Genomic DNA, 67,090 nt, shown 5'->3' with positions numbered 1-67,090 from the left:
GGGGGGGGGGGGCAGGATGTTGTGCTACGCGGGCCATTTGCCAGATTCAGCAGGCTCCTCTTGAGGAGGCCTTTTCTTGCAGCTGATCCTCCATGCCCAGGAACAGTCTACCTGTGAACACCAGAAAACGGGGGAGCCACAGTTGCAGAAGACTGGTGCCCCCAAGTCCTGCTTGCTGGCTTCTCTTTGGGGGCATATCACCGGCCCCTGGCCTCATCCTGCCTCTGTCTCTTTCCCCTCCTGGGCTTTGTGACAGTGGCATTGCTCCCCCTCCCAGAGCCTCGCTTGACCTATCCAGCTGTTCCAAAGGCCATGTCGGAAAATGAATCCCAGGAGAGGCTGTGGTGGCGGCGGCGGCCTCCTCTAAGGCTAAGAATAACCTTTCTTGCCCAAGGGCTGGCTGGCTGGGGAGGTGTGGAGAGGCCTAAAGCAGATGATTATTGGCTGCATGCAGAGTCACGGAACTGTAGAGCTGGAAAGGGACCCCGGGGTCATCTAGTCCAACCCGCTGCAGTGCAGGAATCGCAGCCGAGAGCTGAGCCAGAGCTGGCATCCTGCAGGCGGCTTAACACTTGCCCTGTGCAGCAGGCCACATCAGCTGCAGCTCTTCTACTCTGTCGGGTGAGGAGGAAGGCTGCTCTGCGCATGCTCAGAGGCATCCTTGGCTAAGCATCGCATGCGCTGAGCAAAGGTGGTCAAATATGTTCAGGGGTGAAGCCCAACAGCTTGGGATGGGGGAAGACCCTCCCTCCTCCTTGCTATTTGATGCTGGCAAATACGTTTCAGGGTGCAAGTTGGAATGGGGGGGAGTGTTTAATTCCCCAACCCCCCAGCTTCAACTGGACAAATGTGGATTTAATACACTAGATTCCTCCCCACCATGATTTAAACGTTGCCAAAGGAGATTTAAAGCTCCCAGCTAGAACCCTCAGTGGAACCAAACAAGAACCATCAAATTGTAGAGTTGGCAGGGACCCCAAGGGTCATCTAGTCCAACCCCCTGGAAGGCAGGAATCACAGGTGAAGAACCCTCTGGCAAGTGACCCCCTAGCCTCTGTTTAAAAGCCTCCAGAGAAGGAGAGTCCACCACTTCCTGAGGGAGTCCGGTCCACCATGGAACAGCTCTTGCTGCCAGAAAGTTTTCCCTGATATTTAGTTGGATTCCCCTTTCTTGGCATTTGGATCGGTTGAATGATGGAGCAGCAGCAGAGACTCTTCCCTTCCACCTTCATTGGGGACACATTCCTCTTCCTTTGCCAAGATTCCTTGCCGGAGGGCGGAATTGGAGAGAGTTGTGCAAAGAGAGATCTGCCTCCACATCCTGAGAGCCAGCCAACAGGTGCTGGTGATGAAACGATCTGTCTGCCATGGGGAGCAGAAAAAATGCCCCCAGCCCCACCCTAGAGACTTGTGCTGCCTCAAGGTTCGCTCATCGTTCAGATTAAGATCAGAGGCAGCCACCAGGTTAAGTAAACACAAAGAGGATGCTAAGACTGAGGTCAAAGACCAGGCAATAAATCACACCGGTCAAAGATGGGAGTTTACTCTTTATGAGCAGAGCCACTATTTGCACTGAGTTTGTCGGGAGTCAGACCTCATGAGCACAGCCCCTCAACCCCAGCAGGTCTTGCCCCATGGATCAGTTGCCAAGACTGAAAATCCTTGCCTCCCCACAGCCACCTAAGTCCCCTCTTCTGCAGGGCTTTCTTTTTGCAAGCAGTTGGAGACTCTGCCTGCACACAGCCCACCTCTCCTACGCCCTCTTCATGCCTCTCCTGGTTCTGGGAGACCCTGAAAAGAGGGGAGCTTGTTGCAGCAGCAGGAGACACCTGTGACCTTTCACCATCTGACTCATCTCTGCCTCTTGGCCTTCTTCCTCTCCTGCCTCTAATTCTGCACTTCTAGAGGACTCCCTGGTCCTGAATGGGGTAACTGTGCCCCTGAAGGACCAGGTGCGCAGCCAGGGAGCCATTTTGGACTCACAGCTGTCCATGGAGGCGCAGGTCAATTCTGTGCCCAGGGCAGCTGTCTACCAGCTCCATCTGGTACGCAGGATGAGACCCTCCCTGCCTGCGGACTGTCTCGCCAGAGTGGTGCATGCTCTGGTTATCTCCCGCTTGGACTCCTGCAATGCGCTCTATGTGGGGCTACCTTTGAAGGTGACCCGGAAACTGCAATTAATCCAGAATGCGTAAGCAAGAGTGGTGAACCGGGAATGGCCGCCAAGACTACAAAACACTGGTTCTGAAAGACCTACATTGGCTCCCAGTATGTTTCCGAGCACAATTCAAAGTGTTGGTGCTGACCTTGAAAGCCCTAAAAGGCCCAGTAGATCTGAAGGTGTATCTCCACCCCCATTGTTCAGCCCGGATACAGAGGTCCAGCTCAGAGGGCCTTCTGGCGGTTCCCTCCCTGCGAGAAGTGAGGTTATAGGGAACCAGGCAGAGGGCCTTTTCGGTGGTGGCGCCCGCCCTGTGGAACACCCTCCCACCAGATGTCAAGGAAATAAGCAGCTATCTTCTCTTTAAAAGACATCTGAAGGCAGCCCTTTTTATGGAAGTCTTTTATTTTTGACGTTTTAGCGTTTTTTTATTCTGTTGGGAGCTGCCCAGAGTTGCTGGGGGGGGCAGCCAGATGGGTGGGGTGTAAGTAATAAATTATTATTATTTTTTGCCATAGACTCCCCTTGCTCACTAAGCCCCGTCACCCTTTCTGCTTCCAACACCACCTCTTCCCTGTCTTTTCCCTCTGGCCACTCATCGCCATCGCACTCCCTGGGGGGCTCTGAGCCTTCGTCCCATGGGGGGGGGGTCTCCCAGGTGCCGCAACAGGGTTCCTACTTCCAGCGACAAGAGAAGAGAGACCCCCTGTAGTAAGAAACTTCTGGCTGGCTTTTACAGCCCATATCCCCATCCAAGGGAATTTGCGTCCATCAAGGTCAGCTGTCGGCCGGAGATATAGGGTACATACATGGAAGTCCCCACAAAGGAAGAATGGATACAAAAACCTATGGAATATGGAAGAATAAGAAATCAAGATAAGAAACTTTTTACAGAAGAATGGAAATGGTTTATTGAATATTTACAGATACATTGCAAACAGATAAAAACATTAGCAGGACTGTTGTAATGACCAGCAGTTTGAGAAGAGTATATATTTAAAATAGGTGAGCAAATTAAATGAATTTGCATATGCAGAATATATAATAATAATAATAATAATAATAATAATAATAATAATAATAGTTTTAAGGAACTGCAGAAAGAGGGGGAAGTTTTGATTCCCCACCCCATGGTAAATCTTTATTGGTTTAAAATACAAATACAGATAATTTACAATGAAGGAAGTTTTGAAATGTAAAAATGATTGTAAAATTAAGGAAACGTATAAACCTTAAAAGGACACAAACTATTGATCTTTATTGGCCTGGTAGCAGTGTCTCCCTGCCCACAAAGGTGTGTAACACCTTTTAAAACCTCAGAAAGTATCCCCCCATATTTGGCAGAAAGGCCACCCCAAAGCATAACAAAATGTCAAGGAAGGAAGGATTGGCGAGCAAAATTCGAGGGCCTGACTTCCCACCTGTCCATTAGGATCCTTGATAATGGTCCTTCCTAGTACATCCTTTAGGAATGGCAAAAGTACTGTGGCCCCAGAGATGATTGACACCCCATTCATTCCTGCTTTGCAAGTCTGCTCTATTTTTGGCAAGCACCTGTCAGACAGGTGATCCATCGAGGAGTTCCTGCCTCCCAGGAGAGAGGGAGGGTCTTCTAAATTCAGCAAACACTTCATTTAGACACAAGCTGGAAATGGAGTAATAATTGACCCGTTGCTGATTGACGGATAAGGTGTCAGCAAGCACCATTTTGTAAGGCTGCAGTAGCAGCAGGAGCTCCGTAGGGGGCGCTCTTGCAAAGGAAAAAGATGGTCATTTTAAACTTTAAAGGGGATGTCATGTTTTGGTGCTTGGGGACGTGTGATAATGCACTTAGGTTCCTGCATTTATTTTGGGGGACTTCAATTTCTTGTACTGCCCTGAAGAAAGTACACTTTTCACCCAGCCGTTATCGAAACCCCCACCCCCACAAAAAGTAGGAGACATGTAATAGAAAAAGGAGAAATTTGAGTGTATGGTTTGCAACTTATCCATCAGGACATTTTGAGTGCCAATGTCTCTGGCTGCTTCTCGCATTTTGATGCCTATTTGCATTTCCTTTTGCAATTTCAATTCCTGAAACCAGGTCACAGGCTCACCCTATTTATACACAAATATACCCTTAAGACAGGTAAGCAAAAGACAGAGCAGGGATCCTCAAACTTTTTAAACAGGGGGCCAGTTCACTGTCCCTGAGACACTAGTTTTAAAAAATGAACGAATTCCTATGCACACTGCACAGATCTTATTTGTAGTGCACTAAAAACAGGAAAAATACAAAATATAAAATGAAGAACAATTTTAATCAACAGAAACTTATATTTCAATGGAAATTATGGGCCTGCTTTTGGCTAATGAGATAGTGTCTGGTTCTATTTTTGTCACGGCTAGTCGTAGCAAGTGATGCAAGTGTTCATCAGTTAGTCTGGGTCCGGTTGGGGATTTTAGATGTTTCATTTGGGGAAAAGTCTGTTCACAGACATAGGTGCTCCCAAAGATGGTTGTAAATTTGAGGGCATGATTTCTGAGATTCAGATATGTCTCAGAGGGGAGAGATGCACAGAAATTAGTGAGCCTGCTTGATTTGAATGAGTCTTTCAGAGAGTCACAATTCTGTAGTTCGATCAATTCCATTTCGCAAATTGGATCAGCAGTTTCAAAGTCAACAGAAAATGGGTTCCGGGAAAGCTGTCTGCCCTGCTTATGGGTGTGAAGCTCTTTAAATCGAGTTTGAAACTCCTTTTGCAACATTTCCAGTAAATCCACACGTTTCGTGGGGAGATGGCAGAAGTTTTCCTCCTTCACTTGTTTAAAGAGGTCTAACTTTGCTTGAAACACTTTCACAAGTGAAAACATATCACAGATGAGATTCCCCTTTCCTTGAAGCTGAACACTGGAAACTGTTCAGTAGCTCTGTTATGTCTGTCAGAAAGGCAAGGTGCCATTTCCATTCTGCCAACATGGGGATTCAGGGCACAGTTCGAAAATGGTTACACTCCTTTATCTCAAGTCGGGGACAGAGGGTGCTGCTAGGGAGGGAGTTGTTGCTGCAGCACTCCTTGGTGTGTGGAGTCCAACAGGGCACAATCCTTTCCCCAATGCTTTTTAATATCTTTATGCACCCCCTTGCCCAGATTGTCCGGAGCTTTGGGCTGGGTTGTCATCAATATGCTGATGACACCCAGCTTTATCTGTTGATGGACAGCTGCCCTGACTCGGCCCCAGGCACACTGACCAGATGCTTGGAAGCTGTGGCTGGATGGTTGCATGGGAACCGGTTGAAGTTAAATCCTTCAAAGACAGAGGTCCTCTGGCTGAGTCGGGGTGACTTGGGGTTGGGGGGCCAAATCCCATCTCTTGCGGGGGCTCAATTAGTGCCAGCGCCTTCTGTCAAGAGCTTGGGTGTAACCTTCAATGCCTCCCTTTCCATGGAGGCACAGGTTGCAGCCATAGGAAAGGTGGCATTTTCCCATCTCTGCCATGCTAAGCAGTTGGTCCCTTACCTTTCTCACCCTGATCCGACCACAGTGATCCATGCGACGGTTACATTCAGGCTTGATTATTGTAACTCGCTTTATGGTAGGCTGCCCTTGAAGCTGACCCAGAAACTCCAGCGGGAGCAGAATGCCAGTGAGGCTCCTTACAGGGTCCTTGCCGCAGGATCACATTCACCCGGTGCTTTACCAGCTGCACTGGCTCCCGGTGGAGTACAGGATCAGGTTTAAGGTGCTGGTTTTAACCTTTAAAGCCCTATACGGCCTAGGACCCTCGTACCTACAGGGTATACATAAAATTTATTATTATTATTATTATCTTTGAGCTCTAGTACGTCTTTGTTTTTCATAAGCATAAAATCAGAAACAAGTAATAAAAGCGTTTCAAAACTCTCCCTTTACTCAGCCAAAGGACTTCTGTGTGGTATGGAATATCTTCATGATCAACATTTAACCGAGACAGAAATTTCTGAAACTAACTGTGGTTTAGTGCATAAGCTCTCATGAATTTAACACAAGATACGACAGTTTTCATGACAGAGTCCAACTTCAGTGGTTTTTCACAACACAGTGCTGGTTGCGGATGAGGCAGTGCACACCGAGCTACTGCCCAAATAGTTGCTAAAATTCTACTGCATGAAATTATACCACGATTTGGGGTTCCAAGACACATAGACAGCGACGGGCTCACACTTCACCTCCGACGTAGTTCAACAAATAGCTAAAGCTTTAGGGGTAAAATGGAAATTACACACCCCATATCAGCCCCCTTCCTCAGGGCAGGTTGAAAGAATGAACCAGCAGCTTAAGTCTCAGCTAGGAAAACTCTGCAAAGACACTGGAATAAAATGGGTCAACGCCCTCCCCTTGGTCCTACAAAATCTCAGGGCATGCCCCCGTGGGAACCTGAACTTATCTCCTTATGAATTACTTTTTGGGAGACTCTCCCCCGTATACAACACCCAATTCCCCCCATCAGAACTAGAAGTGGGTGAGTCTGAATTAACCAAATATATAATACAGCTCCAGAAGCAACTGATTGTTCTCCACAGATACGCGGCTGCGAGCCAAAACATACCTCTAGACGAGAACATCCATCCGTTCCAACCAGGGGACTGGGTACTGGCAAAGACCTACCAGAAGGTACCCCTACAGCCCACCTGGGAAGGACCCTACCAGGTACTTCTAACTACCCCAACCTCCGTCAAGGTAGCAGAGAAGTCAGCCTGGCTACATCACACCTGCTGCAAACCGGCTTCTCCACCCGACTCCGCCACTGACAACGCACCCTACTCTACTCCCCCGCAACCGGCAGACGACAACACCGACATAGAGGCGAACCAACAGACCGGACCAGATCAGGGCACAAATCGAGCCCAACAGACCAGACCAGATCGGGGCAGGAATCGAGCCCAACAGACCAGACCAGATCGGGGCACGAATCGAGCCCAACAGACCAGACCAGATCGGGGCACGAATCGAGCCCAACAGACCAGACCAGATCGGGGCACGAATCAAGCCCAACAGACCGGACCAGATCGGGGCACGAATCGAGCCCAACAGACCAGACCTGCTTCAACACCAGCACCGACCCATTGGACCTCTGAAATTGTCACAACAACGGACAACCGGGAGCAACCCCCGATCCGCCTCCGACTCCGTAAGGCACTGCTTCACGCCGTTTGACAGCTCGCCTTTTGACAGCTCGCCTTTTTGACAGCCCGACTTTTGACAGCTTGCCTTTGTGACAGCTCGCCTTTTGACAGCTCGCCTTTCACAGCCTGTCACTTACCAACACCCTGTTCCCGACCACCATGCTCTCCACCAGACGCACCAGGCCACCTCCCTTCTACGCCCTACTCATGCTTCCCATTTTTGCCGCAACCACGATCCACTCAAAGACCATCATGACCACGCATGTTTCATGCCCAGGATTACAAATTGAGCACCAATATATTGATTTCGGTATTGTGGACATGGTGAAAAGAGGGACATTGGACCGCCTGGGGGATTTTGACTTCTGTGTACCGGAGACCCGTGTCCTTCTCCGCCATTCCATACTACCCACCCTAACCACACACCAAACCTGGGAACTGTTCGTCCGTTCTCCAACTTACACCCCACTTGGCAAACCCATACTAAGCAGAGATGGTCCCTGGAACCGAGCCCACTGTATAAATGGTTCCTATACACTATTCTCCGACGGTGTGTCCCATGTTGACATTCTTAAACTGGACAATTTTAGACAATGGCGGTGGGGAATCAGTTTACACTGATCGGAATCACCCGACCGACCGTCTGATTCATGGATTTTACTGCCAGAGAGTGGACTCTCCCCACCACCCTCCAGGGAGTTTGCCTCCGAAGGTACTGCTGCGTCTGGGACATCGGCCTTGCCTCCACCTGGGAGGGTAGAGCATACCTAGAGGGCTGGCATCACTCCACCACCCCACCCGTGGAATGGGATACTTCGGGGCCCCAAAGATGCGGAGGTGTGGCTACAAACCTCACCTACCTACATCGGCAAGACCTCCTCCACCCCACGGGCACGGCACCTCGACAAAGGGGTGAACTGTCGATATCTCAACCCCCTACCAATGACGACCTACTATCAACCTGGCATTCCAGTACCTACGTGAAACTAGTCTCCGAAATCACAAAACAAATGACTGACAACGACTGTTGGATCTGCGCCAATGCCCCGGCTCACCTCCACAGCGGCATTCCTTTTCTTGGAATACCCCTTACCTTACAACAGCACCTCTCTGCTGACGTACAGTCCTGGAACCTGACGGCTGTAAGCTTAACTCACCAATACATCTACCTAACCGGACCTATGAAAGGCGACCTCTGTCGGAAGTTCAGTGGCAATGACAGGATGATTGGAGAAAGTACCTGTAAGTACATCATTGACATCACCCTGACTGGTAGAATCACCGTGTGGCGACAGGGCACCCCCTCTACCCATCCAGATCTGTTGTCTGCCTGGAAACAAGTGATGAATTTGCCTGATTCTTGGGACCCCTCCCCCGTTTCCCAGTGCTTTTCCGTACCTTTCTCACAGGCCGCATAGACTCCTATCTACAGGGATTGTTTTGGGTGTGTGGCCATCGCGGCTATGTATGGGCCAGCCCCCACTCCCGAGGCACCTGCTACCTTGGACTTATCTTGCCTGGGATCAGAGTCACCTCAGACCTTCCCCCTGGAAGGAGACACAACAAGAGGGTGAAGGACTTGTCAGAACTTTCTGATGTGTCAGCCAATGGGGAAACCTACGGGCGAGCCCTCTTCCCCGCCTATGGAGCAGGCTCCAACCATGTTGACATTCTTAAATTGACGGACATTCTATTAACCTTTATGGAGGAATCTAACGCGGCAACCCAGTCCATCCTAACGGAGTTGACGGAGGTCAGACAGACGGTGATTCAGAATCGCCTTGCTTTAGATTACGTTCTGGTGTCGACCGGAGGCGTGTGTGCCCTCGTAGGAACCGAGTGCTGTACGTACGTCTCTGATCAGACCTTGAACATTACAGGTCATCTCAACAATATCCACAAACTGACTGACGAGCTTAGAGATATTCAACATGAAGGTCTATCTGATGCTCAATTTTGGAGCTGGCTACCAGGGACTGCATGGATAAAACAGCTCTTGGGAAACGGCCTTCTGATTCTGATCACCGTAGCTATCTGCATTGCTTTCTTCTGCTGCGTTATCCATTGCTTCCCGCTTTGCTGTCGAACGTGCAACTCCTGCGTTCTGTCTCTCCACTCCCGCACGCCTGCCTCTCACAGGATGGTCCCACCGGGAACCCCTTCGACTTTCATCAAGATGGGACCCCGAGGAGCCCCGCAAAATCTGGATTCTGGGTATGGCATGTCAGACTTTTACTAGCTTGTGCAGAGAAAAGGATTGTGCAGTGTCCACCTTCGCAATCTTATCTCCGAAGGGGGGAACTGTAGCAGGAGACCCCCCCCATTACAACGTAATGCACAAGCAGCACATCACACACACCCCACCTCCCCGAGCCTGGAGATGTCCCTTCTAGAGGGGCATCCCCTGAAAGCCTTCCGTAAATAAGGAAGCGCTAGTTTGACAGCTCTGCATGGAACCCCTTTATTCTCGTATATTTTCCCTTCATAGACCGTAACACTCTACCTCGCCCTATCCTTATTATGGGTAGACCAACTGTCTGAACTTAGGGTCAATCGGCTGCCGTTCCAGCCAATCAGCGTTACCGAACAGCGCCCCTTGTGGCGGCCACGCCGGTACTGCAGGCAGCAGGCGCCCGCTTCTCTATCTTTGACAGTTCTCAAATACAAAGTTTCCAAGTCCAATTGACCGTGACTGATTTAATCAAAATGTTGCAAACCGCTTCCGGAAAGGCGAAAGTGCTTTGAACTTCAAGGACAGTATTCTTCATAAATTCACCATAAATCAGCCGTATATCAGATTTTCACCGGACCACTTTTATTCTGCTTCACATTACAAGGACTATCGAAGGGGGGTGGCCTGATACCAGTCAGCCATAATCCCTTGACCGAGCAGGCACGTACTCTGCAGCCCTTCCCAGTTGACCTGGCAACCTTGCTAGTCATCTTGATTGGCTCAGACAGAAGACTATCAAGGACACAACGAAATGTATTCAACTCAGACTTTGACAAAGGGACCGTGACCGGATTCCCCTCAGGGGGCACGAAATTGCGCCTTTCCCTTTGTTTTCTGAGAATGACTCATGGGGAGGAATGGAGGGGGCTCCGGCCAGGTGTCAGGATGTTCAGATTACCTGTGCAACCCCTCCCCTGACTCCTGCTGTTCTTAATGTAGACATGATGTAAATATGATGTATTTCTAGGGGTGTAACTTAGGGCTCCAATACTTTGGCCACCTCCTGAGAAGAGAAGACTCCCTGGGAAAGACCCTGATGTTGGGAAAGATGGAGGGCAGAAGGAGAAGGCGACGACGGAGGACAAGATGGTGGGACAGTGTTCTCGAAGCAACCAGCATGAGTTTGACCAAACTGTGGGAGGCAGTGGAAGACAGGGGTGCCTGGCGTGCTCTGGTCCAGGGGGTCACGAAGAGTCGGACACGACTAAACAACAACAAAGTAGGGGATTAGGAGCTAATAAAAGTTGGGGTCTTCTTTTGTTCTGGACTTCCATCTTGCTTCACCTTGTGGGCGGTGGGAGTCCTGTCGCGACAGTTTTTTCTTCAATAAAGACTGAGCCTACAGGCTGCTGATTTGCTCCAAATTGCTCTGGTTGGTGTCTTGATTCCTGCCCAAGGGAGCCCTCGGATTTTTCCGGTAACAGTGTCTTTAACTTCGCTCCTTTCAGGGTGTGTGGCAAAGGCCTCTGGGCGTGCTGAGAGGTACTCTGCTTTTAAAAACTTTTCAATACATGCAGAGAGCGTTTTGCTCAGGGCCCTTCTCTTTCCCCAGCGAAATGAAGAGCTTGCCAGCAAAACTCCATAAAGGGAGCACTGACTGAATTCCTATATTAGATGCTCTAAGCTACTTTTTGGTACGAGCAATTCACAACAGACCACTTCATTTATTAACGAAATGCTTGTTTTATGTTTAGGAAACACAACCAGACAGCTGTCGCTATTCAGTGTATCATTCTTCTTACTAAGGTGCAAGAAGAAAATAGAGAAAGCATGTTGGTGTCAGTGGATGTGAAAAATAAGCCAGTTTGGCTGACTTTGGCTAAACAGAGCACACACACAAGATATTCCCTTTAGGCTTTCCCCATTTCCTTCCTCCTTGTGGAGGAATATTTGAGGTCAATTTGGGAGAGTCGAAATGGCTTCAGGATTGCTCTCCTGTACTATTTCAGACACCTGGTTTATATACTTAGGTAGGTGTTTGCCTTGTACGTTTATGAGCATTTAATTTATATTTGAGACCTTAGAATTCTTACAAGAATACCCTCGCCTTGAAACCCTAAAAGGGGCAGGAGGCTGTTTGCCCCCCCCCCCCGCTCAGCCTCTCCTACAACTGCCCCCCCTCCATGGCAGCCATTTTGTGACGGGCACCCATGGCACACCCCCAGCCCCCGGGGGACCTGCCTGGACCCCACCTCACCAGCCGGGAGCATATGGGGCAATGGCCCTGAGAGGGGGGGAAGAGACTTGCTAGGATAGACCGGGCCCAACAAAAAGAGGTTCTCATGAGCCCATGGTCAACATTGCAACAGGGAACACTGGCGCCTCATGAATCCTGAGGTATGGGCTGAAGATAACCCCCCGGGCATGGCTAGAAATATACTCCCCATGACCATCTGCTAATCCCGTAGCTGCTAGACAGTATCCCATCCCACGCCTAGCGGCAGAAGGGGTCTGGTTCCAGATTCTTCTTTGCATTCCCCTTCGTTAACGAACAAACACAGTGCCCCCGCCACTGTCCCAGAAACTGGATAATCCTTTGCTGAATGGTTGGTAATACTTTGTCTCAAGTAATAATTTTGTGTGGGAAGACTACGGCCCTGATCCAACAATGGTTGCACAGCATACGGAATAAGGTTTCGACAAATGATTCAGTCTCATCTGTTCTTGCTAAAGGCTGTTGCAGCAACAGCACATTATGGCTTGGATCTAAAGGCAGTACAGATTCATGCAAGTAGTAGGACATCAGTTTTGCACGCTTATCTCTTGGCTGCTATGTCACCATCCTGAACTGCTGGTCATACTGCCTGGAGCTAATTAGGAGCTGCAGTCCCACAACATAAACCCAGAAGGCCAAAGTTTACCCACCCCATGCTCTAAGCAAGGACCTCAAGAGTAACTTCTTTTAAAAAAAAGCAAGTGGAAGTTTTTTGGGAACTTTGTCAAAGTTTTTTTCCAGCTGCTGTTTCACTCTGGAAGCGTTGTAATCGCACCTTCCCAGCCCAGACAACTGTGACTGAGTCCGCACTAGGAACTCTTTCTGTCTGTAATCTAACTACATGCCTGACGCACTTGGCAAGGGCTTCAGAAGGGGGAGATGGTATCTCTGCTCAAGAACATGATGTGTATTGGGTGTGTGGAAAGCTGGCTTATAATAATAATAATAATAAAAATAAATTTTATTTATATCCCGCCCTCCCCAGCCGAAGCCGGGCTCAGGGCGGCTAACAACAATCAAATAATCAAACAGTAAAATAGTTACACAATCTAAAAATATTTCATTATAAAAATTAATTAAATCAAATTGAAGGCAACCAATTAAGCAAAATTCTGTGCAGGTTGCCAGAGGAGGGAGTCAGGCTGCGCCCTGACCAAAGGCCTGGCGGAACAACTCTGTCTTGCAGGCCCTGCGGAAAGATGTCAGGTCCCGCAGGGCCCTAGTCTCTTGTGACAGAGCATTCCACCAGATTGGAGCCGCAGCCGAGAAGGCCCTGGCTCTAGTTATCATATCCTGCCAAAGGGATGGTATGGAGTGTGCTTTCCAGCCTCTTTAATTCCTCCCACGTGGATTTATGAGCCGATTGCCACTGCACCCCGTCAGAGGAGACGCTCAGTTGACCTAGTAGCAGTTGCAGGAGGCAGCTCCCAAAATTGGGGTAAGGATCAGTGGCCTCCAGAAAGGATAGTGGCCCATTACGATCCGGCCTCATGGAATCGGGGAGAAAAAATCACAGGGGCAAGGGGGCCAATTTATAATTTAAACTGCATAATAAGACTCCAAGCGGTAGTAGAGATTGTCGCCAAGGCCACAGCCACAGCCCTCCGGTTAATCGCCACCCAATTAGATGAGATGCACACCGCAGTCCTTCAACTCCGCTTAGGGATGGATTTTCTCCTGGCGCGACAGGGCGGATTTTGTGTTGCGTTAAATTTGACAGGAGGGGCCTGTTGCTTTAACATCTCTGACCGTGCTGAAGCTATTCAAAATTTGGCAGCAGAAATTGAAAAAGTGGCCCATGTCCCTGTCCCTACTTGGAACGGATGGGACATGTCCTGGTGGACTGATTGACTTCCAAACCTAGAGGACTTTTAATGATGTTACTAGGCCCATTGATAATTTTGCTTCTTTTCTGCTCCTGTGTACCTTGCTTCTTGCAATGCTTGCAAAATATGATGCATAAAATGGTGTCACGAATGGTTCGGCCCCAGATTATAGCACTAGCCCGAGAATATCAGCCAGTGCCTCCTTGGGACGGAAGGCTGTCCAAAATAAAAGGGGGGGGGGGATGAAGGGACAGGATACCCAAATCCTGACTGTGTGGTCACCCCAATTAGTGTGTAGTCACCCCAACTAGGCCTCAAGACTTCCCAAATTCTTTCTCTGAGGGTGCAGACCTGAAATGCATTAGCTCTGCTGTATAACACAAAGCATAACACAAAGTAGCTGAAAGGAACAAAGCTTTCTCCTCTTCTCAGGAAATGTTGACCTAGCCAGTGTGGTGTAGTGGTTAAGAGCGGTAGTCACGTAATCTGGGGAACCGGGTTCGCTCCTCCGCTCCTCCCCATGCAGCTGCTGGGTGACCTTGGGCCAGTCACACTTCTCTGAAGTCTCTCAGCCCCACTCACCTCACAGAGGGTTTGTTGTGGGGGAGGAAGGGAGAGGAGAATGTTAGCTGCTTTGAGACTCCTGAAGGGGAGTGAAAGGCGGGATATCAAATCCAAACTCTTCTTCTTCTTCTTCTAGCCGCCATCAGCGCATCCAGCTGATCAGCCTTCTCGCAACTTTCTTGGCTCGCTGACAGGAGCAATGCACACCTGACCATAGGCGCCGACTCCATGGGGCCTGAGGGGGCCCGAGCCCCCTCAAAAATTCGTTTGGGGGGGGGCTCTGCCCCCCCAATAATCTCGGGCGCCCCTCCAGCAGAGCGCCACCGCCGCCCCTCCCCCAGCCCAAAATGCACAGGGTCGGGCTACATGCCTCCTGCCCTCCCTCCTGAGCAAAAGCTCCACCCAATTTCCTTCGGAGCTGATTAATAGGCGCAGCACGCTCTCCCCTATTCGCTCACAAGGAGGCGGCGCCACTTTATCTGCATATTCATGAGCTTATTTATTATTCATGAGCTTTCGTGGGCTCCCCCAATATTTTTTATAAGTCGGCGCCCCTGCACCCGACCCGTGGGAAAGGCCTGAAAGGCTACAACCCAATACAAAAATTCTGAGGATCCATGTGGATCTGTGCTTTGTAACCACGTTTTTGCACTATTGCAGCCCCACAAAACAGTGGGTGCGTGATTTTCTTGGTGCAGGGTGTAGTCACGGACATGCTATGTGATCTGATGGTGAATTTGGGGTGACCCAATGCTAAAATCCTGAGGATCCATGGGCTTTTACCTCCCCCCTCCCAGGCAGCCTCCTTTACCTCTAGCCTCCCTTATCTCTCTCCCCGATCGGTTTCTGATCAGCTGCTTCCTTTCAACACCCCCTTCCCTCTTTCGAAAAAAGGAGCATGATCTGCTTCTCTCCCCTGGGCAATTCGACTCCAGGGACCACACATTTGCTCCGTAAGACGCACAGACGTTTCCCCTTACTTTTTAGGAAGAAAAAAGTGCGTCTTATGGAGCGAAAAATACGGTAGGTGGAAATCAGTCTTCCCCCTCTCCCCCCCTCCTTAAAAACCCTGCTCTTCCTGGCTGGGGTCTCTTTCCTCTCTCTCCCCACCCCCAGCCAACCCACCTCCCCATTCCTGGGTTATGGGTTCCAGCCCCACGCTGGGCCAAATATTCCTGCGTTGCACGGGGGAGGGGGGAGTAGACTAATGACCCCTCCTTCCAGCTCTGCTATTCTATTATTGTATATATGGGCAACTTATGAACACTGATAGGATTGTAGAGCTGGAAGGGAACCCTGGGGGTCATCTAGTCCCCCCCCCCCCGCAATGCAGGATTCGTCGGAAGAATCGGGAGCCAGGAAGAATCAAATTTCAATAAAGAATGGGGAGAGTTTAAAATGCATTTGGAAAAAATTATTGTAAACAACTACAATCCCTCGTAGGTTTGACAGAAAACGTGTAGTAAAAATTCGAATCATGGATTGGAGTAAGGACTTATAATAACTGGAGTCAGGGAGGAGATGCAGGACAAAAATTGTAACCTAAGGGTCCACAAAGGGGGGGGGGAGTCAAAGGAAATATGATGTTTGTATTTTGATTCTTTGTAAAATTGAAAATGAAAGAGAGGAACCTTTGGCCCCGCATGGGCTCGAACCCACGACCTTGAGATTAAGAGTTTCCTGCCATACCCTCCTAGTGTCTTGATTTTCCAGGGAGAGTCCCAGAATTTCGAAGGCCCACCAGGCTTCTGATGTTTATTTGTGGATTTTAATTGTGGGTGTTCATGTTTTCATTGGATTGTTTTGATTCCTTGATATATTTTTTTGGTAAACCAGTGTTTTACCTTCTGTGGCTAATGTGCCATTAGATTGTAAACTACGTCTTATACAACCAAAAATAATACTGGGATCCGATACATCAGTATAGAAAGGGATGATCTACAAGGACGTCTTGCTGGAGGTGCCAAAATGAGAATGCCTCTTGGGAAATAGTAGAAAAAAATGGAGACACATGGAGACTGCAGAGTTTTGAGAAATTAAAGGATAAAGTGTGAGACTGGTTACATTATGCTCAGATCAGAGAGGCCTTTAATATGGACAAAAAAACAGGCTTCCAGGTGGAAAAATCGAAACTAGAAACAGAACTGTTAGAACCAAAAATTTAGGTACTTTCAAAAATGTATAACTTGCTGTTAAAATGGAACACTCAGGATGAAACCGTTAAATCAGCTATGATAAAATGGGCGCAAGACATTGGCTATAATATTATGTTTGCTGACTGGGAACGGTTATGGACCACCGGAGTGAAATTCACGGCATGTAATGCCTTGAAAGAAAATATTATGAAAATGATATATAGGTGGTACATGACCCCAGTCAAGCTTGCAAAAATATACCATTTGCCAGACAATAAGTGTTGGAAATGTAAAGAAACTGAAGGAACAGTCTTCCACCTTTGGTGGATGTGCCCAAAGGTTTAGGCTTTCTGGGAAATGATCTATAATGAGCTAAAAAAGGTATTCAAATATACCTTCCTTAAGAAACCAGAGGCCTTCCTTTTGGGTATTGTCGGCCAAATGGTGCCAAAGAAGGATCGAACTTTTTTTATGTATGCGACAACAGCAGCAAGAATACTCATCGCAAAGTACCGGAAGACTCAAGATTTGCCCACCCTGGAAGAATGGCAGACGCAACTGATAGACTACATGGAACTGGCAGAAATGACTGGCAGAATCCGGGATCTGGGAGAAGAGATAGTGGAAGAGGACTGGAAGAAATTTAAGGTTTATTTGCAAAAGCATTGTAAATTGTATGAATGTTAGAACGATGCAGGATATAAAGATAATGTGGCATTAGTGACAAATTTGAGAGGAGTATGTAAAAATTGGTTTATAAGAACAAAGGTGAAATTTGAATAATATTATGTTAAGCTCAAATAACTGATAAGAAAAGGGAAAAATTAGAGATGTGTTACGGAAGGGGGGGGCATGTCTTCTTCACTACAATATATTTGCTCAATTTCTCTAGGACTCCATCACCCCTCCCCTGTCCTCCATAATCTCTCAAGTAATCCTGTCAAAATCACTCTGCCAAACCTTTCCTCTGGGCAATGCCAGGTGACAGACTATGTGTACATGGACCATTGTCTTCTCAGGATGTGCTTATCTGCGCATATCTCCAGCTCTGCATATTCCCCCCTCCCTCCTCCATCCGGCTCTCTGCATATTCACCCCTCCCTCCTCCATATGTTAATCTGTGTAACCCAACCTCTTAATGTATTCATGATGTAACTGGGATGTATTTTGCACTGTATTCTGGGATATGGAGGGAAATTTCAAAAGTTCATGTCACCCCTTTCTCTCTGTTCAATCTCGCCTTGAACCTGTTGCGCAATAAACTTGGATCTTCTGCAGTTTGCTCCTGCGTCCGGCTGAGCTCATTTTCTTCCGCAGGGACCCATGGACTTAGTCCAACAAGCTGGGTGGCAGAGTAACCCCGCACCCAGATTTTAGCCGTAACAAGATGTAATAGCTGAAATGTATAATATAAGATTTGAAAGAAGGTGAAGTATTGCTGAATAAGATTTTATAAACAGGAACACAGAAAAGGGAGACATGAGGGAGTCATGAAAGAGGGTTATGGAAATAATATTTAAGAAATTGAATCATTTTCTTTTTTTTCTTTTTATGTCTTTTTTGCTTGTTTTTTTCTGTATGCTTTGTATGTTTTTCTTGTCTTTATTTGGTTTATGGTGTTTTTCTTTTTTATGGATTGTGAATGGGAAGATTGTTGTGTTGTTTAAATTGTTTAAAATCTCTTAATAAATATTCTATAAAAAACAGAACAAAATGAGAATGCCTCTTTGAAGTGTATGCTTATGCAATGTCTGATGCTTACAGATTTCTGGAGGAAAGTATTGGGATATATAAATGCTAATTTGTAGAGAGGCTGCGCTGGCCTGAGGCAGGAAGCAATGTCATTGCCAGAAAAAGGTTTGCGTAATTTCTACCTCTGCCCCCGCCAGGCTCAGGTCAGCTTGGACCTCACTGCCCTGCCTGGGAGGAGACGGAGGAGGAGGAGGAGGAGGCGACCTTTGAACTGCCCCCCAACACCCCCACCCACAGGGTGCTTCAGAAACCCGAGTGATTTCTCACCCTGTCTTTCTTCCAGGGGCACCTAAAGGCCATCAGGAGGAGCTGCGCTTGGTCCCTTTGAAAGGGAGGCAGCTGCAGCTGCGGATCCTCAGAGCACTCTTCACCTGCTCAGAGGCACTCTTGCTTCCCTAGAGCTACTGTGCCACCAAAGCTGCAATTCCTGCTTTGCAAGGGGTTGGGCTGGATGACCCCTGGGGGCCCCTTACAACTATACCGCTTTATGGTTCTACCAGAAGTCCCACTATTTTTGAAATAAATCTGTTGTTTTGAAAACGGTTCTTCCCTGCTTTTTATGGCATTTTATGCTGCTCTGACCCCGGCTTTGGCTGGGGAGGGGGGGATATAAATAAAATTTGATGATGATGATGATGATCTCCTAAAGCGCAGCTTCCTCCGTGGTTTGGAGAAGGGAGGCAGGCAGATGGGGCAATCGATCCTGGCACCCCAACCTTTGTCTTGTGGGCCAAGAGGGCGGGGCGGCCCTGGGATGAGGGCCAAGGGGAGGGAGCCGAGGGCCAGCAGGGCAGATGCCAGGCAGGGCTGCGAGTCAAAAGAAACGAATCTGAAGGTCCTCTGGGCACTCCCAGTTTGGGAGCCACTGGGCTTGACCTTTTTAAGATCAGGAATGAAATGACACACCTTGTCTCCTTTCGGAGGAAGAGAGCTCAGCCAGGTCCCCTTTGCCTCACCTGAGTGCCAGCAGCATCCTTATTGCCAACTCACCTGGGGACCAAAGAGCAGGTGGCAGAGAGAGACTTGTGCATTGCAGCCGCGGGCAAGACAACGTCTTCTCCTGGACAAGTGAGCCTCTTTCCTCCTCCTCCTCCTCCTGCCCCACATGCCGCCCCCTTCCTGAGGGCACGGCTGAAGGGGAGCAGCTGGGCTTGGGGATCCAGGTCAGAGGCCACCTGTGCTGAACACACCTGTGTCTTCACGCTCTCCCTTCTGCCAAGGCAGGGGCCCCTCCTGGCTGCAGTCCTGCTGCAGATCCCCCCCCCCCAGGATCTCTTCCTCTTCCTGAGACCCAGGGTCAGAAGATGGCACTGCAGAAGCACCTGGAGGCCCTTAGTGTCTTCCAGTGGGTCCTCACCTTCCTCTTCTTTGGTAAGTTGGGAGCTGGGGTGGGAGGGAGAGAGGGACGGGCAGGGGGTGCTCAGGGAAGAGGGGCAGCTTGGCCTCCTCTTCCTGGGGCCTTAGAATCATAGAATCATAGAATGATAGAGTTGGAAGAGACCACAAGGGCCATCGAGTCCAACCCCCTGCCAAGCAGGAAACACCATCAGAGCACTCCTGACATATGGCTGTCAAGCCTCTGCTTAAAGAGAGCTCCACCACACTCCTTGGCAGCAAATTCCACTGTCAAACAGCTCTTACTGTCAGGAAGTTCTTCCTAATGTTTAGGTGGAATATTCTTTCTTGTAGTTTGGATCCATTGCTCCGTGTCCGCTTCTCTGGAGCAGCAGAAAACAACCTTTCTCCCTCCTCTATGTGACATCCTTGGCCCTTGGGAGGTCCTCTGGCAGGCCAGGCCCCTGTAAGAAACGTAAATCTGCCCTTATTCCCTTATGGGGGACACAAGAGCCCTTATAGAGTCCTTTGCAGGTTCTCCATCGGTCGGAGAAAAGAACAGAGGCCAAGCAGAGAATATTGAGAAGCAAAGCAGCTAGTCTGATGTATATTGATCTGTTGCAACAGAGTGCCCTCTTCACACACAGGAGGAGGAGGACCCCGAACCAAGGTGTGCCCGACTTTATATATTCATTTTAAATTGGCCACCCTGGAGTCCAAGACCACCCCCAGTAACATCATGCCTACATCACAGAAAGTGTGGTCCAGAACAGAAATCCAAGTTACAGATAGGTAGCCGTGTTGGTCTGTCATAGTCAAAATAAAAAAATTCCTTCCAGTAGCACCTTAAAGACCAACTAAGTTAGTTCTTGGTATGAGCTTTCGTGTGCATGCACATTTCTTCAGATACACTGAAACAGAAGTTGCCAGATCCTTCCATATAGCAAGAAGGTGGGGAGGGGTATTACTCAGAAGGGTGGTGGGAATGGGAGATTGGCAGATAGCTGAGATGAGCCTGTTGACGACTCTTAACGACTGCAATAGGTCTTCCAGGAAAAGGCAAGGGGTGAGAAGGTGAAAAATGGCTTAGTCATGTACAATGAAATAAGAATCCAATGTCTTTGTTCAAACCAGGTCTCTCCATGGTTTTAAGTTTGATAATGAGTTGCAATTCAGCAGCTTCTCTTTCCAGTCTATTTCTGAAATTCCTCTGTAGTAAAACAGCTACTTTGAGATCTTGTATAGAATGTCCTGGGAGATTAAAGTGTTCTCCTACTGGTTTTTCTGTTTTGTGATTCTTGATGTCAGATTTATGTCCGTTTATTCTTTGGCGTAAGGTTTGGCCTGTTTGTCCAATATAGAGAAATCTGAGTGCGTTGTTTATCTCCTGTCTGGCAGGTTACCTCTTAATGCTCACTTAACTGGATACCCTGGGGAGCCTGGCCAGTCTTTTATAATGATAAATACTCAGTTCCTGGGCCAGGTCACAGGCTCACCCTATTCATACACAGACATACCCTTCAGACAGGATTTGTGAAGGAAGACAATGGGGAGGCTTTTCCATTTTCCTTCGACCTTGCAGAGAAATCGTTTGGTCAGTTTGGGAGCCAAAATGGTTTCCGGGCTGTTTTCCTGTGCTGCTTCAGACATGTGGTTTATATGTTTATGTACGTGTTTACTTGGTACATTTATGAACAATATATACACACATACACACACACACACATATGTGTGTGTGTATATATAAAACCTTAATTTTTTTATTTCACCCCCTCCCCCAAAAGCCAAACCCCATCTTCTTTTCAAAGCAGCTTTGGGCCAGATGAGTCTGGACTAGGGAGTCAGCACCGCAGGGGGTTGGGCTAGATGACCCTGGGGTGCCTCTTCCAACCTAAAATGTTCTTCTGGGTTAAGGGGGGCTTCAGATCACATCCTCGGGGGTCCCGTGAAATCGGGGTTGTGGTCCCAGGCAGGGCCTCTGAATCCCAGTGATTTATTTATTTGGTTTTTCAAATTTTGCAATCACATATGCAGCATACAACATAAAAACAAGATTCCACAGAATCTCCCCCCCCCCCCAGGTTCCTTCTTCTCCGTTCTCCTGGTCTACCTGCTCTTCACCTCCTTCTGGCCTATCAGCATCCTGTATTTCGCCTGGTGGATCTTTGACTGGGATACGCCACAGAGAGGTGAGTTCCATTCTCCCCAACCAGGGCTGGATTGGGGTTTGATGAGGCCCTAAGCTACTGAAGGTGATGGGGCCCTTTATATGTCCAGCTGTCCGTTGTCCACAACAAATTGTCACTGTTTTTTGTGTTGACTACATGCTATATGGTAATTGATGGACCTCATAGGTATCTAAAGCCATGCAAGCAGTCCATGCAGATCGTAAGATAAAGGTAAAGGGACCCCTGACCGTTAGGTCCAGTCGTGGCCAACTCTGGGGTTGTGGCGCTCATCTCGCTTTATTGGCCGAGGGAGCCGGCGTACAGCTTCCGGGTCATGTGGCCATCAGGACTAAGCCGCTTCTGGCGAACCAGAGCAGCGCATGGAAACGCCATTTACCTTCCTGCCAGAGTGGTACCTATTTATCTACTTGCACTTTGATGTGCTTTTGAACTGCTAGGTTGGCAGGAGCAGTGACTGAGCAACAGGAGCTCACCCCGTCGCGGGGATTCGAACCACCGACCTTCTGATCGGCAAGTCCTAGGCTCTGTGGTTTAATCCACAGCGCCACCCGCGTCCCAGATGCAGATCGTAGGTACCCTATATATAGAAATGAACAAATAAAAATACCCAATAAAAGACAATGGCAGAAAGCTTTTCTCTTTATCTCTTGTGGGATGTAAAACACAGGAGCAGTCAATTACAACATTCCTAGAGTGTACATGTTCAGGCATGGGGAGGGATGTTTGTCCAGCCAGCAGGTAAACTTCCTGGGACCTACTTCCTCCGCATGTGACCAGAGGTGGGTGTGGCCTCACCTGTGCAGGTAATGATAAAAGCACAGGGCAGACCAGCCATCTCTCTCTTGCCTCTCTTCCATTGCTCTAGTAACATCTGCTAAAGATGCCCTCTTGGCTCCCAGCCAAGAGAGGAGAAAGGGACTAACTTCTTATAACATAGATTCTAAATGTATATTACTTTATTAAGCGTGTCTGCCTTCTGGGATCTGATTGTGAACAGAATGTGAGTAAACTCTTTTTATACTTTTATGAAAGACTGTGTTGTGTCTTGTATTTTAAGAGGGAACAAAGGGGAAAATACCAGAGTGATTATTATAGAGGTTCTAGCGAACCTGAGCACACGTTACCGTTGCGAACTTAAAAAGGGAATGTTTTACTCTGCTGATATTTTGGGAACTTTTTAGCACAAGTTGGATAAGCATATACAGTGGTACCTCGCAAGACAAAAAACTCGCTAGACGAAAGGTTTTTCCGTTTGCGATTTGCCTCGCAAGACGAATTTTCCTATGGGCTTGCTTCGCAAGACGAAAACGTCTTGCGACTTTGTTAAACCGTTAAAACCGTGCTTCGCAAGACAAAAAACTCGCTAGACGACAAAACTTGCGGAACGAATTAATTTCGTCTTGCGAGGCACCACTGTAATTAGTCAATATATCCTCTCCTGCATCCCTGAACATTCCCACATCTCTCTCTGTGTATAAAGAGGGCAGAAAAATCAGCTGCATTTATTTATGTATAATTATTAAATGTTACTATAAAAAACACACAAAATCCTGTAATTGAAATGAATCAAAAGAACCCTCCCCAAAATATAACATAGAATCAGAGTTGGAAGGGACCCCAAGGAGCATCTTGCTCCTCATGATTGATTGATTGATTGATTGATTATAATTTTATTTATACCCTGCCCATCTGGCTGGGCTGCCCCAGCCACTCTGGGCAGCTGCAAACAACAACAACAACAACAACAACAACAACAACAACATCATCATCATCATCAAGTATTAATAGTAACAATCAGATCCTATATAAACAGTCACAATAATGTTAAAATAATTTATACCAAGTAAAGCAATATGCACTAATCCATTAGAATCCAATAATAAACACTAAAATTAAACACCAGCAAGTAATAATTTAATTAATTAATTAATTAATTAATTAATAGCAGAGGTCGGGTGGTCACCTGCCAGGGATTCCTCAGCTGCGATTCCTACATTGCAGGGGGTTGGGCTGGATGACCCCTGGGGGTCCCCTTCCAACCCCACAGTTCTCTGATTCCATCCCCTGCCTGAACCCTTGTCTTCGCAGGTGGGCGCCGCTGTGACTGGATGAGGCGCTGGAGAGTCTGGGAGCTCCACCGGGATTATTTCCCCATCAAGGTATGAGAAGGGAGCTGGCAGGGTCTCTGGAACCCCCGGAGACCAGATCACGGACAAGGAGGATGTGGTGGCTGTCAAAGGCCGCTGGAATCTGCGCATGCCCACCAATGGAAAGCGGGGCACGCCTCTGAATGTGACATTCAGGTGTGAGAAGGGGGCTGGCAGGGCGACGGAGGCTGCTGGCCATGGAATCTGCGCACTGACATTCAGGTGGGGGTCCAAATGCCAAAGGCCTCGCCCCTCTTGCCTTGCAGCTGGTGAAGACGGCCGAGCTGCCGCCGACGCGGAACTACGTCCTGGGCTCCCACCCCCACGGGATCATCTGCGCGGGGGCTTTTTCTGTCTTCTGCACTGAGGCCACGGGCTTCTCCCGCGCCTTCCCCGGCCTCTGCCCCAGCCTGGCCCTCCTTGCACGGCAGTTCCACATGCCTGTCTACCGGGAGTACATGATGAGCTCAGGTGAGGCCAATGGGGCGAGGAATGGTGGGGGTGGGGTGGCCCCACCCCTAAGGAGCATCTTCAAGAACCCTGCCTGACCCATCCAATGGGGGGAACCACCCCAGTCTCAGGAATGCCCTCCCTGAGCCCCTCGGAATAGAATTCCCCAGCAAGAATGTCTGTTTTTCCTTCCGTTCTTCGCTCCTGTGCAAATGAAAAGGGGCATTTTTTTGTGCAAATGATGATGATGATAATAATAATAATGATTATTATTTATACCCCGCACATCTGGCTGAGTTTTCCCAGCCACTCTCGGTGGCTTCCAACAGAGAATTAAAAACATGATAAAACACCAAACATTAAAAACTTCCCTAAACCTTCAGATGTCTCCTAAAAGATACCATAGATTCTGGCATATAAGTCTACTTTTTAACACCGGAAAATTCTCTAAAATGTCAGAGGTCATCTTATATGCTGGGTATAGGTTCGCTGGGCAGCGGCAGTGGGCAGCAGGCTCTGCGCCGGGAGGAAGCTGCCCAGCGACGCTAAGCCGGTTTTGCTGGGTGGCTTCCTCCCGGTGTGGAGTGGCCAATTTAGGGGGTCATCTTATACGCCCAGTTCCCTAATACGCCGTAATCCACGGTAATTGTTTTTCTCTTTGACATCTGATGGGAGGTCATTCCACAGGGCGGGCACCACTGCTGAGAAGGCCCTCTGCCCTGTAGCTTCACTTCTCGCAGAGAGGGAACTGCCAGAAGGCCCTCAGAGCTGGACCTCAGTGTCCAGGCTGATCGATGGGGGTGGAGAGGCTACTTCAGGTCTACTGGGCTGAGGCCGTTTAGGGCTTTCAAGGTCAGCACCAACACTTTGAATTGTGCTCAGAAATGTACTGGGAGCCAATGTAAATCTTTCAGGACATGTGTTATATGGTCTTGGCCGCTCCCAGTCACCAGTCTAGCTGCCACATTCTGGATTAGTTGTAGTTTCCGGGTCAACTTCAACGGTAGCCCCATGTAGAGCGCATGGCAGTAGTCCAAGCGGGAGATAACCAGAGCATGCACCACTCTGGCCAGACAGTCCGCGGGCAGGTAGGGTCTCAGCCTGTGTACCTGGTGGAGCTGGTAGAAAGCCGCCCTGGACACAGAATTGACCTGTGCCTCCATGGGCAGCTGTGAGTCCAAAATGACTCCCAGGCCGCGCACCTGGGCCTTCAGGGAAACACTTGTCCCATTCAGGACCAAGGAGTCCCCCACACCTGCCCGCCCCCTTTGCTCCCCCAAACAATACTTCTGTCTTGTCAGGATTCAACCTCAATCTGATAGCCACCGTCTCTCCACCAACCACTTCTAGACACACTGATCCTTTGCCAGCGACCCTTTTGTGCTTTAATAGACTCGCATAATTTCAGAGTTGGAGGAGAATCACGAGGGTCCTCTAGTCCAACCCCCTGCAAAGCGGGGAACCCCTGGAAATGTTTCACACCCACAAGCACCTTTGCTTTCTCCCACTTCCAGGGATGGTCCCAGTCAACAAAAGGTCCCTGGACTTCCTCCTGAGTGGCCCCCCCGGGCACGCGGTGGTCATCGTGGTGGGGGGCGCGTCCGAGATGCTGGACACCGCCCCCGGAGAGCAGCGCATACTCCTTCACGGGAGGAAGGGCTTCGTGCGCTTGGCGCTGCAACACGGGTAGGGGCACCGAGGGGGCAAGGGGGTGTCGGGAGGGTTAGGCGCAGGTCAGCAATATCTTGGGCCTCGTGAGCATGGAAGTGCTTCCTGGTGGATTGTGCCCCAATAAAGCAATTTCGAGAACGGAAGGTCCCTGCCCTTCCTTGCTGTACAACTTCTCATTACGTTTTTCATACATTTTCACAGTAACCTTCCCAACAAATAATTCCACTGTTCCATAAGTGGACTTTCCACCTACAGTGTTTTTACTCAAAGCTTTTCTACTGTGCTGTATCATCATGTATTACAAAAAGATTAGTACAATTATTTTATCATTTTTCTTCTGCTTTTATCTTGAATTCTGTCCATGATTTCATTTGACTGTAATCCACAAACGGCCTCCACCCTTCTGTAAGAAGTTCATCATTCTGATCTCTTAATTTTGCTGAGAGCTTTGCTATTTCTGCCTAGTCCACGTCTTTCAAAAGCCACTCCTCCGTCGTTGGGACCTTCTCTTTTCCCCAATTAAGTTTTCTCTTAATGTATAACAGGCCGTGAATTCCATATGCTAAAGTCCCTGACTTCCCACAGCGTAGCCTCCCTCGCAAGGTTCTTGGTTGGATTAAATGCTCTCCCGGACCCGACATTCCATCTGTGAGTTATGAGCCATAACCTGTTCTGCTGAACATCTATTTCGACTGTGAACAGCTGAGTGCTTTGGCATCCAGCACTCTTCTGATGTGCAACTCTGCTCCTCCCGGCTTCAGCAGAGTATAACAGATAGTGTGTGTGTAGGAAACAGTTGTAGGAACGATTCAGAGTGAAATTCGCCATTTTCCAAGCTTCCGCCCAGAAGCGTTGTGGTAAGCCTGAGTCAAAAAGCATTGCTCCCACCGCTTCCTGGAGCGTTCTGTTCCGCCTTTCTGCCATCCCGTTTTCCTGTGGTGAATGCGGAACCGTCAACCTGTGACATATCCCTTTCTGGCGAACGTAATTCTGCAACGCAGACCCAGTGAACTCTCCACCGCGGTCTGATTGGAAACTGCAAACCCTCAGTGAGAATTGGAGTCCCACTGCAGTGACCCACTCCCTCAGCATGGTGGCAGCTTCACCCTTGTCCTTCAGAGGTATCACCCAGCTGTTTCTGGAGTAATCATCTGTCAAGGTTAAAACCTATTTAGCCCCACCCAGACTTGCAAAAAGGCATAAGGCCAAAATATCTGCATGAACCAACTCAAAAGGTTTCTTGGTTACCTTGTCAGACCTAGGATAACTGCTCGTTTTTACCTTTGCCTCCTTGCATGCTCTGCAATCCAGGAACTTGGCACATGACTTCATTTTGCATCCCTCAGTGCACCCTGATATTTTTCTCACATATCCCCAATTGCAGTGGGACATCCTCCTGTGCCACAAATGATGACACATATAGTGAGTGGGAACATTTGCACACTGTGCTTGTGCTGACCCAGTGTTACCCTTACCTGCTTGAGATGTTTCCAGAATAGCCTGTTTTGACATTTAACACTGAATGCTGTTCAGTGTTCCAGTCCCGCCCCTGGAAATAGAGCATGCATTATTCTCAAAGCAAACCTTAATCCATCTCTAACTAAAGAAGACACAGACAATAGACAGCATTACATCCCTGGGACCACAAATACTTCCAGTTCAGCCTGCAAAAAAGGAACAAAAACAGAGCCAACAGTTGTCAGCTGCCTCTTGGAACCATCGGCAAGCGTGACTGTTTTTCCTTCAGAAACAGCTCTGCAGTTCTGCATTTGGCCACAGATGGCAGCAGATGATGACTGGCTCCACTGTCGATCACCCACCGTTCCCATGGAAATCGCCAAATGATGTGACGTTGCATCTCTGTCAGTTCCCCTGGGACCTTTCCTTGCGTTCCCACACCGGTCCATTCCCCTAATCTGGTTGCCCGGGGCAACGGCCTTGGACGCATTCTGTGCAGCTTCCTTGGGACATTGTTTACGCAGGTGGGTCTCCGAGCCACAACGATAACGTCTCGTAGCAAAAGCCTTCACGGTGTCCTCTTTCACTGCCCCCCACTCTTGGAAGCAGGACTGCCTGGGCCAGCATGCCCCTCTCTCTGCCAATGTTCCTCCTCAACGCATAGGCGACCCGAGACAAACTGCAACGTTAGGTCGGCAAGGGGCATGGCTTCTAGAGTTAGGCACAAATTGTCATAACTCTTGTCTAGTGAGCTCAGAAGAATGTGAACTTTCAAATCTTCTGGAAAATTCACGTTTGACTGTCTCAGTCGGTTAAACACAGCCACCATTTTTGCCACATGTTCTCTGATGCTGTCCCCTGGACGTAGCCTCAGCTCAAACAAACTTCTGGTGAAATGGATCTTGGCTCCTGCTGTGGTTCTGTGATGGACTCTCTCAAGAGTTTGCCACATCGCCTGGGTGGCTGACTCCATAACCTGTGAGTTATGAGCCATAACCTGTTTTGTTGAACTTCTGTTGTGACTGTGAACTGCTGAAGTGCTTTGGTGTCCAGGACTCTTCTGATGCGCCGCTCTGCTCCTCCTGGCTTCAGCAGAGCATAACAGATAGTGTGTGTATGTGTGTAGGGATCTGAGCCATGCAGAGAAACCCTTGTACAAAGCTCCTTCTAATCTAAGAAGCGATTTATTGTACAGCAGCAAAATAAATCAACGACCCGGGAGAGCACGGTGACATGCTGTCTCTCCCTCTCAAAACAGAAAGTAAATCAGCTCACATAACAAAGTGTAAACCCCGTATTTGAACAGCCCCCCTAGTGATAGGACTTAACTTCCCACACTATTAACCCTATAAGCTCTGGGTCTCCTCACACCTTCTTCCTCCTCTTCCTCCTTGCAGGGCTGACCTGGTGCCTGTTTACACCTTTGGGGAGAACGACATTTTCCGACAGATCCGCTTCCCCGAGGGCAGCTTTGCTCGCCGCTTCCAGCTTGGTTTCAAGCAGCTGACCCGCTTGGCCCCTTGTCTCTTCAGCGGGAGGAGTCTCTTCTCCAGCCGCTCTTGGGGGCTCCTGCCCATGGCTGTCCCCCTCACGGTGGTGGGTAAGGACCCAGCAGGCTCCCCATCCCTTCCTTAGCTTTCTCCCTGCACCCCAAAATCCCAACCCACCAACCTGCTTGCAAAGAGACACAAACTCTTCTGCATCGTACACAACGGCAGGTTGTGGTGCTTTCGCCCCCTCCTAGAACTGAACCAGAGACCTGTGGAGTTGGATGGGAGCCCCAAGGGTCATCGAGCCCAACCCCTCTGCAGGAATCCAATGACCAGGCTCGTTTTATGAGGCTTGCTATGGAGGGAGTGGAGATTACACGCACACACAGTTCCTTCTCCTCATCCTTGGAGGTTACTAAGCAGAGGTTGGTTGGCCACCATTCAGGGATTCCTGCATTACAGAGGGTTGGGCTGGATGACCCTTGGGGTCCCTTCCATTCCTGCACTTAAGCCACCCCTGAATCCCAAGCCAGGGTGCAAAGCTGCCGAGGTGCGGAGGCCCTGGCTGCCATGGGTGGGGGCGAGGGGCAGAGCAGACCCCTCCAAACCACCCCTCTTTCTCTCCCTCCTGCAGTGGGGAAGCCTATCCCGGTCCCGCGCCGCTCGCGCCCCACCGAGGACGAGGTGAACAGCTTCCACGCTCTCTACGTCGAGGCCCTGAAGGAGCTCTTTGACGCCCATAAAGAATCTTGCGGCCTCCCGGCCTCCCAGCAGCTTCTCATCACCTAGACTGAGGGACCCAGACTTGACCCGAAGCAGCATCAGTGGACACCAGGTTGCGGTTGGGGGGAGACACGCGGGAGTCTTTGTTCCCCCCATCCCTGTCTGTACACACCATTTCCATTAATCAATCAATCAATCAATCAATCAATCAATCAATCAACTTAACTGGCATGCAGAGAGTCCACAAAAGTATATACAGTGGTGCCTCGCAAGACAAAATTTATCCGTTCCGCGAGTCTCTTCGTCTAGCGGTTTTTTCGTCTTGTGAAGCAACCCTATTAGCGGCTTAGCGGATTAGCGCTATTAGCGGTTTAGCGGCTATTAAAGGCTTAGTGGCTATTAAAGGATTAGCGGATTAGTGGCTAAAAGGCTATTAGCGGCTTAGAAAAAGGGAGGGAAAGCGAAAAAAAATCGGAACACTTGCAAGACGTTTTCGTCTTGCAAAGCAAGCCCATAGGGGAAATCGTCTTGCGAAGCAGCTCAAAAACGGAAAACCCTTTTGTCTAGCGGGTTTTCCGTCTTGCGAGGCACCACTGTAAGTCAAGGCATAAAATTGGAGTCTGCTTATAAAACGATATTCTAAGGCAATAAGGTTAAACACTGTCTTTATAGCCACGTAGTTTCATAGCATCTCTTAGAAATTCTGCTACCTTTATACTTTCGTCTAAGACTGTTCCATAGAAAGGGAACCCCGGAGAAGTCAGAGCAATTTGACCTTTTCCTTTCTGCACGGGGTTTAGATATTTGCCGTGTGAAAGGTGCAGGGTAATAAAGCACGTGGAACCCTGTTTTCCCCCTGCCTTTGTGCCACAACTAAAACGAAGCCTTTCCGGGTGCGGGAATATTCCTTGCAGGGTTGCAGGTGGCGTGAGGTCAAGTCTTGCAAGGGAAAAAGCTCTGCGTTGGTGGGGACGTAAATATGGGTGGGCAATGGGATGAGGGGTGTGCCAGGAGCCTCTAGCCGAAAGGGCATGGGGGAGCTGGTCTGTGGTTCAGCAATTTGCCCATCCGTGCACATCGTGTGCCCTCTCTGCATGCCCCAAAGCAATCACCGTCTGAGCTTGCACCTTGATAATAATAATAAATTTTATTTATACCCCACCCTCCCCTGCCAGAGCCAGGCTCAGGGCGGCTAACACCAGTAAAATTACAGTAAAAACATAACAGGGTGGGGGAAACCAATTTAAAACACAGGTTAAAATGCAATTTAAAATGCAGTCTCATTTTAAAAGCAGCTCATAGATCAAGACCATAAGGGGAGGGAAAACATAAGGGTCAGACTGTGCCTTGGCCAAAGGCCTGGTGGAACAGCTCCCTCTTGCAGGCCCTGCGGAAAGATGTCAAGTCCTGCAGGGCCCTAGTCTCTTGTGACAGAGCGTTCCACCAGATCGGGGCCAGTACTGAAAAGGCCCTGGCCCTAGTTGAGACCAATCGGGTCTGGGTAAAAGGCAGATCTACACGGGTATCCTCATGGATCCTCCTCTTTTTTATAAATAACTCCACAAATGCAGTGACAAATCACACCTGGAAGGCACGCCTACAAACTGGACTATAAAAAAGGTGGATCCAACACTTTGCCGCGCTGCAGCACCACAAAAACATGGATCCGAGGCACGGATCCTCATGAATTCATATGCTTTTTATATCGAAACAAAATAAAACACCATGATACTGTAGACCACTTCTTAGTCTGTAGGCAGAACCAAAAAAATCACGCATCCACTGTTTCGTGGTGCCGCAATGGCGCAAAAACATGGTTAAAAAACACAGATCCTCATGATTTTTGCACTAGATCAGCCCAAACTCACCGTCAAATTACACATCATGGCCAGGGGCACAGCCTGCACCACAAAAAACTCAGATCCACGCCTGTCGTGGATGGAGGACTTGACCTGGCATGTGTAACAGAGACTTGGTTGGATGAAGCAGATGGTCCTGTCCTAGCTGCTGCTTGTACACCAGGTTTCTCTTACACACAGCAACCCAGGTCATGGGGTGGGGGGTTTGCAGTGATTTTTAGGAAGTCACTAGCTTGCATCAGGCGTCCTACTGGAAAGACCCAGTTTTCCGAGTGCATGTTCTGGAAGTTGGGCAATAGGGGCAGTACAGGATTCCTTTTGGTGTACTGACCTCCCCGCTGCACCAAGGATTCCCTGCCTGAGCTGCTTCAGGTCATGGCGGATGTTCTCCTGGAGACACCTAGTTTGGTTGTCCTAGGGGATTTTAACATCCATGCCAACACGACCTTACAAGGGCTGCTTGGGACTTCGTGGAAAGCATGGCCTCCATGGGGCTGTCCCTGAATAAGTTTGGCCCAACTCATAGTCACGGACATGCCTTAGACCTGGTGTTCACCTCTAGTGACGTGGGTGATCTGACACTAAGTAAAAGTGAAACAAAAGAAGTGCCATGGTCAGATCACTTCCTGGTGCAACTGGACTTCTCCGTGACCCTTCTCCTCTGCAGGGAGGTGGGACCAATTCGGATGGTCCACCCCCGCCACTTAATGGATCCAAATGGTAGGGGATGCTTTATCCCATGTTGATGGCCTTTCAGCCGATTCCCTGGTGGCCCGCTGGAATGCAGAGTTAACCAGGGCTATCGACTGTCTGGCTCCGAAGCGCCCTCTCCGATTGCATGGAGCCCGGACAGCCCCGTGGTTTTCTTCGGAGCTGAGGGCGATGAAACAATCGCTGAGACGGCTAGAGCGCCGGTGGCAGAAAACTCACTCCGAATCTGACCGGACACAGGTTAGAGCTCAACGTCGAGCCTACCAAGTGGCGATAGCAACGGCGAAGACGACTTTCTTCACTGTCTCTATTGCATCTGCAGAAAATAGTAGCAGGAGACTCTTTCAGGTGGTCCGCAATTTAATGGAACCACCTGTACCACCAGGGCCTTGTAAAGACCCCAAGATCTCCTGCAATGCTTTTGCAATTTTTTTTGTAGATAAAGTTGCTCATATTTGGAAGACACCACTGTGGGAGCAGGGCCGGGGCAGGAGTGTGCTAGAGCTCTGTCTGGTCAAGTTGCACAGAATCAATTTAAATCCGTTACCCCCGAGGATGTGGACAGGCTGCTTGGACGCGTGAAACCAACCACCTGTCTCCTTGATCCTTGCCCATCCTGGCTAATAAAAGCAAGCCGGGAAGGGCTGGGCGATGGGCTCTGCGGGGTGGTGAATGCTTCCCTCTGTAAGGGGGCATTCCCAGACCTGCTGAAAGAGGTGGTCATTAAACCGCTTCTTAAAAAAACATCTTTAGACCCGGCCAGTAGGGCCAACTATCGCCCAGTCTCAAATCTTCCATTCTTGGGCAAGGTGATTGAGCGGGTGGTTGCTGAACAACTCCAGGCACACCTGGAGGATGCGGACCATTTGGATCCCTTCCAGTCGGGATTCAGGCCTCATCGTGGGACTGAAACTGCCTTGGTCGCACTGGTTGATTATCTCCGGTGGGCTAGGGACAAAGGTGAGAGCTGTTTCCTAGTTCTGCTGGATCTCTCAGCGGCTTTTGATACAATCGATCATAACATCCTTCTGGACCGTCTAGAGGAGCTGGGAGCTGAGGGCACTGTTATACAGTGGTTCTGCTCCTGGTTTTGAAGCACGGATCCCCATGGAACCTCACGCTTTTTGCACAGCCTGAACCACAGAAAACTTGGATCCATGGTTATCTGGCAACACCATGGACCAAAAACGTGATTTTGAAGCACGGATCCTCATGGATCCTAACGCTTTTTGCATTGGGCCACCCCTAACTCACCATCAAATCACACATTATTTTCAGGGGCACAGCCTGCACCACAGAAAACTCGGATCCATGGCTTTCTGGCCATACCGTGGTAAAAAAATGTGGTTTTGAAACATGGATCCTCATGCTTTTCTCATTGGGCCAATCCAAACTCAACGTCAGATCACGCGTCATAGCCAGGATCACAGCTTGGACCACGAAAAACTCGGATCCACAGCTTCCTGGACACTCCATGGCCCTTCCTCCTGGGCTGTGTCCAGAAAGTGGTGGGGGGGATGAGTGTTCAGACCCCTGGGCCCTTACTTGTGGGGTGCCTCGGGGTTCCGTCCTCCCCTCCATGCTTTTTAACACCTACATGAAGCTGCTGGGAGAGATCATCAGGGGGTTTGGGCTCGGTGTCCATCAATATGCGGATGATACCCAGCTCTACCTCTTTTTCAACTCAGAACCAGTGAAGGCGGTGAAGGTCCTGTGTGAGTGCTTGAAGGTGGTTGGAGGATGGATGGCAGCTAATGGATTGAGGTTGAATCCTGACAATATGGAAGTTCTGTTCTTAGGGGACAGGGGGTGGGCTGGTGTGAAGGACTCCCTGGTCCTGAATGGGGTAACTGTGCCCCTGAAGGGCCAGGTGCGCAGCCTGGGAGTCATTTTGGACTCACAGCTGTCCATGGAGGCACAGGTCAATTCTGTATCCAGGGCAGATGTCTACCAACTCCACCTGGTACGCAGGATGAGACCCTACCTGCCCGTGGACTATCTGGCCAGAGTGGTGCATGCTCTAGTTATCTCCCGCTTGGACTACTGCAATGCGCTCTACGTGGGGCTACTTTTGAAGGTGACTCAGAAACTACAACTAATCCAGAATGCGGCAGCTAGTCTGGTGACTAGGAGTGGCCACCGAGACCATATAACACATGTCCTGAAAGACCTACATTGGCTCTCAGTACGTTTCCAAGCCCAATTCAAAGTGTTGGTGCTGACCTTGAAAGCCCTAAAGGGCCTCAAAGGCCCAGTATACCTGAAGGAGCGTCTCCACCCCCATCGTTCTGCCCAGACACTGATGTCCAGCACCAAGGGGCTTCTGGTGGTTCCCTCACTGCGAGAAGCAAAGTGACAGGGAACCAGGCAGAGGGCCTTCTTGGTAGTGGCGCCCACCCTGTGGAATGTCCTCCCATTAGATGTCAAAGAGATAAACAACTACCTGACGTTTAGAAGACATCTGAAGACAGCCATGTTTAGGGACGTTTTTAATGTGTGGCTTTTTAAATTTTTTTATTTCATTTTTTTGGGAAGCTACCCAGAGTGGCTGGGGAAACCAGATGGGCAGGGTACAAATATATTATTATTATTATTATTATTATTATTATTATTATTATTATTATTATCAGTACTTTGTAGGATTTGATAATCTTCACAGGTCTTTTAAATTTCTTATCTATCTATCTATCCCCTCCCCCTTTTCCCTTTCTGTACTTCCCTATCCTTATAAAACTGAATATATATATATTTTTAAAAATTTACGGCTCCAGAGTTTTCTGGGTAGCCCCATATTCATTACCCAACCACCTATGCTGCTCATGGCCAGATCACATTGGGGCACTGCCATGCTGTAAAAAGATTCTCATGAAGCACAAATCCCCATGGATCCTTAGGTTTTTTATGTTTGGTCACCCTGAAATCACTATCAAATCACACCTGATGTATATGACCACAGAATGACCACAAAAACCACAGAGCACAGCCAGGGAACAAACACTATATTAAATACTTTAATCCTCATGGATCGTCATGATTGTTAAATGGGCTCCACCAAATTACATTGTAAGATCACACCAATGTCCATGGAATGACCGAAATAAAAACTATCTGAAATGGTTCTGCATTAGCAAGAACATTGTATTAAAATGACATTCATATCCATAGCTTCTACTGTGAAGAACTGCACCTGGAAATTTTTGACGCTGCTAAACTTCAAGAATATCCAAGGTAGAGATTGTGATGATCTTACCTGTGAATGTAAAGTTTTCTTGCCAACAGAGTTTGTCAGTGCAAACTTTGAAATAGGGGGTCTCCAACGTGGTGCCCATGGGCATCATGGTGCCTGCTGACAGCTTTCCTGGAGTCCACCACGTGTTTTTAGAAAAAGAACAGGATTAGTGGTGAATTGTGCCCAGCATGACTTCAGATTGTTCATAGTACATTTGATTGGCTGCAGGGGCATACGAAGGGGCAGCGGGGTGGTGGTTCCCAGGGGTGCCATGCTGGGGGGAGGGTGACAGTACGGTCGCTGTACTGGCCGCCGCTTGTGCGGCGTCCGTGTGGGCTGCCGCTCTTGCAGCAACTGTACAGGCAGCCCTTCTCGCAGCGACCATATGGGCCGTACGGGCAGCTGCTCCTGCGGCGATTGTACAGGCTGCTGCTCGCGTAGCGTCCATACAAGCAGCCCCTCTTGCGGCGGCCGTACAGGCTGCCGCTCTCCTGGCGATCATACGGGCTGCCGCATGTGCGGCGTCCATACCGTCTGCCATGCATGCACAGTCCGTACAGGACATTGTGTGCGTGCCCATCATCCAGGACTTGTTACCATATTATAGCTGCCGCAAAATCTATCGGCATGCCACCAGAACCAGGGAAGCCTTTGTAGAGTCTGGTGATTAAAGAGTTAACCTCCTTTGTGTTCTGCCCTGGAAGGAGGAGCGTCTGACCGAGGAGGCTACACTGTACGTCACAGGTTTCTTTGTTTCTCTGTGTTGGTTTCACTTCTTCTTCTGCTCCGAGCGCGAAAGGAGACAGAGAAGATGGAATTGAGTTCTGATGGAATGGAATGCTTCTTGCTGTAAAGAAAAGCTTCTTAGAATAGAAGACGTTGCCTGGACTGATTTAGAACTCCCTCTGCTCTCACACGAAAGACGCTGTGTATCAGCTGTTTGTTTTTCTCCCGGGGCCGTGCTTAGCAGAGCGCATGCAAAGGAAGTGTGGCTGGACGGAGAAAGCAATCAATCAATCAACCACCTTGCCAGTTGGAGCTCACACAGTTGAAGCAAAATAAAAGACAGAAGAGTAGATCGGGAAGAAAGTTCCCCAGACTGCAGGAAAAGATAACAGTAGCTCCAGCAGCTGATTCAGTGCAGGCTGCTGAGGGGGTTGACTCCTTAAGATCACCAACTGACTATGAGGCACCTGGAAAGCACTCAGCCTCAAATGACCTCCACTCCACTTCACATTCCTGCCCCCGTAGCCATTTAGTGATCACCATGGGGGGAGGGTTTTGGGGGGTTGGGTTTTTGGAAGATGCCTGTGCGTGAATTTGTTTTATGTGTGTAGATCAGTGCGCGCTGACCAACGCACAGCCTTCGCAGTAGGGCTCTGTTCTGATGGCATGGAGTAGCCACAACAAATCAGTGGATTCCTATCTGCTGCAGCCTTCACCCGCGTTGTAACATATCGCTTGTTATCATCCGCTTGTTCTGCCGTTGAGGACTTCTTGGATCATTCTTTGTCTAGCTCCTTCCCTGTTATGTACTAAGCTTGGATCCTAGAACAATAGGCAAGTAGGATCCTAGAATGCAAGAACTGATTGGCTTGCAGGAAAAGACCAATCAGGCTCCAGGAGGGAAGCAGAATCAGCCAATCAGACGGGACTCATTGTGTAAATAATGTATATCAAGCCTGAGGTTTGGGGTTAAATTCAGTCACTGTTTTACAAGCTGCAATAAAGAGCATGAAATCACTACAGGACTCTGAGCATATTTAATTTTCTTTGACCTTACCAACTTGGGTGACCCTGCTGGGAGTACGGGATTCCCAACGGCTTCGCTCACAAGGGTCATAGGAATGTGCAAGCCCACTCACCATGACAAATGAGAGAACTGAGATAGACTGCACTGAGCCCTGGTTCTCATTAGACAAAGCGTTCCACCAAAAAGGCTCTGGTTGAGGACAGCTGGATAGGATTTGGGCCAGGGACCACCAGTAGGTTGCTGTCAGATGAGCGTCACACTCATGGGGGGTGTATTGGAAAAGAATTCCCACAGATAAGAAAGGTCACAGACTGTTTAGGGCTTTAAAGATTAGACCAAAACATTGAACCTGATTCGATACTCCACCTGGAGCCAATCCAGCTGATGAACAACCAACTGAATGTGGGCTCTCCACGAAGTCCAAGTAAGAACTCATGCATCTGCATTTTAGACCATTTGGAGTTTCTGGAGCAGTCTCAAGGGTAGCCCTGCATATCTATCTCTCTCACTCTCTCTCTCTCTATCACATTTATGCCCTGCACTCCCCGGCTCAGGTGTACAGCAAGTTAAAGTAGTCTAGTCTGCAGGTGACTACTGCATGGATCACCAGGGCTAGGTTGGAAAGGGACAGGTACGGTACCGATCGCCTAACCTGACATAGATTCAAAAATTCCAGTTTGGCTCCATTTGTGACCAATGCCTCCATAGAGATATAAGCATCCAGGATCACACCGGGACTCCTGATAGCGGCTACAGGTGACTATCGTGCCCCATGAAGAGCTGAGAGCTGGCAAACCAAACCGAAATCATTCCGGCCCAGCCATTGGACGCCCATCTTTAATGGATAGAGATTCAGCCGACTCAGTTTCCTCCATCCCAGCACACCCACCTAAAAATTGGCCAATATATCCAGGTTAGCATCTGGCCAGGGCCATGAAGCAGTAGATCCATGATGTTTGTGGTCAGATCTGTGGTTATGTACAAGATATTTGAATAAAGGGTGAAATTGGGGTTCCCCAATGCAAAAAGTGTGATGATCCATGAGGATCCGTGCTTCAAAACCACGTTTTTGGGCCATGACGTTGCCAGGAAGCTGTGGATCCTAGTTTTTTGTGGTGCAGGCTGTGCCCCTGGCCATGACGTGTGATTTGATGTTGAGTTTGGGTTGGCCCAATGCAAAAAGCATAAAGATCCATGAGGATCCATGCTTCGAAACGTTTTTGGTCCATGGCGTTGCCAGATAACCGTGGATCCAAGTTTTCTGTAGTGCAAGCTGTGCCCCTGGACATGATGTGTGATTTGATGGTGATTTAGGTGTGGCCCAATGCAAAACGTGTGAGGATCCATGCTTCAAAACCACATTTTGGGGCCATGGCGTTGCCAGGAAACCGTGGATCCGAGTTCTTCGTGGTGCAGGCTGTGCCCATGGACATGATGTGTGATTTGACGGTCGGTTTGGAGTAGCTCAATGGAAAATGCATGAGGATCCATGCTTCGAGACCACGTTTTTGGGCCACGGTGTGACCAGGGAGCCGTGGATCTGAGTTTTTTGCGGTGCAAGCTGTGCCACGGCCATGACGTGTGATTTGACGGTGATTTAGGGGTGGCCCAATGCAAAAAGCATGAGGATCCATGAGGATCTGTGCTTCAAAACCACGTTTTTGGGCTACGGTGTTGCCAGGAAGCTGTGGATCCGTTATTTTTGTGTTGCATGCTGTGCTCATGGCCATGATGTTTGATCTGATGGTGACTTTGGGCTGATCTAGTGCAAAAATCATGAGGAGCCGTGGTTCGGAACCACGTTTTTGGGCCATGGTGTTATCAGGAAATCGTGGATCCGTGATTTTTGTGGTGGATGCTGTGCTCATGGCCATGATATTCGATCTGATGGTGACTTTGGGCTGATCTAGTTCAAAAATCATGAGGATCCATGCTTCGGAACCATGTTTTTGGGCCACGGTATGGCCAGGCAGGCGTGGATCTGAGTTTTTTGTGGTGTAGGCTGTGCCCCTGGCTATGATGTGTGATTTGACGGTGAGTTTGGGTTGGCCCAATACAAAAAGCGTGAGGATCCGTGCTTCAAAACCACGTTTTTGGGCCACAGTGTCACCAGGAAGCCATGGACCCGTGATTTTTGTGGTGGATGCTGTGCCCATGGCCATGATATTCGATCTAATGGTGACTTTGGGCTGATCTAGTGCAAAATTCATGAGGATCCTTGTTTTTTAACCATGTTTTTGTGCCATTGCGGCACCACGAAACAGTGGGTGCGTGATTTTGTTGGTTCTGCCTACAGACTAAGAAGTGGTCTACAGTATCATGGTGTTTTTACTTTGTTTCAATATAAAAATCACATGAATTCATGAGGATCCATGCCTCAGATCCATGTTTCTGTGGTGCTGCAACACGCCAAAGTGTTGGATCCACTTTTTTTATAGTCCAGTTTGTAGGCATGCCTTCCAGGTGTGATTTGACACTGCATTTGTTGGAGTTATTTATAAAAAAAGTGGAGGATCCATGAGGATCTGTGTAGATCCGCCTTTTACCCAGACCCCAGAGGAACTAGCATTTCCTGCAGCTCAGCATACTGCATTTTAATAAGCCTGGCTGTTTGTAAAGGGCCTACTCTATGGCTTCTTTCTCACCAAATCTCATCCTGTACAGTGGTACCTCAGGTTGCATACGCTTCAGGTTACAGACTCCTTTAACCCAGGGTAGTGCTTCAGGTTAAGAACTTTGCTTCAGGATGAGAACAGAAATCATGCTCCAGCGGCAGGCCCCATTAGCTAAAGTGGTGCTTCAGGTTAAGAACAGTTTCAGGTTAAGAACTGACCTCTGGAATGAATTAAGTACTTAACCTGAGGTACCGCTGAGGGCCTTCTGACAGTTCCCTCCCTGCGAGAAGCCAAGTTACAGGGAACCGGGCAGAGGGCCTTCTCGGTGGTGGCACCCGCCCTGTGGAACACCCTCCCACCAGATGTCAAAGAGAACAACAACTACCAGACTTTTAGAAGGCATCTGAAGGCAGCCCTCTTTAGGGAAGCTTTTAATGTTTAATAGGTTATTGTATTTTCATATTCTGTTGGGAGCCACCCAGAGTGGCTGGAGAAACCGAGCCAGATGGGTGGGCTATGAATAATAAATTATTATTATTATTATTATTATTATTAACCTCCACCCTTTCTTCTCTAGGGAGAAGAGCTCCTGCGCACTGTGTGCCTTTGCAAAACATCCCCGCTCCCTGACGAAAAGTGACGGGGTGGCCGTTGCTTCCCTGCCCCCCGTCCAGCCCAGCCAACACCGCCTCCTCGCGAGGCTCCGCCGCCATTGCCGGCCTCCGCGGCCCCACTAAGACCACGCGAGAAGAGGCCCGTTCTCGCGAGACGTGGAGCTCCCTCAGGGGCCGCTGGCAGGGGAAGGGAAACGGGGCGCGCAGCGGGGCCTTCACTTCTCACCGCCGGGCTTCTCTATTTCTCGTCCCTCGGCGTTACTGCGCTTCTCCGCGCGGAGCCTCCGCCCCTCCCGCCGCCCGAGGCCTTCGAAGGAAGCGCTTTCTTCCCCCCTCAGCGGCCCTGCGGCGCCTTTAAAAGCCGGGACATACCATCTCCGCGGAGTGGGGGGGGGCCCGGGATTCTTCCGAGGGAGAGACGAGCCGGCGGAGGCTGTGGGAATCCGGCTCCCTTCGCTCCCCCTCCAGGCCCGCGCCTCGCCTCGTCCTCCTGCTTCCCGCCTCCCCGGCCAACCGCCTCACAGATCAGCCCCATCTCTCCCCCCCCGCCTGACTCACTTGGTTTGCTCCAGCCGCTCTTCCCGCGCTTTTCTGCCCTCAACCGCCGCTTCCCTCGCGCGCGGGAGAAAGGAACGCCCTTCCGCTTCCGGCCGCTTCTTATAGGCCTCCGCTCCGGGCCGAACCATTGCTTGCTGGAGCGGGGGGAAAAAGAAAGAAAACCAGGCCAGACCGCGCCATTCCTTGATTTCTTCAGGAACCCGTCGTAGCCCAGACAGGCTTCCAAGGCCTGGCATAGATACCGAAGGCGCACCGGGGTCCCTTGTCGAAACAGGAGGACGTGGAATGTACCAACTGAGCTTCTCCCCCCCTCCTCCCTCTTGGCGCTGTTCTCCTTCAAAGGGTTGCTGGACCCTAGAGCTAGCAGGACAGAGGAGCGCAGCAAGAGGCACGTGGAGATGCTGCGGGTTCGATTCCTCTCCCCTGCTGCACAACACCTGGAAGGGTTAATGATCACATTTGTGTCATTTTCTGTTTATTTGGTGATTTCAGCAGATTCCCTGCCTGGGCCACAGAGGATGAAAGGCTTCAGTTCCTGCAGATGTGCATGCTCTGTTTTATTTTAATATTGGGTCAGGAAACATACCCAACCGTGCCTTGAGTTTCTGCAGCGCTGTTGCCTTTCTTGGCCTAAATCAAGAAAACGAAATAGCTTAGGTATAGACAAGACAAACAAGTTGCTAGGTGATATTATTGTTCACTCTATAGGACGCACCGGACCATAGGAGGGGGAGAACAGGGGAAAATATTTTTTTCCCTTGTTCTCCCCCTCAAAAACAAGGTGCGTTCAAGAGCAGGTCGGGGAACAGCGCAAAGGCTGCGTGCAGCCTTGCCGCTGCCCCCCGAGCCTGTGGGGCTGGCGGTGGGGGGAAGCTCTGTTTTCCCCCACCGCCAACCTCAAAGATCGCTGAAGCCTTTGGAGCGCAGCTGCACCCCAAAGGCTTGAGGCACCCCACTGCGCTGCGGAGGCTTTGCGCAGCCATCCCAAAGCTAGAACAGCGAGACGGAGGGCTGCACAGCGCCCCATCTCACTGTTTTGGCTTTGTGCAGCCATCCTGAAGCTAGAACAGCTTCGGGCTGTAGGCTGCGCCACGCTCCCCGGGCTTCGGCCTGCAGGCAGCTATCCGTTGCCGCCGGGCTCCGCAGGCTTGTGGATAGCTTCCTGAAGCCTGTATTCACTCCATAGGACGCACACACATTTCCCCTTCATTTTTGGAGGGGAAAAAGTGCGTCCTATAAAGCAAAAAATACAGTACTAGTTACACTGGCTCTCTTGTAATAATAATAATAATTTATTATTTGTACCTTGCCCATCTGGCTGTGTTTCCCCAGCCACTCTGAGTGGCTTCCTGGAAAGATTAGAAATACATTAAAATGTCACACATTTAAAACTTCCCTTCAGATGTCATAAATGTCAGGTGTTTATTTCCTTGACATCTGAAGGGAGGGCGTTCCACAGGGCGGGCGCCACCACCGAGAAGGCCCTCTGCCTGGTTCCCTGTAACTTGGCTTCTTGCAGGGAGGGAACCGCCAAAAGGCCCTCGGAGCTGGACCTCAGTGTCAGGGCTGAAGGATTAGGGTGGAGACGCTCCTTCAGGGATATTGGGCCTTTGAGGCCGTTTAGGGCTTTGAAGGTCAGCACCAACACTTTGAATTGTGCATTGGGAGCCAGTGGAGGTCTTTCAGGACTGGTGTTGGATCAGTTGTAGTTTCCAGATCACCTTCAAAGGCAGCCCCACATAGAGCGCATTGCAGTAGTCCAGGCGGGAGATAACCAGAGCATGCACCACTCTGCCAAGACAGTGCGCGGGCAGGGAGGGTCTCATCCTGCGTCCCAGGTGGAGCTGGTCCTTGGGAACAAGCCCGATTACACATAAAGGGGGTCAGTTTGGCTTTAGGTCTTTAACTTTGCTCCTTTCAGGGTGGGTGGCAAAGGCCTCTGGGCGTGCTGAGAGGTACTCTCCTTTTATAAACTTTTTAATACATGCGGAGAGTGTTTTGCTCAGGGCCCTTCTCTTTCCCCAGCGAAATGCAGAGCTTGCCAGCAAAACTCCATAAAGGGAGCACTGACTGAATTCCTATGCGTGGATCTTATGCAGTTTGCTCCTGTCTCCGGCTGAGCTCATTTTCTTCCGCAGGGACCCGCGGACCTAGTCCGATGAGCTGGGGGACTGAGCAGCCTCACACCCAGATTTTTCCTTAACAGTAATTCACAACAGACCACTTCATTTATTAATGAAATGCTTGTTTTATGTTTAGGAAATACAACCAGACAGCTGTCGCTATTCAATGTATCATTCTTCTTACTAAGGTGCAAGAAGAAAATAGAGAAAGCATGAAATAATGTTGGTGTCAGTGGATGTGAAAAATAAGCCTGTTTGGCTGACTTTTGTTAAACAGAGCACACACACAAGATATTCCCTTTGGGCTTTCCCCATTTGCCTCCCTTACTGCAGAAGACTATTCGAGGTTGATACGGAAGGGGGGGGCATGTCTTCTTCACCTCCTTCTTCGCTACAATATATCCATTTATTTCCAATTGTCAATGTCAAAAGGGACTACAATCTATAAAATTCATAGAAAATCAACGTGCCAATTTGCTCAATTTCTCTAGGACCCCATGACACCTCCCCTGTCCTGCATAATCCCTCAAGCAAGGTGTCAAGACCCTAATCCTGTCAAATCGCTCTGCCAAGCCCTTCCTCCAGGCGGTGCCAGGTGACAGACTATGCATACATGGACCATTGTCTTCTCAGGATGTGCTTATCTGCGCATATCTCCAGCTCTGCATATTCCCCCCTCCCTCCTCCATCCGGCTCTCTGCATATTCACCCCTCCCTCCTCCATATGTTAATCTGTGTAACCCAACCTCTTAATGTATTCATGATGTAACTGGGATGTATTTTGCACTGTATTCTGGGATATGGAGGGAAATTTCAAACGTTCATGTCACCCCTTTCTCTCTGTTCAATCTAGCCTTGAACCTGTTGCGCAATAAACTTGGATCTTCTGCAGTTTGCTCCTGTCCGGCTGAGCTCATTTTCTTCCGCAGGGACCCACGGACTTAGTCCGACGAGCTGGGTGGCAGAGTAGCCCCGCACCCAGATTTTTTCGTAACAAGGTCAATTTGGGAGAGTTGAAATGGTTTCAGGATTGCTCCCCTGTACTATTTCAGACACCTGGTTTATATACTTAGGGAGGTGTTTGCCTGAAATCAGCCCTGAGTGCTCACTGGAAGGACAGATCCTGAAGCTGAGGCTCCAAGACTTTGGCCACCTCATGAGAAGAGAAGACTCCCTGGAAAAGACCCTGATGTTGGGAAAGATGGAGGACACAAGGAGAAGGGGATGACAGAGGACAAGGTGGTTGGACAGTGTTCTCGAAGCAACCAGCATGAGTTTGACCAAACTGCGGGAGGCAGTGGAAGACAGGAGTGCCTGGTGTTCTCTGGTCCAGGGGGTCACGAAGAGTCGGACACGACTAAATGACTAAACAACAACAACATGTCTTTGCCTTGTACGTTTATGAACATTTAATTTATATTTGAGATCTTAGAATTCTTACAAGAATACCCTCGCCTTGAAACCCTAAAAGGGGCAGGAGGCTGTCCCCTCCCCCGCTCAGCCTCTCCTACAACTGCCCCCCCTCCATGGCAGCCATTTTATGACCAGCACCCATGGCACACCCCCAGCCCCCGGGGGACCTGCCTGGACCCCACCTCACCAGCCGGGAGCATATGGGGCAATGCCCCTGAGAGGGGGGGAAGAGACTTGCTAGGATAGACCGGGCCCAACAAAAAGAGGTTCTCATGAGCCCATGGTCAACATTGCAACAGGGAACACTGGCGCCTCATGAATCCTGAGGTATGGGCTGAAGATAACCCCCCAGGCATGGCTAGAAATATACTCCCCATGACCATCTGCTAATCCCGTAGCTGCTAGACAGTATCCCATCCCACGCCTAGCGGCAGAAGGGGTCTGGTTCCAGATTCTTCTTTGCTTTCCCCTTCGTTAACAAACAAACACAGTGCCCCCGCCACTGTCCCAGAAACTGGATAATCCTTTGCTGAATGGTTGGTAATACTTTGTCTCAAGTAATAATTTTGTGGGGGAAGACTACGGCCCTGATCCAAGAATGGTTGTTCAGCATACGGAATAAGGTTTTGACAAATGATTCAATCTCATCTGTTCTTGCTAAAGGCTGTTGCAGCAACAGCACATTATGGCTTGGATCTAAAGGCAGTACAGATTCATGCAAGTAGTAGGACATCAGTTTTGCATGCTTATCTCTTGGCTGCTATGTCACCATCCTGAACTGCTGGTCATACTGCCTGGAGCTAATTAGGAGCTACAGTCCCACAACATAAACCCAGAAGGCCAAACTTTACCCACCCCATGCTCTAAGCAAGGACCTCAAGAGTAACTTCTTAAAAGCAAGTGGAAGTTTTCTGGGAACTTTGTCAAAGTTTTTTTTTTTTTTCAGGTGCTGTTTCACTCTGGAAGCGTTGTAATCGCACCTTCCCAGCCCAGACAACTGTGACTGAGTCTGCACTAGGAACTCTTTCTGGCTGTAACCTAACTAGGTGCCTGACGCACTTGGCAAGGGCTTCAGAAGGGGGAGATAGTGTCTCTGCTCAAGAGCATGATGTGTATTGGGTGTGTGGAAAGATGGCTTATCATATCCTGCCAAAGGGATGGTATGGAGTGTGCTTTCCAGCCTCTTTAATTCCTCCCATGTGGATTTATGAGCTGATTGCCACTGCACCCCATCGGAGGAGACGCTCGGTTGACCTAGTAGCAGTTGCAGGAGGCAGCTCCCAAAATTGGGGTAAGGATCAGTGGCCTCCAAAAAGGATAGTGGCCCATTACGATCCGGCCTCACGGAATGGGGGAGAAAAAATCACAGGGGCAAGGGGGCCAATTTATAATTTAAACTGCATAATAAGACTCCAAGCGGTAGTAGAGATTGTCGCCAAGGCCACAGCCACAGCCCTCCGGTTAATCGCCACCCAGTTAGATGAGATGCACACCACAGTCCTTCAACTCCGCTTAGGGCTGGCCAGCCTAACCTCTCTGTGGCCTGGGACCTTCAAGATGTTTTTATTTGAAGACCGTAAGTTTCTCTGTGGGGCATACCAGGAGAGGCGGTCCCGTAGGTACGAGGGTCCTAGGCCGTAAGACGCATTTGCTCCATAAGACGCACAGACATTTTCCCTTACTTTTTAGGAAGAAAAAAGTGCGTCTTATGGAGCGAAAAATACGGTAGGTGGAAATCAGTCTTCCCCCTCTCCTCTCCTCCCGCCCCTTCCTTAAAAACCCTGCTCTTCCTGGCTGGGGTCTCTTTCCTCTCTCTCCCCACCCCCAGCCAACCCCCCCCCCATTCCTGGGTTATGGGTTCCGGCCCCACGCTGGGCCAAATATTCCTGCATTGCACGGGGGGGTAGACTAATGACCCTCCCCTTCCAGCTCTGCTATTCTATTATTGTATATATGGGCAACTTATGAACACTGATAGGATTGTAGAGCTGGAAGGGAACCCTGGGGGTCATCTAGTCCCCCCCCCCGCAATGCAGGATTCGTCGGAAGAATCGGGAGCCAGGAAGAATCAAATTTCAATAAAGAATGGGGAGAGTTTAAAATGCATTTGGAAAAAATTATTGTAAACAACTACAATCCCTCGTAGGCTTGACAGAAAACGTGTAGTAAAAATTCGAATCATGGATTGGAGTAAGGACTTATAATAACTGGAGTCAGGGAGGAGATGCAGGACAAAAATTGTAACCTAAGGGTCCACAAAGGGGGGGGGGAAGAGTCAAAGGAAATATGATGTTTGTATTTTGATTCTTTGTAAAATTGAAAATGAAAGAGAGGAACCTTTGGCCCCGCATGGGCTCGAACCCACGACCTTGAGATTAAGAGTTTCCTGCCATACCCTCCAAGTCTCTTGATTTTCCAGGGACAGGCCCAGAATTCCGAAGGCCCTCCAGGCTTCTGATGTTTATTTGTGGATTTTAATTGTGGGTGTTCATTGGATTTCATTGTTTTCATTGGATTGTTTTGATTTCTTGATATATATTTTTGTAAACCAGTGTTTTACCTTCTGTGGCTAATGTGCCATTAAATTGTAAACTACGTCTTATACAACCAAAAATAATACTGGGCTCTGATACATGAGTATAGAAAGGGATGATCTACAAGGACGTCTTGCTGGAGGTGCCAAAAGGAGAATGCCTCTTTGAAGCGTCTGCTTATGCAATGTCTGATGCTTACAGATTTCTGGAGGAAAGTATTGGGATATATAAATGCTAATTTGTAGAGAGGCTGCCCTGCCCTGAGGCAGGAAGCAATGTCATTGCCAGGAAAAGGTTTGCATAATTTCTACCTTGCCCCCCCCCCCCAGGCTCAGGTCAGCTTGGACCTCACTGCCCTGCCTGGCAGGAGACGGAGGAGGAGGGGGCGACCTTTGAACTGCCCCCAACACCCCCACCCACAGGGTGCTTCAGAAACCCGAGTGATTTCTCACCCTGTCTTTCTTCCAGGGGCACCTAAAGGCCATCAGGAGGAGCTGCGCTTGGTCCCTTTGAAAGGGAGGCAGCTGCAGCTGCGGATCCTCAGAGCACTCTTCACCTGCTCAGAGGCACTCTTTCTTCCCTAGAGCTACTGTGCCACCAAAGCTGTGATTCCTGCCTTGCAAGGGGTTGGGCTGGATGACCCCTGGGGGTCCCTTCCAACTATACCACTTTATGGTTCTACCAGAAGTCCCACTATTTTTGAAATGCGTCTGTTGTTTTGAAAACGGTTCTTCCCTGCTTTTTATGGCATTTTATGCTGCTCTGACCCCGGCTTTGGCTGGGGAGGGGGGGGATACAAATAAAATTTGATGATGATGATAATGATCATAGAATCATAGAATCATAGAGTTGGAAGAGACCACAAGGGCCATTGAGTCCAACCCCCTGCCAAGCAGGAAACACCATCAGAGCACTCCTGACATATGGTTGTCAAGCCTCTGCTTAAAGACCTCCAAAGTAGGAGACTCCACCACACTCCTTGGCAGCAAATTCCACTGTCGAACAGCTCTTACTGTCAGGAAGTTCTTCCTAATGTTTAGGTGGAATCTTCTTTCTTGTAGTTTGGATCCATTGCTCCGTGTCCGCTTCTCTGGAGCAGCAGAAAACAACCTTTCTCCCTCCTCTATGTGACATCCTTTTATATATTTGAACATGGCTATCATATCACCCCTTAACCTCCTCTTCTCCAGGCTAAACATGCCCAGCTCCCTTAGCCATTCCTCATAAGACATCGTTTCCAGGCCTTGGACCATTTTGGTTGCCCTCCTCTGGACACGTTCCAGTTTGTCAGTGTCCTTCTTGAACTGGACACAGTACTCCAGGTGAGGTCTGACCAGAGCAGAATACAGTGGCACTATTACTTCCCTTGATCTAGATGCTATACTCCTATTGATGCAGCCCAGAATTGCATTGGCTTTTTTAGCTGCTGCGTCACACTGTTGGCTCATGTCAAGTTTGTGGTCAACCAAGACTCCTAGATCCTAGATCTAGGATCCAAGACTCCTAGATCCTCCTAGAGATGATTATCTCCTAAAGCGCAGCTTTCTCCGTGGTTTGGAGAAGGGAGGCAGGCAGATGGGGCAATCGATCCTGGCACCCCAACCTTTGTCTTGTGGGCCAAGAGGGCGGGGCGGCCCTGGGATGAGGGCCAAGGGGAGGGAGCTGAGGGCCAGCAAGTCAGGTGCCAGGCAGGGCTGCGAGTCAAAAGAAAAGAATCTGACACACCTTGTCTCCTTTCGGAGGAGGAGAGCTCAGCCAGGTCCCCTTTGCCTCACCTGAGTGCCAGCAGCATCCTTATTGCCAACTCACCTGGCTACCAAAGTGCAGGTGGCAGAGAGAGACTTGTGCATTGCAGCCGCGGGCAAGACAACATCTTCTCCTGGACAAGTGAGCCTCTTTCCTCCTCTTCCTGCCCCACATGCTGCCCCCTTCCTGAGGGCACGGCTGAAGGGGAGCAGCTGGGCTTGGGGATGCAGGTCAGAGGCCACCTGTGCTGAACACACCTGCGTCTTCACGCTCTCCCTTCTGCCAAGGCAGGGGCCCCTCCTGGCTGCAGATCCCCCCACAACCCCCCCTGTAGATTCCCCCCCCCGGATCTTTTCCTGAGACCCAGGGTCAGAAGATGGCTCTGAAGAAACACCTGGAGGCTCTTAGCGTCTTCCAGTGGGTCCTTACCTTCCTCTTCTTTGGTAAGTTGGGAGCTGGGGTGGGAGGGAGGGAGGGGCAGGGGGTGCTCAGGGAAGAGGGGCAGCTTGGCCTCCTCCTCTTCCTGGGGCCATGGCCCTTGGGAGGTCCTCTGGCAGGCCAGGCCCCTGTAAGAAACGTAAATCTGCCCGTATTTCCTTATAGGGGACACAAGAGCCCTTATAGAGTCCTTTGCAGGTTCTCCATCGGTCGGAGAAAAGAACAGAGGCCAAGCAGAGAATATTGAGAAGCAAAGCAGCTAGTCTGATCTTTATTGAACTGTTGCAACAGGGTGCCCCCTTCACACACAGGAAAGGAGGAGGACCCTGAACCCAGATGTGCCCGCCCTCATATAGACATTTAAAATTGCCAGCCCTGGAGTCCAAGACCACCCCCAGAAACATCATGCCTACATCACAGAAAAGGCGGTCTACAGCAGAAATCTGAGTGCGTGGTTTACCTCCTGTCTGGCAGGTTACCTGTTAATGCTCACTTAACTGGATACCCTGGGGAGCCTGGCCAGTCTTTTGTAATGATAAATACTCAGTTCCTGGGCCAGGTCACAGGCTCACCCTATTCATACACAGACATACCCTTCAGACAGGATTTGTGAAGGAAAAGACAATGGGGAGGCTTTCCCATTTTCCTTCGACCTTGCAGAGAAAACATTTGGGCAGTTTGGGGGTCAAAATGGTTTCCGGGCTGTTTTCCTGTGCTGCTTCAGACATGTGGTTTATATATTTATGTACGTGTTTGCTTGGTACATTTATGAACATTTATTTTATATATATATATATATATATATATATATATATATATATATATATATATGCAGGTTTTGGTGTCTTCGGGTGTCTTCCCGTGTGAGAGTTGGGGTGTCTGTGCGACGTTTCGACGAGGTCTCACTCGTCATCTTCAGGCTGGTGCTTTCGGCTTCTTGTTACTGGAACAGAGCAGAGTCTGGTGTTTGAGTTCCTATAAATACTGTTGAGGGGTGTGGTGTATAGCCTCCAACGTTCTGGGCAGAGAGGAAGTTCCTAGATTAGTGTGCCTTTTCTTCTTTTGTTCCTTAATTACTTGAGGGATATCTTGGGTGATTTCATGAGTGATATTCTGAATACCACTGGGTGGGTCATTAAGTGTAGATTAGTTGCTAAAGCTTTCGTGTCTTGACCTCTTGAGCTTGTGAAGAGTTTTTCTGAGAAGATGGCTGTGCTGCATTTAGTTGTGCTCTGGCTTGGCTTCGTGTATAGGGGCGAGCTGTGGTTTTGTGCCTTGTGCCAGCCAGATCTGTGTAGGGATTGCAGGGGGGTGCAGCATCCGGAGGTGCCACTATAGTTTGAAGCCGAAAGCACCAGCCTGAAGATGACGAGTGAGACCTCGTCGAAACGTCGCACAGACACCCCGACTCTTACACGGGAAGACACCCGAAGACACCAAAACCTGCATATATATATCAAGGGCACTACAGACAAAATCAGCAAAATCCTCCATAAACACAATATCAAAACAGCCTTCTGCACCAACCAAAAAATAGCCAATATCCTCAGAAACCCAAAAGACAAAATCCAGCTGGAAAACCAAGGGGTCTATGAAATACCCTGCAAAGTCTGCCCAGCCACGTACATTGGACAAACAAACAGACGAATAAATGCACGTATCGCAGAACACAAGAATGCCGTCAAAAAAGAAGAAAAAACTTCCTCTCTTTTCCAACACATGAAAGAAACAGGACACGAAATTAATTTTGCAGATTCCAAATTGCTCTTTAACATGGAACATCACCACAAGAGAATAATCATGGAAGCCATCGAGATAGAGAAACACCCTCACAACATGAACAAGCGTGACGACACGTCCCGCCTGCCAGACATCTGGAAATTAGCCCTCCCCACAAAAACCGACACCAGAACCAGAGGCACACAGAACGCCGTCACCAATCAACCACACCAGACCCAAACCCAGACCCTCTCCACAGACATATTACAGACTCCATCCAGTAGCCAAACTATAGTGGCACCTCCGGATGCTGCACCCCCCTGCAATCCCTACACAGATCTGGCTGGCACAAGGCACAAAACCACAGCTCGCCCCTATACACGAAGCCAAGCCAGAGCACAACTAAATGCAGCACAGCCATCTTCTCAGAAAAACTCTTCACAAGCTCAAGAGGTCAAGACACGAAAGCTTTAGCAACTAATCTACACTTAATGACCCACCCAGTGGTATTCAGAATATCACTCATGAAATCACCCAAGATATCCCTTAAGTAATTAAGGAACAAAAGAAGAAAAGGCACACTAATCTAGGAACTTCCTCTCTGCCCAGAACGTTGGAGGCTATACACCACACCCCTCAACAGTATTTATAGGAACTCAAACACCAGACTCTGCTCTGTTCCAGTAACAAGAAGCCGAAAGCACCAGCCTGAAGATGACGAGTGAGACCTCGTCGAAACGTCGCACAGACACCCCGACTCTTACACGGGAAGACACCCGAAGACACCAAAACCTGCATTCCTGTACCCGTGAAAATCTACGAAAGCAAATATATATATATATATATATATATATATATATATATATATATATGACCTTAATTTTTTTATTTCACCCCCTCCCCCAAAAGCCAACCCCCCTCTTCTTTTCAAAGCACCTTTCCGCCAGGTGTGCCTGGACTAGGGAGTCAGCACCGCAGGGGGTTGGGCTAGATGACCCTGGGGTGCACCTTCCAACCTAAAATGTTCTTCTGGGTTAAGGGGGGCTTCAGATCACATCCTCGGGGGTCCCATGAAATTGGGGTTGTGGTCCAGGCAGGGCTCTGAATCCCAGTGAGGGGGGAGCGCTGCTCTTGCACTCAGAGTTGGAAGATATATCGATATATGATCCAAAACTGGTTTGAAGTCCACATTGTGATATTGGTTTTTTAAAAAAAGATTTTTTTTAAAAATAAATTTATTTATTTGGTTTTTCAAATCAGAATTTTGCAATCACATATGCAGCATACAACATAATAACAAGATTCCACAGAATCTCCTTTCCTCTCCTCCCCCCAGGTTCCCTTTTCTCCATTCTCCTGGTCTACCTGCTCTTCACCTCCTACTGGCCTATAAGCGTTCTGTATTTCGCCTGGTGGATCTTCGACTGGGATACGCCAGAGAGAGGTGAGTTCGATTCTCCCCAACCAGGGCTGGATTGGGGTTTGATGAGGCCCTAAGCTACTGATGGGGCCCTTTATATGTCCAGCTGTCCTTTGTCCACAACAAATTGTCACTGTTTTTTGAGTTGAATATATGCTATATGGTAATTGATGGACCTAATAAGTATCTAAAGCCATGCAAGCAGTCCATGCAGATCGTAAGGTAAAGGGACCCCTGACCGTTAGGTCCAGTCGTGACCGACTCTGGGGTTGCGGCGCTCATCTCGCTTTATTGGCCGAGGGAGCCGGAATACAGCTTCCAGTTCATGTGGCCAGCATGACGAAGCTGCCTCTGGCGAACCAAAGCAGCGCACGGAAACGCCGTTTACCTTCCCGCCAGAGCGGTACCTATTTATCTACTTGCCCTTTGACCTGCTTTCGAACTGCTAGGTTGGCAGGAGCAGGGACTGAGCAACAGGAGCTCACCCCGTCGCGGGGATTTGAACCGCTGACCTTCTGATCGGCAAGCCCTAGGCTCAGTGGTTTAACCCCCAGCGCCACCCGCGTCCCAGATGCAGATCGTAGGTATACTATATATAGAAATTATCAAGCCAGGGATAATTAAGGGAACAGGCTAGCAGGCAGGGCCCATGACTTACATCACAGGAGCTTACACAACACAAAACACTGTTCCTGTAGGTAGGTTTTGTTTTATTTGTTTTTTATCTTGTATTTCGGAAATGTACATCCAGGTTTTTTTCCTTTAATTTCTTTGGGGGCCCCCAAGCGACTGGGGCCCTAAACTATAGCCTGTTTAGCTTATAGGTAAATCTGGCACTGCCCCCAACCCTACCCAGAGGCCAGGTGAAAGGCGCCTCTCCTTGCCTGAGAAGGGTGCTCTGCCCCACACCCAGACCCACATAGCTGGAGCTGCTGTCTCGCCCTGCCCCTCTTCCTCCAACTCACCCCCTTCCCCTGGGGCAGCTTGCAACCATCCCTAACCTGTTTTCCTCACTGCTATTTACTATTATCTTTTTCCAAAACTGTTTCCAATAAATGACACAATGGCAGAAGGCATTTCATCTCTCTCTCTCTCTCTCTATGGAGGGCAGAAAAATCAGCTGCATTTATTTATGTATTTATCATTATTTTTTAAATTTTGCTATAAAAACACACACGAAATCCTGTAATTGACACGAATCAAAAGAACCCTCCCCAAAATATAACATGGAATCAGAGTTGGAAGGGACCCCAAGGAGCATCTTGCTCCTCATGATTGATTAATTGATTGATTATAATTTTATTTATACCCTGCCCATCTGGGTGGGCTGTCCCAGCCACTCTGGGCAGCTTCCAACACACACACGCAATAATAATAAAACATCAAGTATTAATAGTAACAATCAGATCCTACATAAAAAGTCACAATAACTTTAAAATGACTTACACCAAGTAAAGCAATATGCAATAATCCATTAGAATCTAATAATAAACGTTAAAATTAAACACCAGCAAGTCATAATTAAATGAATTTTTAAGCACAGGTTGGGTGGTAATCCGCCAGGGATTCCCCAGTTGTGATTCCTGCATTGCAGAGGGCTGGGCTGATGACCCTTGGGGGTCCCCTTCCAACCCCACAATTCTCTGACTCTGTCCCCTGCCTGAACACTTGTCTTCGCAGGTGGGCGCCGCAGTGACTGGGTGAGGCGCTGCAGAGTCTGTGAGTTCCACCGGGATTATTTCCCCATCAAGGTATGAGAAGGGGGCTGGCAGGGCTCCCGAAGGATGCCCAGGGTCTATGGAACCCCTGGAGACCAGATCACGGACAAGGAGGAGGCGGTGGCTGTCAAAGGCTGCTAGCCTCTGAATGTGACATTCAGGTGGGGGTCCAAATGCCAAAGAACTTGCCCCTCTTGCCTTGCAGCTGGTGAAGACGGCCGAGCTGCCCCCGACGCGGAACTACATCCTGGGCTCCCACCCCCACGGGATCATCTGTGCGGGGGCCTATTCCGCCTTCTGCACCGAGGCCACGGGCTTCTCCCGCACCTTCCCTGGCCTCCGCCCCAGCCTGGCCGCCCTCACAGGACTGTTCCGCATACCCGTCTACCGGGAGTACATGATGAGCTCAGGTGAGGCCAACGGGGCGAGGAATGTTTGGGGTGGGGAAGTGGGGTGGCCCCTCCCCTAAGGATCATCTTCAAGAACCCTGCCTGGCCCATCCAATGGGGGGAACCACCCCCGTCTCAGGAATGCCCTCCCAGTGCCCCTGGGAATAGAATTCCCCAGCAGGAATGTCTGTTTTTCCTCCCATTCTTCGCTCCTGTGCAAATGAAAAGGGGCGTTTGTTTGTGCAAATGATGATGGTGATGATGATGATAATTATTATTTATACCCCGCCCATCTGGCTGAGTTTTCCCGGCCACTCTGGGTGGCATCCAACAGAATATTAAACACACGATAAAACACCAAACATTAAAAACTTCCCTAAACAGGGCACCCTTCAAAGTCAGATACCGTAGATTCTGGCATATAAGATGACCTTTTAATCCTGGAAAATTCCCCCCAAAGTCACAGGTCGTCTTATACGCTGGGTATGGGTTCACTGTGCAGCGGCAGCGAGTGGCAGGCTCTACGCCGGGAGGAAGCTGCCCAGCAATGCTAAGCTGGCTTTGCTGGGGGGCTTCCTCCTAGTGTGGTGTGGAGCGTGCCACCCACTGTTGCTGCCCAGCAAAGCTGCCGCGTATAAGACTGGGCCTATAAGTCAACTCCCTGAATTGGCAGCTGCCCAGTCGCCTAATACACCGTAATCTATGGTAATTGTTTTTCTCTTTGACATCTGATGGGAGGTCGTTCCACAGGGCGGGCACCACTACTGAGAAGGCCCTCTGCCCTGTAGCTTCACTTCTCGCAAGGAGGGAACCACCAGAAGGCCCTCGGAGCTGGACCTCAGTGTCCAGGATGGATGATGGGGGTGGAGATGCTCCTTCAGGTCTACTGGGCCGAGGCCGTTTAGGGCTTTCAAGGTCAGCACCCACACTTTGAATTGTGCTCGGAAACGTCCTGGGAGCCAATGTAGGTCTTTCAGGACCGGTGTTACATGGTCTCCCAGTCACCAGTCTGGCTGCTGCATTTTGCATTAGTTGTAGTTTCCGGGTTACCTTCAACGGTAGCCCCACGTAGAGCTCATTGCAGCAGTCCAAGCGGGAGACAACCAGAGCATGCACCACTCTGGCCAGACAGTCTGCAGGCAGAGAGGGTCTCAGCTGGTGTACCACATGGAGCTGGTAGAAAGCCGCCCTGGACACAGAATTGACCTGCGCCTCCAGGGACAGCTGTGAGTCCAAAATGACTCCCAGGCTGCGCACCTGGTCCTTCAGGGGTACAGTTGCCCCATTCAGGACCAGGGAGTCCCCCACACCTGCCTGCCTTTGCCCCCCAAAACAGTACTTCTATCTTGTCAGGATTCAACCTCAATCAGTTAGACACCGTCTCTCCTCCAACCACTTCCAGACGCGCTGATCCTTTGCCAGCGACCCTTTTGCCCTTCAATAGACTCACAGACTTTCAAAGTTGGAGGAGAATCGCGAGGGTCCTCTAGTCCAACCCCCTGCAAAGCAGGGAACCCCTGGAAATGTTTCACACCCACAAGCACCTTTGCTTTCTCCCACTTCCAGGGATGGTCCCAGTCAACAAAAGGTCCCTGGACTTCCTCCTGAGTGGCCCCCCCGGGCACGCGGTGGTCATTGTGGTGGGGGGCGCGTCCGAGTCCCTGGACAGTGTCCCCGGAGAGCATCGTGTCTGCCTTCAAGGGAAGAAGGGCTTCGTGCGCCTGGCGCTGCAACACGGGTAGGGGCACCGAGGGGGCAAGGGAGGGTCCGGGGAGCGTGTTAGGCGCAGGTCAGCAATATATTGGGCCCAGTGAGCACGGCAGTGCTTCCTGGTGGATTTTGCCCCAATGAAGCAATTGCGAGAACGGAAGGTCCCTGCCCTTCCTTGCTGTATAATTTCTCATTACATTTTTCTTATGTTTTCACAATAACCTTCCTTACAAAAAATTCCACTGTTCCATAAGTGGACTTTCCACCTACACAGTGTTTTTACTCAGAGCTACAGTGCTGTATCTTCATCTATTACAAAAAAATTAGTACAATTATTTTGTCATTTTTATTCTGCTGCTTTTATCTTGAATTCTGTCCGTGATTTCATTTGACTGTAATGTTTTTTAAGTAATCCACAAACGGCCTCCACCCTTCTGTAAAAAGTTAATCATTCTGATCTCTTAATTTTGCTGTGAGCTTTGCTATTTCTGCCTAGTCCACGTCTTTCAAAAGCCACTCCTCCTTCGTTGGGGCCTTCACTTTTTCCCAATTAAGTTTTCTCTTAATGTATAACAGGCCGTGGATTCCATATGCTAAAGTCCCTGACTTCCCACAGCCTATCCTCCCTCGCAAGGTTCTTGGTTGGATTAAATGCTCTCCCTGACCCGACATTCCTTCTGTGAGTTATGATCCGTAATCTGTTCTGTTGAACGTCTGTTTCGACTGCAAACAGGTGAAGTTCTTTGGCGTCCAGCACTCTTCCGAAAAATCAGCTCACATAACAAAGCATAAAGCCCCATATTTGAACACCCCTCCAGTGACAGGACGTAACTTCCCGAGCTATTAACCCTATAAGCTCTGGGTCTCCTCACACCCCCTCCCTCTCGTCCTGTACCACTGGGGTGAATGTAAGTACTACCACTTACCCCAAACACAACCCTTCACAGAACTCCCTGTGTCTTTGGACGCTCAAAGGTTTAGTGAACCCATCTGCCAGATTCTTCTGGCTCAGACAGTATTTCAGATTTACTAAGCCTGTCTGGACACTCTGACATACATTTTGGAAACATATGTCTAAATGTTTAGTTCTGTACTTGAACTGTCCAGACTCTGCCAACGTCAAACAGGGTTGATTGTCTTCCCAAATGGTGATGGGCAAGCAACACTCCCCACAGATCTCTTGGACCAAACACTTGTAGAACTCCAGTTCCCTACAAAGCTCTGACAATGCACTGAATTCAGCTTCTGTAGAGGAAAGCGCAATGAGACTTTGCTTTCAGGACTTCCACCCAACTAGAGATTCTCCAAACTTCACTACCAACCCAGACACTGATTTCCTATCCCCAAGATTTGCCCAATCACTGTCAGTCCAGCATGTGAGCAGTGTGTCACCCTCAGCTGACAATTTAAGGCAGAAACCTTTGGTATCCTGCAGATACCGCAGCACTCTCTTTATGCCATTCCAGGCAGTCACGCTTGGCTTTGTAGCTTCCCTGCTGAGCAGATTTGTAGCAAACGCTATGTCTGGTCTGCTCCATTGGGAAAGATACAACAAACTCCCTAGAGTTGACTGAAGGATCTCAGCGTTTTCGAACTCAGAACATTCCCCGAGCTGACTGTCTTTCACATAGCTCGTTTCCATGGGTGTTCTGATCCCTGCACACTCAGCCATCCTGAACTTCTCAAGCAACTGCTCAATTTCGCTTTTCTGACTGAGCAAGAAACTGCCATCCTTGGTTCTATCTATCTGGACACCTAGGTACACCTTTAATGGTCCTAGGTTCTTGAGTTTAAAATGCTTTCTAAGCTCTTTGGCAAAACCTTGCACCTGTTTACCTGTCTTAGCCACATGTATGATGTCATCAACAAAGACCAACACTGTGTCTCTCCTGACCCCTTCAGGTTGTTGTTGTTTAGTCGTGTCCGACTCTTCGTGACCCCATGGACCAGAGAACACCAGGCACTCCTGTCTTCCACTGCCTCCCATATTTTGGTCAGACTCATGTTTGTCGCTTCGAGAACACTGTCCCACCATCTCGTGCTCTGTCGTCCCCTTCTTCTTGTGCCCTCAACCTTTCCCAACATCAGGGTCTTTTCCAGGGAGTCTTCTCTTCTCATGAAGTGGCCAAAGTCTTGGAGCCTCAGCTTCATGATCTGTCCTTCCAGTGAGCACTCAGGGCTAATGTCCTTAAGTATGGAGAAGTTTGATCTTCTTGCAGTCTATGGGACTCTCAAGAGTCTCCTCCAGCACCAGAATTCAAAGGCATCAATTCTTCGGCGATCAGCCTTCTTTATGGTCCAACTCTCACTTCCATACATCACTACTGGGAAAATCATAGCTTTAACTAAACGGACCTTTGTTGGCAAGGTGACGTCTCTGCTTTTTAAGATGCTGTCTAGGTTTGTTATTGCTTTTCTCCCAATACCCCTTCAGGTACAGACAGCTATCTGCAAGACTCTTCCGGAAACTCATACTTTCCAAAGTTTCATTCAGACACAAATTCCAGTTTCTGGCCGATTGCTTGAGGCCATAGATGGATTTGTGTAACTTCAGCACTACATGTGGCTTATTGCCCTCGAACCCTGGAGGAGGTAGCATGTAGAGACTCGTCCTTCAGATCTGAGTTCAAATAAGCAACATCCACATCAAAATGATGTACCTGACAACCCCTCTGGGCAGCAACTGCTAGTAGCAAGTGTAGAGTTTCACTCCTAGAAGTTGGAGCATACACTTCAGTGTAATGCAGCCTTTTTCTCTGTGTGAAACCTCTAGCAACGAGCCTAGCTTTGTACTGTGGTGCTCCTGTTGCTATGGGTTTAATTCTGTAAACCCAATGACAGCTCACGGCCTGTTTACCTGCCGGCAGTGTTGTGGTGGAGAACACACCTAGAGACTTCATTGAGTTCAACTCGTTCTCCATTGCCTCATGCCATTTCCTGGCTCCTGCCTGAGGCAACTGTTGCACTTCCTCAAAACTCTCTGGTTCACATTGAGCCAAACCAACCCACACGCTAGTGACTGAGAACCTTTTGGGCGGCTTCCCTTTCGTAGCGCATGCAGAACGCCTTAGCACTACGTCAGATGCCCCCTCTCACCCTGAGGTACTGGGACCAGCACGTGTGTCCTTGTGTTCAGAAGACTCCCCCTCTGACTGACTGCGTCTTTTGAACTTAGCTGGACTGGTAGGAGAAGTTGGTGCACTCCGAGGCTCTTGCTTAACAGCTTCTGGAGATGGCCATTCTTGCTCCTGCTCCTGGTCAGGGGCCTGATCCTCAGCAGGTTCAGTTACTAACTCTCCCTCTTCAGCAGAGTCAAGCAAACTGAGAGAATGTCAGGATTCCCATGGATGACTGCGATAAAAATGAATGTATTGCCTAGAATGTTGTTTCTGTTTCAAACATTGCAAATTTTGGATATAATGGAGTGCTTCAAGAAGTGGCAGAGAGATATTTCTAGATTTGTCTGGCAGGGCAAGAAGCCCAGAATAAAATTTAAAATACTAACGGATGCAAAGGAAAGAGGTGGATTTGCCCTGCCAGACCTTAAAGCTTTTTGCTGGTTGAAAGAATGGCTGCTTCTCGAAAACACAGACATTTTGGATTTAGAAGGTTTTAATAATGTATTTGGATGGCATGCATATTTGTGGTACGATAAGGTCAAAGCACACAAAGCATTTAAGAATCATATTGGACGCATTCCTTGGGACTGTTTACGCAGGTGGGTCTCCGAGCCACAACGATAACGTCTCGTAGCAAAAGCCTTCACGGTGTCCTCTTTCACTGCACCCCACTCTTGGAAGCAGGACTGCCTGGGCCAGTGTGCCCCTCTCTCTGCCGATGTTCCTCCTCATCCCATAGGCGACCCGAGACAAACTGCAACGTTAGGTCGGCAAGGGGCATGGCTTCTAGAGTTAGGTACAAATTGTCATAACTCTTGTCTAGTGAGCTCAGAAGAATGTAAACTTTCAAATCTTCTGGAAAATTCACGTTTAACTGTCTCAGTCGGTTAAACACAGCCACCATTTTTGTCACATGTTCTTTGATGCTGTCCCCTGGACGTAGCCTCAACACAAACTAACTTCTGGCAACATTGATTTTGGCTCCTGCTGTGGTTCTGTGATGGATTCTCTCAAGAGTTTGCCACATTGCCTGGGCGGCTGACTCCATAACCTGTGAGTTATGAGCCATAACCTGTTTTGTTGAACGTCTGTTTCGACTGCGAACAGCTGAAGTGCTTTGGCATCCAGCACTCTTCCGATACGCCGCTCTGCTCCTCCTGGCTTCAGCAGAGCATAACAGATAGCGTGTGTGTGTGTAGGAATCTGAGCCATGAAGAAACCCTTGTACGAAGCTCCTTCTAATCTAAGAAGCGATTTATTGTACAGCAGCAAAATAAATCAACGACCTGGGAGAGCACGGTGACATGCTGTCTCTCTCTCTCTCTCTCTCAAAACAGAAAGTAAATTCTTCCTTCTCGCAGGGCTGACCTGGTGCCCGTTTACACCTTTGGGGAGAACGACATTTACCGACAGATCCACTTCCCTGAGGGCAGCTTTGTTCGCCGCCTCCAGCTTGGTTTCAAGCAGCTGATCGGCTTCGCCCCATGCCTCTTCAGCGGGAGGGGCCTCTTCTCCAACACCTCTTGGGGGCTCCTGCCCATGGCTGCCCCCCTCACGGTGGTGGGTAAGGACCCAAAAGGCTCCTCGTTCCTTCCTTAGCCTTTGCCCTGCACCCCAAAATCCCCCCAACTCACCAACCTGATTGCAAAGAGCCACAAACTCTTCAGCATTGTATAAAACAGCAGGTTCTGGTGCATCTCCCTTCCGCCCTCTCTTAGAACTGAATCGGAGACCTGTGGAGTTGAATGGGACCCCCAAGGGTCATCTAGTCCAACCCCTCTGCAATGCAGAAATAAAACGAGCCGCCTCATTTTATTGGGCTTGCTATGGAGGGAGCTGCCATTGTGTGCGTGCGTTCTCACTCACTCACACACACACACACCCCGACTTCCTTCTCCCCTTCCTTAGAGGTTTCTAAGCAGAGGTTGGTTGGCCATTAATCAAGGAGTTGGGCTAAATGACCCGTGGGGTCCCCTCCATTCCTGCACCTAAGCCACCCTGAAACCCAAGGCCAGGGTGCAAAGCTGCTGGGGTGGGGATGCCCTGGCTGCCATGGGTGGGGGGCGAGGGGTAGAGCAGACCCCCCCAACTGTCCATGCTTCTTCTCCTTCCTGCAGTGGGGAAGCCTATCCCAGTCCCACTCCGCCCGCGCCCCACCGAGGACGAGGTGAACAGCTTCCATGCTCTCTACATCGAGGCCCTGAAGGAGCTCTTTGACGCCCATAAAGAATCCTGCGGCCTCCCGGCCTCCCAGCAGCTCCTCGTCACCTAGAGGGACCCAGACTTGACCCGAAGCAGCATCAGCGGACACAAGGTTGTGATGGGGGGAGACACGCGGGAGTCTTTGCCCCCCTATCCCCATCTGTACACACTGATACAGAAGGGGGGCATGTCTTCTTCACCCTTCCACCGGTCACCAGAGGGTCCAAGGCAATGACCTCAAGGGCACCCAGCCCCACATGGACCCCTCAGCCCCCACACCAACCCAGACTTGACCCGAAGCAGCCTCAGGGGACGCAAGGTTGTAATGGGGGGGAGACACGTGGGAGACTTTGTTCCCCCCACCCCGTCCGTATACACCGTTTCCAATAAAAGGCGCCGTGCCTGATGTCTGATCTTGGGTCCTTGGTGCCCGAACTCCCTCTTTGTGCCCGCCTGCGGAGCCCAAGGCTGGTTGTCTCATTCACACGTGCATTATTAACCCGAGGTTTGCAGAGCCTGGCAGCCAAAAAAGCAGGCCGTGGCCCTGGATCTGTGGTGCAGGTTTGAGGGGGCTGCCCACATGCCCCTCAGGTGAGTGGTCAGGAACTTGTCTGCCTGCAAGAGAAAAGATCATTCAGACATGCAGGCCCAGCTCTTACTCAGAAAATGGGGGCCCTGCTCTTATGGTCCAGGAAAAAGAGGGAGGGGAAGCAGGGCTTGGGGATCTGTTTGCCCGAGTGGCTAGAGGACCCTTCTCTGACTGCAGGAGCAACGCAGGACATGCCTGGGTTGGGTGGAGGCAGGGCGGGGGGGGTGCGCCAGGAGTCTCAGGACAAAAGGGATGGGAGAGAGGGCCACGGTTCAGCATTCCCCTTTGCCCACCCATAGTATGCACTCTGTGCATGCCCCGAGGCAACCCCCAGTTTGCACCCTGCTGAAGAATAGCTTTGGTTCCTTTTGGAATGGAAATCTGGGCATTGCTGCAGTGGACAAGTTATCCCCTGAGGTCCTCATGCAGGTCAGAGAAATAAATGCCAGCAAAAAGCGGCTGTTCAGCCCCATCGTCCTTTCGTGGTTGCCAAGGTGACTTGAAATCTGGGCATCCCTGGTTGCAGTGCGCCCCGTGAGGTCCTTCCACCAGTCAGGATAAATCAAGAAACCGCACCCAGGTATAGGAAAGCAAGAAGCAGCTATTAAGCCTTGTCCTTATTGTTGCGATAAGATTTCAACCTCTAAGCCAGGAAAGAATAAGTCCCAAACAAAGGCATGTAACTCCTTTTAGAAGTTACATTCCCCCCCTACAATTCATTTCAGAGAAGCTTCATTCAAACTTCATGCCCTGCCGTAAAACAGGTGGAGTGACAGACATTTGAGTCCATGACCTGTCAGCTGTCAGTCAAGGTGTCAGTGTATTGCCTGCCTTTTCCTCTCGGAGCAAATATTTTACATTCCTTTTGGCATTACAGTTATGTCAGCTCAGTTCTGCTCATCCAGTCTCTTGTGCCAATATTGTGAGTATACAGTATGATTTTCTGTCTTTCCCTTTATCAGGTGTTGCCCATTGACAGCTGAGAGGAAAAGGTCCGAGTTGGTGCTCTTCTGCTTCTGGGATCATGGCCACCCCTTCTCTACCCAGCACTGCGGCTCAGAAACACTTTATTTATGCTTTTGTATTTCTTGTTTTACCCTCCTGTACAAAATAAAACAGTTTGTTTGGATATTTACAGTGTTTTCCCATTGCTTTCCATTCATACAACAGGGTTTTATTGACTTAACTGATGATTTCCACAAACCTGGGAAAGCTCAGTCGGTAGAGAAGGACGTTAAATAAGTTGGAGTTCTTGTTATTAAATACACCAAGAAAAAAGCGCACCAAGAACTCTGGCCAGTATAAGTTTCAGTAGTGGGAGGGGTCCCTACTCGCAAATCAATAGTCACTTGTAACAAAAACTAATCCGTTCAAAAGTATGTATTCTGACAAGGATTACAAACTCAAATAGAGATTACAAACTGAAACAAAGATTACAAACTCATAAGGATATGTATAATACAATGATTCGTTACAGTATTAGAGATAAGAGTTCATGAGTAGAGAAAAGTTCATGTTAGTCCATAGTCAAATTTGACGGGAAGGTCTGAGTTTCAATCACTGAGCAGAAGTCAGAAGTCAATTATGGATCAGAGACCAGGACAGGGCCCTGTTTCGACGTATTCATCTTCATCAGCTAATTTTTAAAGGGTCGCCTAAGTTTGAAGAATTCGTGTAAATATATCCTGTTATTTTCTATGTTTCTCAGAGATAACAACTCAGTGTGGGCAGATCAACCTGTATCTTGAGCTTTTCTGTAAAGCAAAAGATTCCCGTGTTGCACCGGGTTGGACTAGATCAGCATTTTTCAACCTTAGGCTCCCAGATGATTCTGGACTACAACTCCCATCACCTGTAGCCATTGGCTAAGCTGGCTGGGGATGATGGGAGTTGTAGTCCAACTGCTTCTAGGAAGCCAAGGTTGAAGAACACTGGACTAGATGACCCTCGTGGTCCCTTCCACATCTACAGTTCTATGACTTTATGGTTTTGTTTTAAGCCCTGCTGTTTGATGGGTAGATGTTGACCTGCTCTTTGCAGAGGGTTTTTCTGAGTGCTGCAGCATTTGTCCGCTATTTACGCAGCTCTTCTTATGAAAGCCATTGTCCATTAAGGGGATTTAAAGTTTAAGGGGCTGCCAGCGCTGTTTCTGATTGGGTGGCTGTCAAACGGAGTGGCGTCTGATTGGTCAGTTTTCAGGTTACAAGGGAAATGGAGGTTTCTCGCCTTATTTTGGCATAATGTTGTGAATGCTACCGTCTATGTATTGTTGCAGGAATTTATGTATAGGTGTGTGTGTGGGGGGGGTGTTGCCCCTCCAGCAGATATCCTGCACATGCAGCCCACTACCAAAATCAGCACAATAACTTTGGTGACTTGTCCCAACAAAACACTTGGTCACAGTTTCTTCCTATCTATTCAAAGGGCCTTTGCTGCACAATACCAAATGTAAGAATTCACTGATCAATGGATCTGTGTACTGGCTCACTGGGAAAACTTCAGAAATTCATCTAGACCTGTGAGCTCAGCTCCTCAGCAGCCCCTCTGCCTGAGTGATAATCCCTGGCATCCTGATACCTGAATGCCAGACAGGTAGCCATTCCAGAAATAACAGACCCAGATGAGGACAAAAGGGTGTGATTAACTTGGCTGGGAAACAGGGAAATGTAAATATCCCTTTTCTTACACTTAGTGGGTGTTTGGTGGAGGGCAAGGGGAACCAGGGGGCAGGGTCCAGGATGCTCAGATTACGGCCACCAGACCTCCCCTTTCATGATGTATGAGTGATGTAGTTTTGGGGGGGGTGTAACATGGGGATTAGCAGCTAATAAAAGTTTGGTTTCCCTTTTGTTTGGGGCTTCCATCTTGTTTCACCTGGTGGCAGGTGGGAGTCCTGTGGCGACAGTCTTCAATCAAGACCAAGCCGAGTGGCTGCTGTTTTGCTCTGGGATTCCCGGCTGCTTCAATCAAGCAAAAGATTCCCGTGTTGCACCGGCTTGGACTAGATGACCCTCGCGGTCCCTTCCACATCTACAGTTCTATGACTTTATGGTTCTGTTTTAAGCCCTGCTGTTTGATGGGTGAGATGTTGACCTGCTCTTTGCAGAGGGTTTTTCTGAGTGCTGCAGCGTTTGTCCGCTATTTACACAGCTCTTCTTATAAAGGCCATTGTCCATTAAGGGGATTTAAAGTTTAAGGGGCTGCCAACGCTGTTTCTGATTGGGCGGCTGTCAAACGTAGTGGCGTCTGATTGGTCAGTTTTCAGGTTACAAGGGAAATGGAGGTTTCTCGCCTTATTTTGGCATAGTGTTGTGAATGCACCTGTCTATGTATTGTTGCAGGAATTTATGTATAGGTGTTGCCCCTCCAGCAGATATCCTGCACATGCAGCCCACTACCAAAACCAGCACAATAACTTTGGTGACTTGTCCCAACAAAACACTTGGTCACAGTTTCTTCCTATCTATTCAAAGGGCCTTTGCTGCACAATACCAAATGTAAGAATTCACTGATCAATGGATCTATGTACTGGCTCACTGGGAAAACTTCAGAAATTCATATAGACAGGTGAGCTCAGCTCCTCAGCAGCCCCTCTGCCTGAGGGATAATCCCTGGCATCCTGATACCTGAGTGCCAGACAGGTAGCCATTCCAGAAATAACAAACCCAGATGAAGGCAAAGGGGTGGGATTCCTTGGCTGGGAAACAGGGAAATGCGAATATCTTTTTTGTTACACTTGATGGGTGTTTGGCGGAGGGCAAGGGGAACCAGGGGGCAGGGTCCAGGATGCTCAGATTACTGCCACGTCCCCTTTCATGATGTAACCGTGATGTATGAGTGATGTAGTTTGGGGGGGTGTGTAACATGGGGATGAGCAGCTAATCAAAGTTTGGGTTCCCTTTTGTTTGGGGCTTCCATCTTGTTCCACCTGGTGGCAGGTGGGAGTCCTGTCTGACAGTCTTCAATCAAGACCAAGCCGACTGGCTGCTGTTTTGCTCTGGGATTCCCGGCTGGGGTCCTTGTTTTTTGTCCAAGGGAGCCCTCAGATTTCTCCGTTCACAATTTCTCACTGTAAAACATCCCCGCTCCCCGTTGCTTACCTGCCCCCCCCCCGTCCAGCCCAGCCAACCCCGCCTCCTCGCGAGGCTACGCGGCCATTGCCGGCCTCTGCGCCCCCACTAAGACCACGCGAGAAGAGGCCCACTCTCGCGAGAGGACGGGCTCCCTCAGGGGCCGGAGAGGCCTCTCACGCGCCCGCCGGCAGGGGAAGGGGCGCGCAGCGCGGCCTTTCCTTTCACCCGCCGGGCTTCTGTATTTCTCATACCTCGGCGTTATTGAGCCTCCGCCGACCGAGGCCTGCGAAGGAGGCGCGTTCTTCCCCCTCAGCGGCGCCTTTAAAAGCCGGGACATACCATCTCCGCGGAGTGGGGGGCCCGGGATTCTTCCGAGGGAGAGACGAGCCGGCGGAGGCTGTGGGAATCCGGCTCCCTTCGCTCCCCCTCCAGGCCCGCGCCTCCCCTCGCCCTCCTGCTTCCCGCCTCCCCGGCCAACCGCCTCACAGATCAGCCCCATCTCTCTCTCTTCCCCCCCCCCGCCTGACTCACTTGGTTCGCTCCAGCCGCTCTTCCCGCGCTTTTCTGCCCTCAACCGCCGCTTCCCTCGCGAGCGGGAGAAAGGGACGCCCTTCCGCTTCCGGCCGCTTCTTATAGGCCTCCGCTCCGGGCCGAACCATTGCTTGCTGGAGCGGGGGGAAAAAGAAAGAAAACCAGGCCAGACCGCGCCATTCCTTGATTTCTTCAGGAACCCGTCGTAGCCCAGACAGGCTTCCGAGGCCTGGCCTAGAGAGCGAAGGCGCACCGGGGTCCCTTGTCGAAACAGGAGGACGTGGAATGTACCAACTGTGCTTCTCCCCCCTCCTTCCTCTTGGCGCTGTTCTCCTTCAAAGGGTTGCTGGACCCTAGAGCTAGCAGGTCAGAGGAGCGCAGCAAGAGGCACGTGGAGATGCTGCGGGTTCATAGAATCCTAGTTGGAAGAGACCACCAGGGCCATCGAGTCCAACCCCCTGCCAAGCAGGAAACACCATCAGAGCACTCCTGACATATGGCTGTCAAGCCTCTGCTTAAAGACCTCCAAAGT

The 67,090-nt window shown here is 49.5% G+C and overlaps 2 protein-coding genes and 2 long non-coding RNA genes across 4 annotated transcripts; 2 read left to right on the top strand and 2 right to left on the bottom strand.

Annotated features, from left to right (window-relative positions):
• The first annotated feature begins 19,286 nt into the window (after nt 1-19,286).
• Nucleotides 19,287-30,343, top strand: LOC309518045 (2-acylglycerol O-acyltransferase 3-like). The gene is made up of 8 exons (XM_082197838.1): nt 19,287-19,403; nt 21,449-21,556; nt 23,645-23,715; nt 23,970-24,174; nt 25,668-25,839; nt 28,680-28,882; nt 29,407-29,753; nt 30,096-30,343. The coding sequence occupies exons 1-7, from the start codon at nt 19,337-19,339 to the stop codon at nt 29,559-29,561; spliced, it is 981 nt and encodes a 326-aa protein (XP_082053964.1). The 5' UTR covers nt 19,287-19,336; the 3' UTR covers nt 29,562-29,753; nt 30,096-30,343.
• Nucleotides 21,448-53,899, bottom strand: LOC309518146. The gene is made up of 2 exons (XR_014213358.1): nt 52,362-53,899; nt 21,448-21,671 (listed from the first exon to the last, which is right to left on the bottom strand). It is a non-coding gene; the product is annotated as an uncharacterized lncRNA (long non-coding RNA).
• On the bottom strand, nt 48,670-49,109 carry LOC309518131. Its single transcript, XR_014213338.1, has 2 exons — nt 49,014-49,109; nt 48,670-48,807 (listed from the first exon to the last, which is right to left on the bottom strand). It is a non-coding gene; the product is annotated as an uncharacterized lncRNA (long non-coding RNA).
• Nucleotides 48,977-63,085, top strand: LOC309518044 (2-acylglycerol O-acyltransferase 3-like). Its single transcript, XM_082197837.1, has 7 exons — nt 48,977-49,093; nt 52,144-52,251; nt 53,908-53,978; nt 54,151-54,355; nt 55,901-56,072; nt 60,525-60,727; nt 61,281-63,085. The coding sequence occupies exons 1-7, from the start codon at nt 49,027-49,029 to the stop codon at nt 61,433-61,435; spliced, it is 981 nt and encodes a 326-aa protein (XP_082053963.1). The 5' UTR covers nt 48,977-49,026; the 3' UTR covers nt 61,436-63,085.
• The last annotated feature ends 4,005 nt before the right edge of the window (nt 63,086-67,090 follow it).

This window comes from Podarcis vaucheri (genome assembly GCF_965113315.1).
Source record: "Podarcis vaucheri genome assembly, chromosome: 13".
In the NCBI taxonomy this organism is placed as follows: Eukaryota; Metazoa; Chordata; class Lepidosauria; order Squamata; family Lacertidae; genus Podarcis; species Podarcis vaucheri.
The sequence above is the reverse complement of the archived record's forward strand: the minus strand, read 5'-3'. Positions and strand labels throughout refer to the sequence as shown.

What these genes read in the sequence shown, in the direction of transcription:
- LOC309518045 (XM_082197838.1), top strand. Translation starts at nt 19,337, where the DNA reads ATGGCACTGCAGAAGCACCTGGAGGCCCTTAGTGTCTTCCAGTGGGTC. An exon ending in CTGGGATACGCCACAGAGAG is followed by an intron (nt 21,557 to 23,644) that starts GTGAGTTCCATT and finishes TTGTCTTCGCAG; the next exon opens with GTGGGCGCCGCTGTGACTGG. An exon ending in TGTCCCCCTCACGGTGGTGG is followed by an intron (nt 28,883 to 29,406) that starts GTAAGGACCCAG and finishes TCCCTCCTGCAG; the next exon opens with TGGGGAAGCCTATCCCGGTC.
- LOC309518044 (XM_082197837.1), top strand. Translation starts at nt 49,027, where the DNA reads ATGGCTCTGAAGAAACACCTGGAGGCTCTTAGCGTCTTCCAGTGGGTC. An exon ending in CTGGGATACGCCAGAGAGAG is followed by an intron (nt 52,252 to 53,907) that starts GTGAGTTCGATT and finishes TTGTCTTCGCAG; the next exon opens with GTGGGCGCCGCAGTGACTGG. An exon ending in CGCCTGGCGCTGCAACACGG is followed by an intron (nt 56,073 to 60,524) that starts GTAGGGGCACCG and finishes TCCTTCTCGCAG; the next exon opens with GGCTGACCTGGTGCCCGTTT.